Below are 72089 nucleotides of genomic sequence, written 5' to 3'. Positions count from 1 at the left end.
GTGGAAGTGAGGTTGACAGTTGGGTGTATCTACTACGTGGAAGATCACCCCTAAAGTGCTTCAAAATTGTAGGAGATATTTTGTTTTAGTAACTTTGTAAAGATTTACTATAAGCTGGCAACTGCGACCAGGCAGTAGTCTGTTTTTTTCCTACTGCAAGATTCTGTGACATACGTACAGATGTATATGTCGAAGCAAGTACTACCAAATCTGTTTTTTGTTCCCCAAGCATGCATTTTGTTCTACTGTTTGGAATTATCGTTAATTCTTTAATAAATAATTCAACAAAGATCACAGCAAGAATAGCGGAGTGGTATCGAAGAAATGGAAAATGAGCGTGAAACAAAAATTGGTGTCCGGAAGAAGGGGGTACCAACCCTCATAGAAAATAATATATTTCATGTTTCCATTTCAGCCATAGTAATTTGCGTTTATTATTATAGGGGTCTGATAATTAGCTACAAGAAAAACTAGTACGTATACGAGTCATTTTCTTTGAGGAAGCAGCACTATTTTTTGAGGGGTGTCTTAATTGACCACCCTTGAAGAAACTTCTGCGTAAGTCAATGGAGTGCAAGACCCGCTAACGGGATAACTTGGCTCTATCTACAGAATTACGAAGAAAAACCTTATTAATATAAGTACAAATTGCAGGTCTGGGGTGTAAACTCGATGAAGCTCAAATGATACATGCTCATCCTTGCCTAAGGAGACCAAACTACACATGCAAACAAGGTGTGAAAGAAGCGGAAATGGCCGTCGAAAATGAATTGCGATGAGACGATTCACCAGGTGGGGACAAACACACACAAAAAAACATATAAACCGAAGGAAGTCCACCAGACTAAGCATAAGGTCGTCTCCCAATCAAACAAAGAGAATGACAGAAACCGTGATGAAATACAGCTTATCCTTTAACCCCAGGCACCCTCACCTATCACACCATTCCACACCCTCGAATGGGGGTCACCTTCACCTTAGATTATGCATATAACACCTCCGTAATGATAGCAAAGTGGATTTTATTCGGGATGCTTCTAAGGTTGCGGAGTTCATTAGGGTCCGAATGGGTGGCGCTGCTGTAGCGTTTAAGAACTTTCCCTCTTTTCATTCTATGGTGGTTGATCCCAGAATCTGAACCCAGAACACGACTACCTTGGGTCTTTCTCAGCCTGTCTCAAGAAAGCAAGTGGAACCAATAAGAAAAAAATACACACAGGGAGGAAGTGGTTAACATTCAGATATCCTCAAGATCTTTTTAAGAACGTAAAAAAAGGACCTTGCGATAAGAGCTGTGAATGGGTCTCTCTATTTTTTTCCCCCTCAGAGTGAAAATGAAAGAAAGATGCCACAATGGCTCTGCTGATCGTGATTCAGTGCAGGTAGAGATGGGAACGTAACGTGTGGGAAACTCCGATGGGTGTCTTGTGTTTGTAGTCTTCGAAATGAATGGGGAGGGTGTCGCAATGCGTTTCTTGCATTACTTCTCACATGTGGAACCCCCAGTACGGAGCAGGACTTTAAAAACCTCGAGTTGACACTGGACAGCTCTATTTCCGAGACAATCGGACTGGCTGTATTGACAGAGATGTGCATTTGTTCATTGAGTTACAGCGCTACGACGCCAGGGGTCCCGGGTTCGAATCCAGGCCTAGTCATGGGTGTTCTTTTGTGAATGTCCCGTCATCAATTTCATCATATCATTACTCATCCTTTAATACTTTAATATGGAATCAAATATGCAATTACAATTGAAAAAAAATGCCAAGTTTCATTAAGAAATCCTGTCTTGTATACTGACTGGATTAGGATTAAATTTAGAGAAAGTATGAAAACAATTACTTGCGGTCATGTACACTTTACCGTAGAATTTACAATATTCTAGAGTTAAAATTTAATAATGTATGTTATATACAAAAACGGGACGCAACTGACTTTTATTTAAATTAACATATTTGTAATCTCCTAGAATGATAATAAATTATGGTTGCGTGCACCAAAAACTGTATAATTAATATTATATTAATTGGGATATTTATGTAATGGCTGTTAATACTCTAAAAATGATTATGGTAAGTTATTACGGAAGTTGAATGGCAGCGGAAGGTCTTTTCTCCAGAGAACTTTTTACAGTGTAGAGAAGAGTCAAAGAAAATCATAAGTTTTAAGGAAATTAACATTCTTTCCATTTTAAAAAAGTCGTTTTCATAAAGAAAACATCTATTACCTATGCCTGAGTATTAGGGTTACCAGATCGCTGTAAGGGAAATGTAGGACATGCTGTCCCAAAATGTAGGACGCAACGCATTCTCAATAAACAATACATATTTCTATAGAACACTTTAGGGAGTAGTTGAAAAATGACACTCTTCAGTTTTTAAGAAAATATGTTTAAATGCAAAATTTCAAAACTTGCAATCATACTAATCAATGCACCTCTTACTACTTGATTTAAGTGGTACTTCTCAGAAGAGACAATTTTTATCAAAATTTCAGTTTTTTTCAAACTATATATTGATGTTAGAGTGGACAGTCAAACTCGTTGAAATTATAGGCACCAATACCAAACATTTTACAGACTTTATGAAAAAATAATTCTCTCGTGAGTCTGTTGTGCTGATGGTAATGAAAGTACTCTCTCAACATTTGAATTATGACCTGTAATGGCAAACAAATATTCAGCAATTACTGTAATTTAAAATGTTATAACATCATTAAGCCTTGTTTCCATGATATGAAAAACTAAATATACTGACAAAGGCAGTAATTTACTTTATTATAAAACATAAACTAAACGTAACGTTTCAACCTTCTAGCAAGGCAGGGGAGAATTGGAAGAGGAAGAAAAAGAAAAAGAGAGGAGGTTTGGAATAAGGAGTATGGGGAAGACCACAGAAAAGATATGCAAAGTGCTTAGGAAAGCGGGCATTAAAACTTACAGGAAGGGAGGGAGAAGCATCTTAAGAATAGCGAAATTATCTACGAAGTGAAATGTAAAGAATGTCAGAGTGTGTACATAGGAGAAACGAAAAAGAGGCTGAAAGACAGGTTGAAATAACATAGGGATGATGTACGAATTAAGAGAGAGAGAGAAATGCGATATTTAAACACACGAGAGAAACAGGACATGACATAGAGTGGGATGAGGCTAAGCAGATAGGAAGGGAGAAGAGAATGCTAGTGAGAAAATGGAAGGAGGCCAAGGAAATAGAGAAGAAAGGTGAAGAAGACACAATGAACTGGAATGGGAGACTGAAGTTAAACAAAGAATGGAAGAAAGAGGAGAGAAGAAGAATGAAGGAAAAAGACCGTGAGATAAAGAGTCCAACCACATTCTAGATGGAAGAAAATATGTTTAGCCTTTTACGTGAAAGTACAGTTGACAAGGTAAAGCCACCTGCTAGAATGTTCCAGAACAACTTTCTAATAGTCTGGAGGGGAGTATTGTTTGTGTACCTTGTTACATTTGTACTTGGTGCAGAGTCTGAAGAAGACCTTGCTAGAAGGTTGAGACGTTACGTTTAGTTTATGTTTTATAATAAAATAAATTATTGCCTTGGTCAGCATATTTAGTTTTTCAAAATTTAAAATGGTTTCATCTTGGGTAGTTTTTAGTTCAATAACAGGGTGTCTACCAAAATAATACATCCAGAAATCTTGACTTTTTCTGGACTTTTCTAGATCCTCCTTAGTTAAAGTTGGAAATTAGTAATTAAGAAAATAAATATTTATTTAATGAAAATCCGTACCGAAGGGCCAGTTAAGATGAAAACTGAACGTGAATTTAAGAAGAGAATTTGATCTGCTTTCTCGTATTAATGCATCCTGAACTGTGTTTGGCAGACAAGCGAGGTTTTGGCGTCTGGACTCGCAACCAGTATAATCTTATGTGGGCTTGTGTCGATTGTCCCTATATGTTTATGACTATCCATTCATCCATCTTATCTTACCATCATTCATCATCATCTTCGCGATTAGCCAATGGGACAGAAAAGAGGGAAGTAAAATAAACTAAATCAACCAATCAATAGCAAAATTCTTGACCACAAGAATAATTTGTTGCCTTTTTATTGACTTCTTGTTAATTTCTTTACTTTTTCTTGACTTCCATGACTTTCTTGACTGGCAGACACCCTGAATAACTTTATTCTCTATACTCCTGCTTTACAATAAAATTATATTGAATATTGAATAAGAATGGGCAACACCTTGTTCCATCAGTATAAACCCCAAGGCAAGAAATTCTGCTCAGGCATTGAACAGTGACGTTATCAGAAAGTGGTCCCAAGACTTTGTTGATTAAGTGCTTCCGTTTTCCCGTTTCTTTAATGGCAGAACAAACTTTTTTCTTTTTTTGCAATGACTGCAATGACTGAATTAAAATAAATTTCACTATTGAGTTTGGAAGAGCAGTCCATAGACTTGTAACTTGCATAATTTGTTTCTGTTACGTATTTTCCTAATTGATATTATGTGACGCTCAAAATGTAGGACATTTATGATATTTTTCAAATTCCTCCCGGACGCCGGACATAAGGCTAAAATGAAGGACATGTCCGGGAAAATCCGGACGTCTGGTAACCCTGAGTATGCACTATGTAATTATTTGTGAAAACGTTTCAGATTAATGAATATTATTGAATATTAAATATTGTCTAATGAAACCAAAGTGAGAAAATGCTGAAAGTATATGTGTTGGAAGATGCAACAAGCAAAGTAGCACTGCTAACACTATAAATTATAGTGTTTTAATGTTTCGCTTTAAATTATACTTATATTCATACACACAGAAAACTAAATGCATCTTATCGATTTATGCACCAGAATGCATCGATTGATACACTAAAGTGTGTTTAATGGCTTCTTCAAAGAACCAGATTTACATTTGGTGCATTTGGGTGCATTTTTATATGTCGTGAAAGAAACACCAAAGTGCATCATTTGATTCAAGTGAGGATTTCTTTCAGTCGAGATGCACTTCAATGCATCAGTTGATGTTCCTTGATGCACCAGAATGCATCTTTTTTGATGATGCACTTAAATGTTTCGTCTGAGCTACATAAACTCTATAGAACTGACCAAACGTTTAAGATGCATTTAGTTCTCTGAGTGTACGTATATGCTACGCTTACGATAAGGAGACTTCTGGCTCACCCTGTATTTAAAAACCTCCAACCTTTCTTAGAAGGAAGATAAAATCCGGCAGGTTCTCATATTGTGAAGGTTTTTAAAGCCCATGGCAGGTTGCAGAACCTGTCTGAAAAACTGAATGGCCGAAACCAGGTCGCACATGTCACCTTGAGAAACTTATTCGGTCCTTTTGTCTCCCTTCGCCTTGAGAAACAGTCCTCGGCCGAAGGGAACTGTGTTCATTCAGAAAAGCGAGAGGAGAGGGAGGGGGATACAGTGTTAACTCCATTGAAAAGGGTCGGTTTTCTTTCCATTCTTTCATTCTGTCCTCAGAGAAAAGCATCAATGAAAACAGGGGAGAACAGAGGAAGAAAAACCACCAGGGTGGAGCATCTTCAATAGGGCAGTGCTTCGTCACTTGATGTGGTACATGAAAGAGCGATGCACTGTGATAGTAGAACTCATCGGCGTAACTAGCGGGGGGTTGGGACATTTTCAATTTACAAACTTGGAAATTTTCAATTGTCTAAAATACGCATAAGCAATCTGTACAACTTGCCCCCCCCAGAAAATAAAACCCCTAGTTACATCTGTAGTACCTCACTACTGAAATCGTTCAGCTATTATGGGCGCTATTCACCGGATGTTTACATTTCTGTGCTTCCTTGGCGCTGGCGGGGACTGCACTTCCGGTTTTGTAAAGAATAACATCGAATTCAATGGTATAAAGGCAGTTTCTTCGGAAAAGGCGACAATATTTGTGTGGCTTTTGGTTTCAACATGAGATAGGGAACAAACAATTGTTCTCAGGTATCTATGCATCGTTTTCAGACAGACCCGATATTCAAAGATCAGTGGATTTAGGCAGTAAAGTGAAAATATTGGACAAAAACACGTGGGAGTAGGCTCTGCAGTCGGCACTTCATCAAATCAAATGAAAATATTTTACATGTTTCGAAAATTACAATTGTGTAACGCACATGTGTTGATTGAATTTAAAAGTTGGAACTATTTATAATCATATTATAACGCATTTGCCTTTTGGTTTGTTGATAAGCGCTGTCTCCATGGGCGTCGGTAGGTCAGTCGACCCCTCCTCCCCCATTCCCCCTTCTGGAAATTGGCATCCTTCATTTCAAGTTGCAGAAAAGCAGGAAGTTTGTTATTTTTATTGTTAATAACAGAAATAAAGTTCACTTGGTTAGTATTCGTACAGAGTAATCAATGTAAAATATGCATTAGATCGAAAAAATGAGTGAAAAATACAGGAACCAGGATATCTTTTCATATTCCACCATTTAATTCAAAGAATAAATGGTTCCACAGTTTTCAGAATTCGAAAAATTATAATTTTAAATGAGGTCACACAATATAAACTCTGTGAGTATTTTTCTAACTTCTAAAGTCCTTTCTTGAATGACACTTGCAAAAGTTAATAACAAACAACAATATGTGTGTATTTCAGTATAGTAACTATGAAATGTAAAAGTGTTAATGGAAAATAGTTGTGCTGGATATTCACTCGGGATCGAATAGCATGATAATAATAAACAAACAACAACAATAATATAATAATTAAAATCGAATAAAATGTATTTCATTAGGTATTAGTGTATAACAATAATTTTAACCTTAGTAATTACTATTATTTCATTTACTGTTGTGATAGAAGAATATCAATGTTTATAATTAATGTAAGCTTCATTTTAACCTGGAGAAGTCTTTTCAAAAACGAAACTGATGGTAGAAGATCAACATTGCCTTGGAAAATATTAGTATTGTCCCTTAAATCTGCATCCAAAGGATCTGGGAAATTGCTAATCTTTTCTAGGTACCTTTGTTTCTTTACATCACTCAAAAATTTCAAGTGATCCATTTTGTTTCCGATCTCTTATAAGAAAATAAGCTCGGTGACGATCTGTATTCCACTTGTTTACATTGGAAAATTCGCCAAACCGGAAGTTCTTTCCCCGCCATCAATAATCGAATTGTCTGATCGATCTTTTTTATTTACGCAGCAATAACCCCTATAGGCGAAAGCATTTTCCTTCTCATATTTCTTGTTCCTTGTTCCGATCGAATGCTAACGTGCAAAGTGAAGAAATCTTATAATATTTTGATGCCATCGCATGTTTCATAGATACAAACGGTCATATTTTTTCTTTGCATAACAAATGCATGACCAATGCTTAGGCACATGTTATCCGTGCCTGTTGACAAAATTCTGGACTGCTAGTGTTACCAACCAAGTCTATATGCCACTAAATTAGCATTTTTTTAAAAGTAATGCCATACCTGATGTCAGTCCGTTTCGCTTCAGTTAAAACCAGAAAACATTGTTTTTATTTAGCATTTATCGGCCTTTTTTGCTTTTAGGTCATTTTTCAATACTTGGCGTTTTTGCTGCATTTTTCTTCATTTTCGAGGTTTAAATGCATTAGCATAGCTTACATACGTATTTAAATTTCCTGATATAGTCATTAATCGAAAATATGTTCAATGCAAAAGCACAAAGCAATGGGGTAAATAATTAATTCGTAATAATAAACAAATAATGTAAATAAATTAATACAAAATAACTTCCAAATCGCAGACACTAGCTATCATTTTTCAGGCAGGAACTTGACAATAAGGAATGCAGCGTCAGATATTAGTTAAGCTTTACTGGCTCACCAAAGGCGTAAACAGGTGAGCCCAGGAAGAGGATACAGGTGACTGACTCTGCATTGCTTATTGTCAAGTTCCTGTCTGGAAAATGATAGCTAGTGTCTGCGATTTGGAAGTTCTTTTGTGTTAATTTATTTCCATCACTTGTGGATGATTACGGATTGCGGTATATTCCTCTTCCACCAAACTTAAAATACTTTGTGTGAAGCCCACTTTAAGGTTTATGGCTTTCACCTGTGGTTTTAAAGTAAAATTAGTCAGAATATTAAAATATATATATATAATCTGTTGTATACGCGAGACACAAGGTATTTTCAAACGCTGGCCGACTACTGTATCGTGCAATGTCGACTCTTTATACAGAGAAACCTTGCGGCATATTTCATGTAACTTTGAAGTAAAAATAGAGAACTACATGAACACTTAATTTCTTTCCCTCTTTGCTTCAGATGTTAGAATCATCAAACAATGGGTTCCCATCGAATTCTTCAAATGCTCTTGTAATTCATGAAAAAACCAAGCTTTGATTTTAAGAGCGAAGATTATTTTTAGGTCTTTCTTTACAATGTTAGGTTATTTTAAAAATAATTTTAAGGTCATTCTGTAGATCATTTTTTTGACATTTTGTAGGTTATTAACTTACGAGCCCTACACATGACCAATAATGGTCGCAAACAACATATTAGCATGGCATCACCCACGAAACTTCGAGTTATGACGCTGCGAAAGAAAATCATATTTCTTTTCCCACCGAAATTAGTATTTTGGAAAATAAATCTCACCGACGTGCCTCATTAATTAATTTTTCGAGCTTTGTGTATGGAATAAAAATGGTCAACGTAAAGTATTAAAAATCATGCCAAAGGACGACATTTCGAGACGGGAAGATTTAAAAGTTATTTTCGATGAAAGGGTTACGCAACATTTTGAACCGTCCTAATCCTACCCAGGATTCGAACCTGGAACCTACACCGTCGAAGGTTCCGGTTTCGAGTAACTTATTTACTTTCTCAAGTGAGTAACTGTAACTCTAAGTTACTTTCTCAAATTAATAACTGCAACACAAATTGCTTTCTTAAGTGAGTAATTATAACTGTAAGTTACTTTCTCAAATGAATAACTGCTACTCAAGTTACTTTCTTAAACGAGTATTATAATTCGAAGTTAATTTTTCACTTTTTTGGCCCAAAAGTGGCAGAAATGGGAACTAAAATAAATTAAATCAAACCAATCACTTTTTTGGCGAAGTATCTACAAAGGGTAATTCAGTTACTTTTAAAAAGTAACATTGCAAACACTTGAGAATTGTCATCGTGCTTTTCTTCCGTCTACCCAGATATTCTGGTCACGGCTCGCCACTGCTATTTCCGTGATTGTTTCAATGCGTGGGCAGGCGCACGGCAGCAAGTAGTTTACCTGCAGCGACAGGGTATTAGCTGCGAGTAAATCCTCTCAGCCCGTAGCAGCTGCGAAAGCTTCCACCCTTTCTCAGCTTCAACTGAAACAACAGACCACTTTCTGGCGCCGTAATCCTCTCTGACACCAGAATTCGGACGCGGGAACAATAAATCATTGTGCTTGCGACGGCGCAGCGTGAACCCACTTCCTGGTGTTCGGATTTAATCCGCTTGGCACCGCCACTGTCCCGGGAGATTCATGAACTCTATCTAATAATAATAACAACAATAATAAATCTCACCCGTTTTGTGTCCCTTGTGGAGTACTTATACTGTGCGAATAATACTTCTTAGTTAGGGAAGTGTGTGTGGGGGACGCTCAAGAGCTTTAGCCCATCGTGAAATATAGTCTTAGTAATTGTCCTATCCACCCAGACACAAAATAAGTAATTTTCTAAGTAAATTGTAGTTGACCTGGAATCACACACAGAGGGATAAAGAAATATAAAGAAAAAGCAAAAAGATAGAAAGATACGAACAAAGGAGAAAAGAAAAAATAGAAATAGTGGTCAAGTGAAAAATTATTCACCCAAACTGATGTAAAAAAAAAGTTATAGTGACAAGGAACAGTTTACGAAACTGATTTTCATTTGTTGTAACAGAAGAAAATGAAAACGCATTCATGTGTTTTATTTCGCAAGTCGGGATGCAGACGTGTCTATGCGCCTATGCATGTTACATTTGCTGAATGACTGAAATATCCGCTAAAACCTTTGTTCTCGTTTTTGCACGACACGTTTTCGCGTGCTTAATTCAACTAGAATTAAGCTTCCTTAATTACGAATATACCTTTAAACTTATCTCTAAGGATATGAGATTAAATTCATTTTGTCGAAGTATCCATAAATTGCTGCATAAAGAATACTCGCACTTTCAACAATGATTACGTTTGCCAAAAAAAAAAAAAATGCTTTGAAATCATTCCCGTGTCATACCAACCACAACTTTAGTCTTATCAGCTTTTACCACGAAGTTGATCAAATACCTTGTCTGGGAGGGAAAGGAGAAATATGTTGTAAAACCTTGCCTTTTTAGTTGCACATCACAACGATTCGTGTAATCAACTCCAAAGCAAGAAATACGACAGATTAAAAAACTTAAAATCTTATGTGAACTCGTGAAAGAAGGATCCTGACGAACACAAACATACATTGAACATTTTTATAGTATCTATTGCAGATCATTCTCACCCTGTACGAGAATTAAGCAATTATAAGAATACGTAAATATTCCCAAGTAAATACGCTAGTATGCTCGTAAACTGTTCATGTAAAGTAAACCAAATAACAGAAACCTGCAAGTGTGGGAACTGCAACATGGCCACGAAAAGAAATTTTCCATTGTCAAATCTACAGCAAGTATAGTCAACAGGCAACAAGCATCGATTTTCTTTGGTGTAGCCAAATTTTTCAAGATGTATGTACTACTTGTTTATGACAATTGATAGGAGAGAAACAGTAACTATTATCATGTTGAACATAGAAGTTTGACTGACACTTACCTAATGTTAATGTTGTTGTTTCTCGACGCCATAGGAAATATATTTTTGCCTTCTTTGAATGAAGCGAACTACTGCTATAAGCGCAGACATTTGCAGTGGTACCAGGTCTAAGTTGCAGATAACTAATCGAATTGTTTGAAAACTTAGAGGGATACATGTATGTTGCCAGTGTCAACAGAAATAACATTAGAGAAACTAGAGTAATTTGAAATAACACGATTCTAAGCTTGAATTCTACACTTTTATTTACTATTTAAGTATAGTTTGTCCAAATCAATTACCTGTACAGAAACTGAGTAAGAGAGAGCATGATACAATTACTTTTAATACTTGTCATTTCTTTCTCATATTCTCGTAATCGCGTGGCATTTTGGTCAAATTTGAATCAATGATAACTATGAAAGTACACATTTGAGCGATTGTATAATCAGGATAAAACATAATAATAATTGTTCATTACTATTTTCATTCTTCTTTCTTTTACATCCAAAACAAGATATTTTTGCAAGGTTCGTTGTTAGTCTACTTTATGCACAAATAAGAATCTGGATCCGAACTACAGTGAATCGAACTTGAAACCTCTTGATTATATGTAAATGTAAGGACTTGATATGACATCTTTCTCACGATCAGAGGTTGTGTAGTTCGAAGTGTTGACGAGCATGTTAATGTAACCAAAAATGTGCAAGGTAATGAAGTTAAACAGTAGGCGGGTACAAGATATAATAGATCATAAAGATCCAATATACAAAATAATACTGATAAGCTGGTTGTTGATTCATGATATCCATTCAAATCGTCTCCAGGGTATCACTTTCAGAGTTTCATTGCTTGCTTTGTGCTCAGGAATGCCACTGGTATGTCAAACAACTCACGGCGTCTGATATTGCGAACGTTGTTTTGAAAACGGTGGCTGTAACAAAACAGGGTTATTAGTAGTGGTGCGGAGTTGGAAGGATTCCGGCTCGAGTCGGGTTTCATAACGTGTTCTCCCTCAAGTTTCCTTCCGTTATTGTTTTGCAGCCCCAACGCTGCATACAATTTCAGTTCCAATTGCACTAATTTATGCCCAGAATTTTTTCTTAGGCCGGGTTCAAGGAAAGTCGATTGCCGGGGTGGGTGATCTAAGGTTAGCGACTCTGGGGCTCACCCAGCCTCAAATCAATGCGTGGGTACCTGTGAGTAAACCTGGAGGAGTGGGAGGGGGTAAAGGTGGCCGGAGCGTGGTGCTGATCACATCACCTCCAAAATTACCTTACTCATACATCCCCTAAATGTGACTTCGAGGCACGGTGCTATATGCATGGGGAACTTACCTTTCCTGGTTCGGTGGTTATAGACAGAGCCTTTGCTAGCAGTTTTTCAAGGTGGAGCGACGTTTCATGAGGGTGCCCCCCCCCCCCCAATCAACGTTGTGCTGTACTGGAGTATTCTTGTTCATGGCTTAAATTCACGCCTATATTGCAATTATTACAAATATTTTGAATGCAATTTTCATTAGTGTTAAAAAATGCTGCATGTATAAATTTCCTGTATTTTATATAAGAAAGGGAACATTATAAAAATAAAGTTAAAGAATAGCTTCTCTATGCTTTTACAATACAAACGAAGCTTGTAAAAGAGCAACGCAATGATGGAAAAAATCATTTTCAACTGATAACATAACAAATTAAAAAAAGATTTAATTATCAAAACTCTTTTAGTCACATGTACTGGAATAGCAAATATAATTCTGGAATAACCATTTTAATCAAATTTATTCAATACTTTTTTATTTCTTTGTAGGATTTCTCATTGCTTTTTTTGTGTGTTAAAATTTTAATTTGATAATTTTGGCGCCCCCAGGAGACGGATTCCAGCGCTGTCGCTCCACTTGCTCCACCCAACGGAAGTATTAAGATTACGGTCAAAGTAGGCAGCGTTTTTAGGATGATGGAAATGGGAACGCTCACTGTTGGTCGATTTATTGACAAGCAGAAACACAAGCGCACTAACGAATTATGTAATCAGAAAATGTTTTGCAATTTTTTACCGTTGATGTTTTCTAGGACGCGACAAGCGAAACATGCGTTTCCATTGTTTTACAAAACGCGACCACTTTTGCCGTCGGCCGCAGAAAACGACTGCATAAGAGGGATCTTAAACTCTAGGTACAGTCCCGATTAGCCCAACTGAGCAGTAACAAGCTTTTGCATTCTATTATTTCGATGAATGTTCATTGCATGTGTACATTTCATTTCAATTTCAAGAATGGAGGAAGCGGGAAGCGCCATATCGTAATAATACCCTGGAGAACAATCCTTCGGAAAGTCCTCGTATAAATTCCTGGACAACTTTAAAAAAAATCCTTCGCAATGAAGAAAAGAATAAATCACTTGTGTATTTCAAATCCGTCTCCTTCATTCACTCGAAGCGTTGGAGAATGCTGACCGAATTCCAGTTCGCTGTCTGCCATTGATGTTTCCAAGCAAAGAGACGGGGAAATATTTTCCGGAATTCCAGAGCACGTTCAAAAAGGTAGCCCACAGGTGTAGCTGAATAGACCCACAGCCAGGAAAAGCTCTTTCTTTAATATCCTTCCCCTCAGAGGAAACAACCTAATCGTATTTACCAAACAAAGACATTCTTGAGGTAAGCTCAACTTTCCTCCCCCGCTTTATCTGGAGTGCTTATATAAGCGAGAGGCAATTCTTGTTGTCCATCAGCAGGTCGATGTGATTCCAACTCACCCCCCGATGTCCTTGTGGCGAGCAGTGTTTGCGAGCGAAACCGCAAGGACAAGGAAGTGTAAACAGGGAGGGAAAAAAATGCTTGCACTTCCTGTCTACTGGAATGCACCGTTGCCACACCTAAGCACGGTGAAACATAAATATAATTCTAAAAGTGTTTCTGTGAACGAAATTTTTACTTTATGCTCCTTCTAACTGTGCGAATTACGCTTTTTGCTTTGGGGAAGGGAAGGGGGTGCCGACTCAGTGGCGTATTTGTCATTTCATTTCGGGAGGTAGTTCTTTTGGGGGGGGGTTACAAATTTGTACATGTTACCTTAGAACATTCGTTCTAACCTAGGTCTTAACCTTATCTTATGATAACATTTAAACGTAATACACTTATTGCACATACTTACATTCTAAGAAAACCTAAACTCGTACATAAAAAGCTATCGAACTAGTAACACCGGAAACGTGACCAACTTTCAATTGGAAAGTTCATACTTAATGTCCATGAAACCTACCTACAATGTTTTTTATGAACACTTTAATACCTGTAAAATATCTGCACTATGCCACGAAAACTTGAGTGGAGAACAAGCTGTTGTTGCCTAGACTCGGTTTACAGAACGGCGTCCTTTTTTAATACACACAAGTCTGCATGCCTTTCGAAAGGGAAATCTTTTATGGCTGGACCATCAATGAATACGAATGATTGTTCAGTTGTGTTTGTTACACGTAGTTAGGCTCAGTGGCGGCAATTAAGCGGCGGGGGGGGGGGCGAGGGGGGCGGTTGCCCCCTATTTTCGCCACTTTTGCTCCAGCACTATGCTAAACCTTATTTACAAAGGAAAATAAACTGACTTTGCCATCCTTCAGTTTTGGCACCTTGCCCCCCCCCCCCCGATTTCGGAACCCAATCGTCGCCACTGGACTTGTATATGCTTTCAGTTTTAATTCCAGTTACTTTGAGGGGGACAAGAGCATCCCTGGCAGGGATAAAATAATTTTCTTTTGCCAGGGAAAAAATTGTGTTTGTTTGGAAGGGTGATCTCTGGCGTTCCCACTCTCTCCCGTTATATCTCACATTGCGCCTTCGCATTTCATTGGGAGGGTGTAAGGGATGACTCTTCCAAGTAGTACGTACGTAAACCCAATTGTCAACATCAATTCCACGTAGTACACCCTGGACTGCATTTTGCCGACTAACGAGTAGTAGTGTGTATTTAGCGGTTCTAGTTCATCCCAAGTAGGATAGATTTAGCCTCAGTTGTATCATATTATGACGATTTTTTTGTTGATTTTATGGCGTTCGACGATGTTCCTGTACAATTTTCACCGCAATTCAGTTTTTCCTACCTCATCCTTTGTAGGTATGCTACGATCTTACGTGATATAACTTAACCTATTCACTCGTTTTTACGATCTTTTACGAGTTACATAACATACAGGTCGTTCTCTTTCACTCCAGGTGTAACCTGTCACGAGGATATTTTTTGACGATCTTTTACGGACTAAAGTACGTACGTACATGAAAAAGCCTTCTTCTAAGTAATGTAGTAAAGTAGTAGTATGAAACGGTAGGAGCTGGACACATACATTGACCTCCTTTTTTTGTTTTTACTATCTTTTACGTGCTAAGCTAACCTACATGAGAAACAGTTGACCTATACGTATGCACGTACTTGCTAATTCGAGACCAAAAGTGTAACCGTTTCCGAGATACTTCCACTTCCGGTCGCCATTTTTGTAAAAATATTATTTTCGGAAGTGGGTAGAATTTTTATAGGCGACGACAGAGCCATAAGGAGCAAAACGTTGGAACTCTCGGATGTTGGAATTTTGATAGCCGACGACAGAGCCATCTATGAGCAAAACTCGGATGTTGGATTTTGTCAACTTTTTCCAGTACGTCAACCATTTTTTTCTTAAATAATTTAGTATTTTGAATTTTTGACAATTTGTGCAAAATTTTTATGATTTCTAAAATAGCGATACTTGTTATTAATTTTGAAACTTTTTTCTTATTCTTGGCGTTAGAACTGTTTCGTGAGCCTCTCATTTTTAACGTCTTTATAGCAAACGGGTATGAATTAGTGTACAAAATATTTTTTTAAGTATATGTCTGGTATAAGTGAAGGTGGTGGCTGTCGACTTGTTAACCACTCGTCTATATACTTAAAAAAATACGATTATGCTAATTGTAATAGTCCAGTGGCGAAGTTGAAAGCAAAAGGGAGAGACAGAGAGTTTCGAGTATGGATGTTATATATATCTTCCAATCCTCTCTTTCAGCCAATGACAGAAAAGTAACTTTAAAAAAGAAAACACTTTACATAAGGGAGTGACTCTTTCCAAAAGTCGCATTACCGAATTGTCCATAAATATTAAAACTTTCACAGTTCTCTGAATAAACACACATATCAATGTTGCAATATTTTGCTTCTGTTGATTCATCTCCACTCTCCAGATAGGACCGAGCTTTTTGGACAATGTTTTTTTTTAAAGAGGTGCAAAAAATGCCTGCTCTTAAATTAACTGGCGTCCAGAATCAATGCATAGACTATAAATTTTTGTTCTGATTGAAATAATAATAATAAAGAAAGGTTTTACACCACTGCTCTCTTGTTCAAATTTTTTGCATTTCTTTTACCATTGTAAACAGCGTTGATGTGAACAAGGCGTCTCGTGTCTCACTCTATATTCTTCTGACAAGTGAAGTAGATGTGCCCCGTGACGTAAATCTACTACTTCTGTATGTATAAAAAATTTTGGAACAGGCTTCTTCATAAATAATAGAATTATCTCGGCTCTTAAAACAGTAGAATTTATTAATGATAGGATATCATATGCAGTTTTACAGGGTAGGTGGTGTAAAATTATGTTAATAAACATACATGCACCAACGGAAGATAAAGATGATAATACTAAAGATGATTTTTATGCAGAGTTAGAACAGATCATTGATCAATTTTCCCAGTATGATATGAAAATTCTGTTAAGTGACTATAATGCACAGATTGGTAAAGATGAGACATTTAAACCCACGATTAGTAAAGAAAGTCTTCATGAATTAAGTAATTATAATGGTAAGAGATTAATTACTTTTGCAACCTCAAATAATTTAATTGTGGAAAGTACCATTTTCTTTTGGTCTTCCCCAGATGGTAAAACTCATAATCAGATAGATCATATTCTCATTGATAAGAGAAGGCATACTAGTATAATTGACGTTCGTTCACATAGAGGTGCTGACTGTGCCAGTGATCATTATTTAATAATAATAATAATAATCCGTTGCGCAACAGCCCATGAAGGGCCTAGGCATACCTACCGACTGCCGATCTCCCTCCCACGCTTTCCTTCGTCACCTCTAAGCGTGGAGATCTTCAACCAGTATTGGAATAGTCGGGGGGTCAGCCCGACGTATCCCCAGCCGTTATAGTAGGTTTTCTCGACCGGATTACGCTCACTCACTCGGAGCTCCCCAATTTCCTCACGATGGTGGGTTGCCACCGGCCCTATACGCAGGCCGAATAAATTCCGACCAGAGCCGGATTCGAACCTACGCCGTCCCGCAGCGAACGATCTCAAGACGAGTGAACGCCTTAACCCGCTCGACTACGGAGGAGGACGATCATTATTTAGTAATTGCTAAATTAAGAGAAAGACTCATAAGCAACAAAATCTAAAAGTTCTAAAATATAATACAGGAAAATTTGTTGATGAAAGACTTAAGAAAGATTACTTATGTAAACTGTCAGATAGATTTGATGTTTTGCAGGATTTAAATGATGATGAAAATATAAATCAAACAGACGTAAATAAGAATTGCGAGCACATACGTAATGCAATAGAATCAGCAGCTAAAGAAAGTATAGGATACCATAAACCAAGAAAAAGTAAGTCATGGTTTGATAACGAATGTCATAATCTAATAGAAATAAGAAATCAGGCTAGACTTAGGTGGTTAAATAACTCTGATGATACAAATCTAAGAAATTATAATGGAATAAAGCGAGAAGTTGACGGCACGTTTAGAAGTAAAAAAAAAGAGCAAGATTAACGAAATTGAAACAAACAGCAAAAAACAAAAATATCAGAGATTTACACAAAGGTGTAAATGAATTTAGAAAGGGGTGGAAACCTAAAGTAAACTTGATAAAAGATAATAACGGTGATTCTTTGACTGATCCAAGCGATATTTTAAATAGATGGGAGAACTGCTTTAATGGCCTCTTAAATGTTCATGTAGGAGATAAATCTGAAGTAAATGAAGTACACACAGCAGAACCTTCAGTTCCAGAACCTAACTTGACTGACTAAAGTCTAAAGGCTAAAGAATAACAAAGCACCTGGCATTGTTTTAATACCAGCTGAGTTAATTAAATATGGTGGGAATTCGTTAATATGTCAAATTCATAAAATAATTTGTTTAATATGGAATAAAGAAGAAATCTCTCAACAGTGGAAAGAATCCACAATTGTTCCTGTGTTTAAGAAAGGTGATAAAATGAACTGCAATAATTACCATGGAATTTCTCTACTCTCAACAACATATAAAATATTAGCTAACATTCTTTTAACAAGACTAACCCCATATGCTAATGAAATAATAGGTGATTATCAATGTGGATTTAAACGTAACAGATCAACTACAGATCAAATTTTTCTCATCAGATAGAGTGGGAATATAATCAAAGTGTCCATCAGCTATTCATTGATTTCAAAAAAGCATATGATTCCGTCAAAGGAGAGAAAATATATAATATATTAGTCGAGTTTGGAATACCTAAGAAGCTTGTTAATATGATAAAAGTATGCACCAGTGAAACGGAAAGTAAAATTCGTGTGGGTGTTAATATGTCTGACAAAATGTAAAATTTATGATGGATTAAGAAAAAAGATAAAAAGATGCACTGTCTCCATTGCTCTTTAATTTTGCCTTAGAATACGCTGTTAGGAAGGTAAAAGAAACTAACGAAGTACTAAAATTAAACAATGTGACTCAGCTGTTAGTATATGCAGATAACTGTTAGCATATGCAGATAATGTACGTAGACTTACTGCGGAATGATGTAAATATAATTAAGAATAATGTTAAAATATTTTCGAAGCAGCTGAAGAGATAGGTTTGGAAGTTAGCAAAGAGTAAACTAAAAATATATGCTGGACGTATCTCGGAAACGGTAAGAGATTTCGCGAAAATAACTCGAAAAATCCCCCCCGTTGAGCCCGCAGTTGATTTTGGTAACATAGAGTGCGTGTACAAAATTTGGTGGTGGTGATGTCAAGGGGTGGGCCAACTTCCGATTTTTTTTTCTATCGCTCGTAACTTTCGAAGGGATGATCGTAGAGACATGTTTTTTTTTGCGTTAACATCGTCTCGGCGTCCTCTGTCCTCCCTGACTGGAAGAAATTCAAAATGGCGACCGGAAGTGAATGTATCTCGAAAACGGTTACACTTTTTGTCTCGAATTAGCAAGTAAGTGCATACGTATAGCTCAACTGTTTCTCATGTAGGTTATCTTAGCACGTAAAAGTTAGTAAAAGTATGTGTCCAGCTCCTACCCTTACATACTACAACTTTACTACATTACTTAGAAGAAGGCTTTTCCATGTACGTACGTACTTTAGTCCGTAAAAGATCGTAAAAACATGTCCTCGTGACAGGTTACATCTGGAGTGAAAGAGAACGACCTGTATGTTATCTAACTCGTAAAAGATCGTAAAAAAGAGTGAATAGGTTAAGTTATATCACGTAAGATCGTAAAAGGTCGTAAGAAAAAAAAGGATGTAACCAGGAAAATATAATAAACAACCCTTGTAAGTTAACTTAGCCCGTAAAAGGTCGTAAAAAAGTGAATAGGTTAAGTTGTATCATGTAAAATCGTAGCATACCTACAAAGGATGAGGTAGGAAAAACCTAATTGCGGTGAAAATTGTACTGGAACATCGTCGAATTCCATAAAATCCACAAAACAATCGTCATAATATGATACAACTGAGGCTAAATCCATAGAAATAGAGGATACCTAATTGGGATGAGTTAGAACCGCTAAAGATGCACTACTCTCTTGCATCTGGACTTACGGCCATTATAATCCTCTTTAGTACTATGTATGTGTTGTCCTGTGTTTTGTCCTTACGTGTGGTGAGTGCCCCTTTACAGCCTCAGCTTTTAACCCAAGTAAGAATATTGTAGTCCCTCGACATTACAGTTATGTTATATTAGTTATATTTTACTTATGGTAAGTGTATAACGTGGAGGGTGCAAAATAGCTTAGGTGCTGAGGCACCCAGGATTTCAATTTCAATCAATCAATCATTTCGTTGGATACTTCAGTTACTACTCGTAATTAGCACATAGGATCCATTTTGTCAACTTATAACCCTATCAAATAATATCTAATGGCATTTGGTTCATTGTTGAAGAATTTGGTTTGCTGGCAGAAAATAATGTTGTTCAATTCCTAGCGGGGTTCAAATGAAAATTTTCACGCAACTGAACCCTTTATCTTCGTCATCTTCATCTTTCTTATTTCCTTTGTCTTTATCTACTACAGTGATGAGATTAACGTCTCGTGAAATGACACGCTGTATTACAATTGATTGATTTGGTGCTTAAAGTCCACTTTATGCACAGCAAGGCTAATTTGGACTGGACCTACAGTTTAAAGTGGGATCCTAACCACTATGGGCCTCCACCGGGTATCGAACCCGGGATCCCTTGATTACAAGTCGACGACGCTAACACCGCGCCATCGAGGAGGCATGTATTACAATATAGTTAAAATATTTACATAATCAACAAATAATATAGACTACATTGGACACAAGTCTTCTGAAATTTTCTTCCTTTTTTAAAATTGTCCAGATATCATTAGAATAATTAAATCAAAAAGACTTAGGTGGACATGCCATGTGGCACGAATGGGAGAGGAAAGAAGAGTTTACAGGATTCTTGTTGGGAAACATGATGGTAAGAGGCCTGTAGGAAGGCCAAGACGAAGATTGAGGGATAACGTTGAGATGGACCTAAAGGACATTGGTAAGGATGGAAAAGATTAGATTGATCTTACCCAGATCGTGTTCTAGTAGTCTGGGAGGCTAGGGGTTTAGCTGTCACATGCTCATGTTTTATACACACGCTGACAATGAGAGGGGTTCTAGGTTTTTATCTATCAGTGATGAAAATTATAAGTCGTGATCAGGCCCGTAGCTAGAGGGGGGCAGGGGGGGCAACTGCCCCCCCTGAGAGCCTGCTTTGCCCGTCCTGTGAAAAATTCAGAACATATTCCTTCCTACCTGGAATTCTCACTAATCTGTACAATTATATCCTGTATTACTCTAGTAACATAACAAAGATATTTATTGATTTTGTGAGTTATGAAGGTGTGTGGGATTCCGTATAATGTCCTATCAGGATGGGGGAAAAATTCCCTTCCAGATTCAGACTTCGGGAAATGTTTTCGCAATTTTCAGTATCTAGAACAGTTAGAACTTAACGTTGCTTTTCTGCCACATCTAGCTAATCGTGACAATGAGTGATGACGTGAAATTGATGAAGAGACACTCACAAACAGTGCTGCAACTACAGAGGGGCGGGGGGCAGAGGCATTGGACTGAAGTCCAATATAGGGGGGGGGGCAAACATTGAAGTAAAGAAACATGACTAGCAGAATCTAAGAATAGTAGGACAAATGGATACTCAAGATGGAATTAATTTTCAAGTGTTTCTTGCATTTTTCTTCCAGACGGCTAAAGGCACTTACAGGGGGCACAGAGGGGCAATTGCCCCCTCGATTTCAAATTTTATACAAATAAAAGTATATTTCGTAAAATTTTCTTGCTCGCTTCGCTCGCAATTTCGATATGTGCTATTCTTAGAGTGCAAGTTCAGAGCCATATCTGGTGGGGGGGGGAGTCAGCCCTGAGGGACAAAACGATCTAAATGAAAAATAAATGTTAAAAAGAATGCCATGGCACCCCGTGCAATTATTTGCGCTCTATTAAATCAATATTGTTTTCAGTTTGCAAATATTTGGATCTAAAGATTTTCCTGCTCGCTTCGATCTCAATGATTATTTCTGTAATGCATTTTAAATTACCTGGGAGAGAAGTAAGGCCAGATATATATATATATATATATATATATATATATATATATATATATATATATATATATATATATATATATATATATATATACTTCAGATTGTTGCTGCTTAAATGCATGAACATTTGAGAGACAATTTGGTGTATGAATTGATCATGTAATGTATTTAAATAATATATATATATTTTAAAGAAACTTTGAATACGTACACAAACACAATTTAGCGTTGCATATGTATTTCTTATTTTACGTTGCTCTATGTTCCATATGTGTAAAATGTACAAAAAGAATAATGCTCGTCATGCATGCATATTCTGTCTTTCAAAAATACAGTTTGTGTGCTTCTTATCCATTATTAGCTAATATGAAATTGAACGTGTTGAAAAAAAATATTTGAAATCATTTGTTCAAACACAAATGTTTTAGCACCAACTTCTGCCCCTTTTGCATGATTTACGACGATAATAACGTCTTTTAATGCTACTATTATTACTACCACTACCAGCACTATATTAATATTATTATTATTGGCACATTTGTCCTGGTACTTGACCCCCTCTACAGATAAAAAATTGTGGTTTCGCCTCTGCTCATAAAGAACACTCATGCCCAGGCTCGAACCTGGAACCCATGGCTTCGTAGTGTGTTATGTAACCATCCCACCATGGAGGTCGGCTAGTGAAAGATGTTGGACAGCTTACTGGCTCAAATTATTATCAAACACGATGAAAATGTGATAGTGTTTTACATTTATTATTTCGGTTAGAAAGCGATAAAATTTGTAGTTTGATACGGGTTACACTAAGCATCTTATGGAGTGTAAATATCAATTTCAAATCTTATGAATCATTTCTCTACGCAAACGCATCAAATATGATAAGCAACATAGGTGTGTGTTATGATATCCATTTTATAAAGAGAAAGTTAAGTTTTAACCCTGACTGTTTGCATGATATCATTTCCATTGCTCTCAGAATTTTAAACGGCAGTATAGAAATAAATGACATTTGCAACTGCGAAGCTATCAATGGGAATGCATACATTATGGACAGGAGATGCCATACATCGAAACAAGAATTAGACGAGCAAATAGTGACTGAGAAAAGTTGCTTGTGTTGATGTCCTGTACACACTGTGAAAGTTGTCGGTGTTATCAGACGGCACACTATGAATATAAGTTCAAGAAAATGACAAGTGGAGAAAAGCTTCAGTGAAATAAATACAATTAAAAATCTCTTAATTTTTTAAAATATTTATTTTATTATATTTATAATATTACATTGTGTCTGTAGCAGACGTTGTCTGTTAAAGTACCTCAGGCACAACCTAATTTTTTGACAAATAATTATGTCAACTCTTCTGCTGTGGAGTGTATTCTCCTAATTTTATTCATATATCTTAAGCCATTGTGTGACTGGCCGAAATTAGTATCATCATAAAAAAAAACCTGATATTTGGGGTTTGTACGCTTCTGCTCAAAAAGTGGTGGCGATAAGCGTCCTAGAGACCTCATGCCGTGGAAATGGTTTAAGGCGAAGGAGGCCCCTTATATCGTTCCGTTTCGTACCTTAGTCATTAAGGAAGGTATTTTTTTCATAATGTAAAGAGGATACAACATTTTCCTCTATAAAACTTGAGATGAAATATTAATGATTGATGAGACTGTAATCCAAGAAGTCATTGATCAATCAAGGGATTCCTATTTGTTTGTCGGGTGTCAAACACATGTATTTCAACAACACAATATTTTGCAAAATGATTAACATAACCAGTAGGCAAACATTGTCTGTACTGATGCAAGAGTCTTTCATTTGAAGCAAATAGAATTCGTGGTGGAGTGTAAGGGACCCATGTTTTAATGTTTTAGCAAATAGGCCTACAAAAAAGTAATACAAATTTTTACACAATTCATCAAAGTGTGGAAAATATGTAACCATTATTATTTAATTAATTCGATTTTTCTTGCATAACACAAGACAATTGTGTTGTTGGATAATCGTTAGATTGCTTTGTGCGTAAAAATCTTGCATACTAGAAACTAGAGGAAACATTGTGAAGCACGATTTATAAAGGATTTTTTAAATCAGTTCTGCAGAGAAGCCAAAAGCTGTTGGTACATATTAATCGTCTATTAACATTATCGACCTGTAAATACGTATAAAGTAGATACAGTCCAGATTAGTCTATTTATGTTAAACTTTATCTTTGTATTCTTTGGTAGTGCGAAAAGACATTATCGAAATATTGTTATTTGATGTTGCTCGAAATTGTTTTGTTCGTTGGAGTTTCAAGATATCATCCCTTTCTTGTCACTTATCACTTTTGAAGGAGGGGGCAAGTGCCCCTGTGTACCCTGCTATATGTGCCAATGCAACACAATATATTAAAAATTTGCCCCCTCTAGGATTGACTTCGCCCCCCCTACTAAGAATTCCTGGCTACGGGCCTGGTCGTGATACAGTTGTGATGAGAATGTGAACAAAGTCACGATACTGAAGGAAATTGAGGACTTTCCTCCTGCTCTGTAATTTCAAAATGATATTTATTAATTTTACTTCATTAAATCATAAGGTTATTAAAAGAGCTCTTAAATAGTTACTTAGTTGGGTATTTGTTTAAAAAAATCGAAGAAGGTGTCGAAACTAACAGGGCAGGACTGTTGAGAGGGTATGTACAAATCAATGAAATCAACGATAAATTAATGAGATTTCCAATATATTTTCGTTCAACTGTAGTATTCATTTGAAATACGTAAAGTAAAAAACCGTTCACAGATCGGAACTAATTAAAAATATGAGTTACTGTTACTATGAATTGATTGGCTCGAGGGTAAATTATTGGTCATTATTGAGTTACAAAGTATAAACCTCCCTTCAGTTCTTGCGTGTAATTGCCATGTTCTGCATTGGACTCACTCAACTTTTCTGAAATTGGTAAACACAACACGAAAACAATTTATCTACAGTATAGCTTCTAATAACCTTTCTGCTTGATGAACTCACAATGACCAAAATGTTACTTACCATGCTTTACCCAAGAGCCGTTTCAATTAGTAGATAATTTCGGACCGACTGATAGATAAAATTCAAAAAATTTAAAAGTATGGACAGCATCCAGCATAAAGCGGTTCTGGGGCTCACCCAGCCGCAGATCAATGGGTACCTGGGGGCAACCCTGGGGTAAAGGCGGCCGGAGCGTGGAACTGATCATATCACATCCAAAATGGTCGAAATCGAGAATGTGATGGCTCTGCCCCCACATCACCTAAATGTATCCTCATAGCACAGTGCTATATGCACGGCGAACTTTACCTTACCATGCACAGCATATTGTGTAGCATTATACAAGAGCTCATCAATAACTTCAAGTTTTAGACTACAAACTAACATAAAATAGACATAATGCTAACAGATGTCACAATTCAAATATCATCCAATGAGTGAAACAAAAAAAGTTATTTTTGTTTATTTATTTCCACAAGTTTGTATACATATTTCAAAATTCAAATCATCAATGTACATTACAAGAACATGTAATTCAATAAAATTTACAAATTGGTCAACAATGATAAAGAATTTATCATTACAGGAACATGTACTTGAATATATACTTTTCAATTCAAGTCAACAATGATATAAAATTCAACATTACAGAAATATCTAGTTCAATATTTTCATAGAATCGAAGTGAAACAATGCAATTCAACTGCATAAGAAATTGTACTGAAAATGGCGATTTGTAAAAATACTAGCCAACAAAATATGATTTAACAGTGACTAGATGTACTACTCTTTTTTGCACGTAGGCTATACAACTCAACTTCAATTGTAATGTACAGTGGGATGCATGTGTATAACAAAGCAATTTGTCCATTACCATATTCATGTACTTTATTTTACCCAATCAGAGCTTCAGGAATTGAAATAATATACCAAACAAGCTGCTGATGACCTCTACACTAGCATAAGTGAAAATCTATTCTTTGAAAACACACATAAGATGCAAGAGAGTCATTGATAAAAATATGCATGAATAATTTGCCGAGCAATACTAGTGCATCCCACTGTACATCGTGCCAGCGTTACCAATTTTCTCAAATTCATACAACGAAAACTGAATTTGTGAAGGGCAGAAACAACAAAACATATATAAACCTTATGTGCTAAAAAGTAATAGTTAATTTGGATTTCTTGCAATGGATTATATACTTCAAATAATTTAACAAAAAAGTCTATTCGATTTTCTGTACGTTATTAAGGGTACGTGATACAAGCTGATGTAGGTACAACAAGAACAAAAGATAAAATATTTTCGGAGGCTCTATATTGAAATAATAATAAGCAACATTTGAAGTTTGGATCATGTACTTCACAGAATTTATTTAATATGCTGAATTGCACAAGTACCCATGATGTAAGTTAATAAATAAAATGTTCAGATTCCTACATGTGTGTGTGTGTGTGTGTGTGTGTGTGTGTGTGTATTATTTAAAGTATTTAATGTAAACATAATATTAACTGTTCAGAACTTCACAAGAAATAATATAATCAACAACATACAGGGTGCTTTGAAGTATATGATCATGATTTATGCATTATGTATTGCTTAAAAGTTACAGTTTCAAAAATGCATTCCATTTTACTATTTTAGCTACTTACAAGCAGAGTTTCGTTCTTACCGTGACCTTGAATCAAACTGGTAGGGTGGATGGAGACTAACCCAAGTACCAATATAAGATAAGGAACCCAGGTCCGAAAAAGTTGCAAGACAAAACTGGTTGGGACTGCCGTTGCCAGTGGATTAAGACAACTGAAAGATGCGGCTTGTAGATTCAATACGAATGTTGCTACAGTGTATCGTAGCATCTTTCCGTTGCCTTATTTCACTGTCATAGGCAGCCCCAAATAGTTTTGGCTTGCAACTTTTTAATGACACGTTTTCGGACCTGGTTTTCTTATCTTATATTGATACTTGGGCCAGTCTCCATATACCCTGCCAGTTTGATCCAAGGTCACGGTAAGAACGAAACTCTGCTTGTAAGTAGCTAAAATAGTAAAATGGAATGCATTTTTGCACCTGTAACTTTTAAGCAATACATAATGCATGAATCATGATCATATACTTCAAAGAAATGGTCTTCAAAAAATTTTATCGGTAGTAGTTAAAAAGAAAAGAAAAACATGATATAATCTATAGAAGCAATAACTTCAAGTTGAAACATATGGTACTTTAAACGTAACATTAACTCTTCAGAACTACCATACTCTGTTATACTTGAGTTCTGTCTCCGTCCTATTTTATTTACAATCACTAGTGCATATCTTATGGGACATGTGTAGCAATCTAAACACAGACAGTATATTCAAGTCCATTGCGTACCCAGTGCACTGATGTAAGCTAAAAAATTGTAAAAGACACATTTTCATAGAAAGGTAAAACATAACTATCTAAAACAAAATATTTCAACCTCTCCCCCGGCGTACACTTAGCTATTCCCATTCTATTGCAGTTAATTCTAACTTCATGAACCTCAAATTCACAGCAAATGTTACAAAGTCTTCACATTTACATCATGTCAATGGTCGAAGTTGGAGAATGCAATCTCCCCAATCTACACAAAATATCCCAAGTAATTTTCAATATCACAATGTTAACCATACAGACGTTCCCTATCTCTCAACAAGGCTCAAACAAACACCGCTGACTAACAAATTACACTTCAAAGTATGACAAAAACAATTACAAATGAGGAAAGACTTGTCATAATGTCATGGAAAATTTGCAAAGATATAAAACAACAGAATAACAATACAAAATCAAGGTGGTATATACACACCCTGCTTGCGTATCCAACAAATAATTCATAATTACTTGAAATTCTTCTCACGTAAACATTTGCAAGCTTCTTGCAAAATCTGTAACATTATTGCCCTTATTAGTACAAATCGAAGATATAGGAACATATCGAAGAACAGAAGTCAAATACAACAATAAGATGTCATATTTTCTTTCTCTTTCTTTCATAATATCACAAAATGCAGTCTACTTTTTTACCTGACTGTTTATACGACGCATTTCATTAAGCTGAATCTCTAGAGCAAAATCATTCCAGTACCATTCGTCAGACGAACGGGAAAGGGGTGCGAAGCCTGAGTAATCACAAAGCTTGACGTCAGGAAATAAGTTATAATAATCAAATATTGACTGAATCATCTCACCCCTGGTCTCACTGGACGATGGTAACATGTCAGGATTGAGCTCGAATATTGCACCTTGCTCCCCCCAGTCAGAAACTGCATTATTTTCTTGTAAGTTAGGGACATCTAACATTGGATTGCTACTCTCCCATATTGCTCGCATGTTGCCATATTGCTGCTCGTGCACAGTCAGCTCATTGTAATAAGCAACAGCCTGTCTCATAGTGTCTGCTTGTACGTTAAGTTCACTCTCCTCTGCTTCTGTCATTGCGAAATTCTCTTGAGACACCTTCATTTTTCCGTCTTTTGTTGTTGTCGAAGTGAAAAGATCAGAGAACGTACGCTTGCACATTTCTTCCTGTTCCGGAAATTGAGTTATCTCAATCTTCGACAAAAGTGCATAGAATTCTTCAGATAAAGTTTCTCCCTCTTTAGATTGTTCTCTTCTATGGGGGTGTTTCTTGGCATGGTCCGGTCCATAGCTATTGTTATAAGTGATAGATGACCATACGTTCTGCTTATCAGAAGAATGTTCCTCTTGTTTTGTCTCGCGATTCTCAGTAGCATCAGACTTCTTTTCATTTTCAGCCGCGGACCACCAATCTGGAGATTTGCAGGTTGACTTGAAGACGCTTGTCTTTATTTCAACATATTCTTCAACGTCTTCCTCTAGCTCTGTTGTGTACATTTCGTGGAGTGATTTCTCCCTTGAACTTTGTATCATATCATCTGCAGGTGCAGCAGAATTTTGGAGCTTCTTCTTGCAATTAGAGTCCGTCTGTTTAGTAGTACAATGACTTGGGAGATCAATCGATGAGAATTTGCCAATATATTTAAATGCTTTACGTTTCCACTTTTTACTTCTTTGCACAATCCACGGAGAATCATCATCATTAGGATCAGATTTCTGTGCTTCTGATGGCGTGGCGTTATCTAGTGTCGGACCCTCTTTCTTATCTTTCAGTTCCTCATCATCGAGTTCGACATCAAATGTGTGTAAGTGAGCTATGCTGGAATATTTCGATCCTTTCTCTGCTTGTGATATCTTTTCCTCTGCTTGTATTTTCTTTTCCTTTGCTTTAATTTTCTTTTCCTCTGCTTTTCCTTTCTTTTCCCCTGCCTGTATTTTATTTTTCTCTGGTTGTGTTTTGTTTTCATCTTCTTCTGTTTTCTTATCATCTATTTCTATATTCTTCTCTATTTCCATTTCCTTTCTCGATTTATGAGGCTTCAATATTTCACTGAAAAGCATCCGTTCCTTATATTTACTCTTAGATCTCATAGTCTCTTGCAGACATGGTTTGCTCGCATCTTCTTTGTCTAGATTTTTAGACCCGCTGAAAGATAACGTATGTGACAAAGAGCCATCATCATCCTGTACTGTGGCGCAGAGTGTTGGCCATTCTTCCTTGGATTTCTTCTGTCCTTGGTCTTTAGAATTCTTGCTGACTTCTTGAGAACTGTATTCTCTGTTAGGAATTAATTCATTCTTAGCATTCTTCCAAGAACGACGCTCTGAGCCAATTGGCTTTTGCAACCTACGTTTGTGTTCACTTGATTCATCAGGATTATATGGAGTGCTGGGTTCTAAGTAACTTGGCGGCCAATAAGAATAAGAACATTTAATCGGAAAACCAGTCTCTAATGGTGGCCAATCTACAGTACCTCGTTCTTCCACGTTCGTTCCATGTTTTCTTGGTTTCATATCATCCACATCCGAGTCAATCCATTTTAGAAGACATTCCTTTATCTGAGCTATGTTTATCTCTAGTTGCTCTTCATCATCTAAGCTAGTCAAATAGTTGATATTTACTTCAGCATTTTTATTCTCATTTTCATTTTGAGGTCTGCAATTTTCTATGTGAAGACTCTGTCCAGATTCTTCTTCTATTGCATGTGCGTCTTTAGAACCGTTACTCGTTGTGGGACTATCTCTTATTGGACATTTGTCGTCGACAAGACCGTTTGCCAAAGGGTCGATGTTTATTTCATTCTCTTTATCCTTCAGAAGTGATGCGTATGTTCTTCTATCGCTGTTCGTCGGAGCATTTTTAACACTTTTTGTCTCAGACTTGTGATCTTCTTGATCACTATTAGATCCGCATTCTCTTCTCGTTATATATGCATCATTCGAGTTGTCATCCTTTCTGACATCGTTTCTCTTTGAACCCGAACGTTTAGTTAATGTTTGTGCAAGCGACCTGGTCCTTGAATATTGCTCAGGTACTGGACTTGGGAAGAAAGTTGAAAATTTCTTCGGAGCTGGATTTGACCTGGTCGTTGAACGTCGTTCCGGGGATGGAATTAGACTAGTCATTGAAGGTTGATTCGACGCTGCAAATGACCTAGTCCTTGGAAGTTGCTCAAGTACTGGAAGCGACCTGGCCGCTGGAAGTTGAATCGGAGCTGGAAGTGGCCAGGCAGTTGAAAGGTGTTTCGACGCTCGATTTGGCCTTGACGTTGGATGCCTATCCGGCGCTGGAATTAGCCCGTTCATTAGAAGTTGCTGCGACGATGCAAGTGACCTGGTCGTCGGAATTCGCTCCTGTACTGGAAACGACCTGCCCCTTGGAAGTTGAGTGGGTGCTGGAATTGGCCAGACAGTTAGAAATTGCTTCGGAGTTGGATTTGGCCTTGCCGTTAGACGCCACTCACCTACTGGTATTGTCCTGGTCATTAGAAGTTGCTGCGATGATGCAAGTGACCTGGCTCTCGGAAGTTGTTCTGTCTCCGGAAGTGGATAGGGAGTTAAATCTTGCATCGAAGCTTGATTTGGCCTGTCCATTGGAATTTGCTCGGACGCTGCAAGAGACTTTGTCTTTCGATGTTGCTTCGTTTCTGGTAGCGATCTGGTCGTTGGAAGTTCATCAGAAGCTGAAAGTGGGCAGGGCGTTGAATATTGCTTCAGGGCTTGATTTGGTCTGTCCATTGGAACTTTCTCAGAAGCTGCAGGTGACTTTGTCTTTGGATATTGCTTCGTTTCTGGTAGCGACCTGCTCGTTGGAAGTTCATCAGATGTTGGAAGTGCGCAGGGCGTGGAAACTTGCTTCAATCCTTGATTTGGCCTTCCCATTGGAACTTTCTCGGGCACTGCAAGTGACTCTGTCTTTGGATGTTCCTTCTTTTCTGACAGCGACCTGCTCGTTGGAAGTTCATCCGATGCTGGAAGTGGACAGAGCGTTGAATCTTGCTTCGAATCAGGTTTTGGATTATCCATTGGAACTTTCTCGGACGCTGCAAGTGACTTTGTCTTTGGATGTTGCTTCGTTTCTGGTAGCGACCTGATCGTTGGAAGTTCATCAGATGCTGGAAATGGGCAGGGCGTGGAATCTTGCTTCAGACCTTGATTTGGCCTGTCCATTGGAACTTTCTCGGGCACTGCAAGTGACTCTGTCTTTGGATGTTCCTTCTTTTCTGACAGCGACCTGCTCGTTGGAAGTTCATCCGATGCTGGAAGTGGACAGAGCGTTGAATCTTGCTTCGAATCAGGTTTTGGATTATCCATTGGAACTTTCTCGGACGCTGCAAGTGACTTTGTCTTTGGATGTTGCTTCGTTTCTGGTAGCGACCTGCTCGTTGGAAGATCATCTGATGCTGGACGTGGACAGGCCGTTGAATCTTGCTTCGAATTTTGATTTGGTCTTTCCATTGTAACTTTGTCTGACGCTGTAAGTGGCTTGGTCTTTGTATGTTTCTTCGTTACTGGTACCGACCTGCTAGTTGGAAGTTCATCTGATGCTGGAAGTGGACAGGCCGTTGAATCTTGCTTCGAATCTTGATTTGGTCTGTCGATTATAACTTTATCTGACGCTGCAAGTGGCTTGGTCTTTGTATTTTTCTTCGTTACTGGTAGCGACCTGCTCGTTGGAAGTTCATCTGATGCTGGAAGTGGACAGGCCGTTGAATCTTGCTTCGAATCTTGATTTGGTCTATCCATTGTAACTTTCTCTGACGCTGCAAGTGACTTTGTCTTTATTTGTTGCTTCTTTACTGGTAGAGACCTGCTCGTTGGAAGTTCATCTGATGCTGGAAGTGGACAGGCCGTTGAAACCTGCTTCGACTCTGAATTTGGCGCCTCCGTTGTAAGTTGCTTCTGAGCTAATTTTGACCTGACCGATGAAAGTTGCTTCAGTTTGGACTTAGACGATTGAACCGTTTTGGGGACTTCGTTCATGCATTGCTGTAAATAACGGATACCTTTGGCGGCTCGTGGCTGGGAGTATCCTAGTGGAGGATTGGGGTTGGCGTCTTCTTCAAAGTCTCGCCCGTATCTGCAGCCTTGCGAAGGGGGCATCGGTGAAGAATTTCATTCAATGCGGGTCAACAATATCCTGGATTAGGTACGCGTACTGTTGCCTGAAAATTTGAGAAAGAGATAAAATACATTGAACATGTATTTTTCAATTTACGCATCAGTATTTATTTTAAGAAAATCAATATCAAATATTTTAAATGCAAAAAGGACTTAGGATATCTAATTATAAGGCCAAATTACAACAACAGAAGGTTCGGATAAAATGGGTTTTATTGTAGAAGCAAATAATGATGAAAGAAAATGACGGGCAATGACAGGTGACAGGTTCCAGTAGTATTACTTATAAAACTGTGCAATAAGAGGAAACATTTTTAAGAATTTGCAATGTATAGGTCGATAAATTTGGATTCATTTACTGTTCAGGAGAAAAGAAAATGATTTTATAACCAATAAGAAAGGATGGATGGATGTGCAAAGTATTAAAACGTACAACATATATTTATGTTCATGCTCATTACAAATTCCACTGGCTTATATTTTTCTGGTGTGTTGCTACCGTTTTCAACTATTTCAGGTGTTATTATTTTTAAGTATGTTGTTGCCCAAATGCATTCTTTATTGAGAAGAACATGACAAGCCATTGTGTAAGGTGACGTCATGCAATGAGGCGTTTCTCAATTACAGGAGGTAATTGTTGAATTTTTACACTTTGTTGCCTAATTCCCTTAAAACGATATTGATGAGGAAATCCACTATCGACCATAAGGTGATAATTCTTTGTCTTCAAGGCAAGTAAGTAAACAATAAAATAATTTGTGGCTTGTCATACTATTGTGCATGTAATTTCTAGAATTTCCTGGGAGCAAAATATTCGTTACAAAATTCTTTATGGCATCAAGTAGATTGGTTTTAAATCTGAAGTTCGTAAATAAAAACTATGGCTTGATAGACATATAAGAAGCAACTTATGTTTGTAGCCTAATAGTTATTAAAGGTATTTAGAGAATGTGGCTTATCATATTGCCGAGAGACTTTCAGTTGGTTTATAATTTTAAGGCAATAACAAATAACATGGCAAGCCACAAAATCATGTGCATTAATTTTAGAAAAGAATTGAATTTGAGTAAAGTTACGCTTAAAACATACTTTCGTTAGAGCCAGAAAAGAGATAACATATATGTTTAAACAATTATGATTTATAACGTAAAGAAATAATATAAATTATGGAATATTTCGAAAGTTAAAAATCGCTGTACTGAAAAATTTACCGGATGTGGCTTGTCATGTTGTTGCACGAAGAACTTCAATTGATTATACAATTAGTGAAAAATGTTGACTAAACTAATGGGAGGTGCTTTGATACGTTCAACCCTTCCCTTATATACGACCATGCATGGAGGCGCGTACGTGACCTGGAAGGAAGTTACACGTTAGCTGGGTTCTTATGGAAGTACCAGGTGTCTACAAATAAAGTTGTCCTACTCAGATCCATCTTGAGCCCGTTCGACGCAACAGATTCGGCTGAAACTTGGTATAGAGGCTATGGGGTAAGCGAATTCTTATGAAAAAAAAAAAAATGTTCAAATTTTTAACACCAGGTTGAAATGTGGCGCTGAAGTAACAACTACCAGTAATTGGAGTTTATGTCGGTGCAGGAGTGTTTAATATGCGTCCTGTCAACGTTAGGTAAGCGTGAAGCGTAAGACAATGTGATCATGTGGTCGCACGAAGCGCTTCACGCAATGTTGTTCACTGTGAATCAGTTTTCAGTGACACATTTTAACCTGGTGGTGAAATTTAGAACTATTTTTTTCGTCAGCATTCGCTTTGCCATGGTTTTCATAGCCTCTGTGCCACGTTTAAGCGGAATCCGTTGCGTCGAACTGGCTTCAGAGGGGTCTGAGTTGGGAAACTATATTTGTAGGCACCCGGTATTGCTTTTTGAACTACTCCAATGCACACGAAGTAAAAGGGAAGAAAGCAAAGAAAATATTTTCGGGCTAGAAATACTAAAATATGGCTTATAGAGCGTTTTCATTTTCATAGGAAATGCAAAGGAACGTAAACACATTTGTTGGTGCTATTCTAAAGAGTCGTTACCTAACTTAATCGACATAAAGTGATCGTTTAGTCTGCCACGTAAGGAGGAATAATCTATACATCTGCTACGGTGCCAGGTGTCCTGGGTTCGAATCCTGCCCTGGACATGGATGTTCTTTGTGAGTGTCCCTTCTTCAAATTCATCATATCATTACTCATCCTCATCTTCACGATTAGCCAAAAATTGCAGAAAAGAGAAGTAATTTAAACGAAATTTATTTTGCAATATATAAATTTACATGAGCGTGTGATGTAAGCCAGAGAGAAGAAACGTTCCCCAGGCTCTACGCCCTTTATTTGTCGTTGAATTTATTTATTGATTGAATTGGTATTCTAAGTCCACTTTATGTACAGTAAGGCTAATCGGGACTCGACCTACAGTTTAAAGTGAATTGGTTGGTTATTTTACATTACGTTTTCCTACAGCTAAGTTAACTGTGTCGATAAGGAAAGATCAAACATGAACATTCATACGGAAACTGAATATAGTCTCCTTGAATTGCGAAGAACAGTACCTGTATTGAATTTCACCACCTCCCCTCTCAGTTTTTCCTCCCGACAGTGGTTAAGTCGTCTTCACGCGTTGCGATGCCGCAGAAAGGGTTAAAGGTGAATCCCTCCCGTGTTCAGCTTCTGTGGCGTCGCTATAAATAGAGTTGCGCGCGTAGTTACGTGGATGCGTTGAAGAGGCTACTGCGCTTGGCAACAAATCATTCAATGCTCACGACTCCTGGAGAGTGCGTCTGTCACAGTTCCCAAGAGGGAGTCGATCGACTCGTTCACGAACGAAGCAAATCCACAAATATTCGTTTTGGTTCTAAAAATCTTCTGCCACCATGGACTAAAGGGGGGGGGGGGGGGAAGGGGGCTGGAATTTGGTGCAAGCCTATTTCGTTTCAATTCCAAGTTACGAACAAGTAGGAAGCTTCTTATTTTTATTGTAAATAACATCATTAAAAATCAGTTAATATTCGAACAGAATAAGCAAAGTAAAAACTACTTTAGATCGAAAATTCAGTGTAAAATACAGAATCATGGGTTTTCATATTCTAACCGTTTACTCCAAAGAATAAATTATTCCACAATTGTAACAATTCAAAAAGATAAAGAGTTTTACGTGAGAGTTCAAACAACATAAACTTTATGAGTAAAATTTCCTCCTAACTTGAAAATACTTTTCTAGGACTGGTTAAAGATACGTCGAAAAAACCTCCACCATCGCATTTCTCGTCAAATTCTATCCTGATTTTATATATCATATCACCCCCTTCCAATTCAAAATTCTGAAGTTGAATTCAAGATGGCGGACATCAAGATGGCGTCAATGTGGTTCCCCCTTGGCCTGATAACGATTGGTCATCACCATTTCCATGTTGGACGCTGCAGTGGCCTTGTACCGAGGGTGTTAAGTGACTTTTTCAGACACCCTGTATAATCATTATACCCATGATAATAATAAGCATTATTGTTATTATTTCTATTCATGTTTTATAATCGGTCTAACTCACGTCCCTCTTCCATTATAAAAATTTCCTACGATGTCCATGTCTGTCAGGGCCTCCCCGATGGCGTAGTGGTAACGGTGTCGCCTTATAATCAAGGGGTCCCGGGTTCGATACCCGGTGAAGACACATAATGTTTTGGATTTCACTTTAAATTGTAAGTCCTGTCCCGATTAGCCTTACTGTGATTAAATTGGGCGTAAAACAACAATTCAATCACTCAACTTAATTCATGTCTGTCACTCGAACTTCGTAGTCTAACCCACAGAAAGAAATCTGTCTTAATATTGTCCCAACTGACTTTTATGTCATTTCATTTGAAATGTTTTGCACCATCTCGCCACGACTAGAGCATGTCAGATCTTTGTGAAAATTATGGGAATCCTAAAATTGTACGTTATACTTACACAAAATTATATTTTATTAATATAAATGGTGCGCTGCTTTTGAAAATATACCTTACATAATTCATCTTGTTCATATTGTTATTGAAATGGTACAATTTGAATGGAAATCCATTATATGGGTCAGAACAGTTATAAAATATATGTTTCGTTAAACTCAGACAATAGATATCGCCGAGGTCTTCCTATGTACAATGATACATTCACACCAGAGTAACCGTATTGGTATGCGAAAACAAAAATGAATGATTTCACTTCAGGGAAATCAGTGACCAGTGTTGGGAGGATATGTGCTTCGTGGAAAAGGAAAACAATATATTTGGAGCACTTTGAATAGAGTGTTGAAGGTCAAAATGGGAGTTTGCTAAGATTCTGACCACGTCAAGACTATCTGAGCATAAATTAACTTGTACTTTTCTTAAACAAGCCACGGTGTGTTTTTTACCATACCGTATTAGATCACCTGGTCCCTGATTCGATTCCCATTTCAGTATCATATATCGGGTAGCTTTTTGGAAACGCCTTGTCCTCAAAATCTTTGGCGTCATTGGGAGTAATGCACTCAATACATTAGTCAACGACGCAGGATTTATTTTCGGGGGGGAGCTTGAATTGTAAAGGTGGTAGCACAAATCTGCTTAAAAGGGGCAGCATACACAGTAAGATATTTCTTGTATTGAAACCGTTTCAAAAATGGTTTGTAATTACCACTCTAGATTTCCAGATTTCTTCACTTCATTTATTTTCAAATGTTTATTTTCTCAAAATTTCGGGGGGGGGGGGGCTGTTACCAGTGGTCAACGGAAATGATTTATATATTTATGTTAGAGGTGGGTATAATTTTTTTTAAAAAATGTGTCCAGTTATCAGATAATATTGGAAAAGGAAAGGAAGAGAGAATATACGAGCCAGAGAGAAATGAGAGATACAGAAAAAAGGAATAAAGAAAGAAAGAGGAACAAAGAAACTGAGAAGGAAATAGAGAATGATAATAGAAAGGCAGAGAGAGAGAGGTAGGACGATAGAAGGAGAGGATCAAAGAGATAGAGAAAACTGATAAAGCTACAGAAACATAAGAGGAATAAGCGAGAAAGAAGGAAAGGATAGAGAAGCGGAGGAACATATAAAGAGAAAACGAAAGAGACAGAGGAAAAAGCTAAACAAAGTCTTAGAATAAAGAATGACAGAAACAGAGTAAAAAGAAAGCGAAAGTGATAATTCAGATATCAGAAAGAATGAAGATATAGAAACAAGTAAGAAAGGAGGAAAGAATGAAAGAGAGAAACCGAAGATACAGACTCAGAGAAGAAAAGCAGAGAAATACATTAAGAAACAGACAAATAGGGTAAGGAAGCCAGACAAAATAATAGTACAGACACAGAAAAAGGACGAGAGCAAGAAAAAGAAAGAGAAACACAAGAACAGAGAATGAAGACAGATATACTGATTCAGAACATGACAAAATTAAAAGAACGATAGAAAAACAGAGCAAGCAGAGTTTGGAAAGAAGAAGATAGAAAAAAGAGCAAGAACAGTTTCGAAAGAAAGAGATACGAGAACAAATAAATATAAATTTGGAAGGAAAAAGATAGAAAGACAGAACAAGAAAATTTTGGGAACATAGAGAAAGAAAACAGAGCAAGAGAAATTTGGATAGAAATAGAGAAATACAGAAAAAGGGAACTTTGGAGAGAAACAGACAGAAAAACAACAGAGGAAGAAAATTTTGTGGAAAAACAGATAGAAAAACAGGAAGAAAAATTTGGAAGGAACGGGATAGAAGAACACAGGACGAAAATTTTGAAAGAAGGACATAAACAGAAAAAAATTGGAAGGAAATAGATAGAAACACAGAGCAAGAAAATTTTGGAAACAGAGAAAGAAAACAGAGCAAGAGAAATTTGGATAGAAATAGAGAAATAGAGCGCAAGAAAATTTGGATAGAAATAGAGAAATACAGAGCAAGAGAATTTTGGAGAGAAAGAGACAGAAAAACAGAGGAAGAAGAATTTGGAAGGAAAGGGATAGAAAAACAGGAAGAAAAATTTGGAAGGAACGGGATAGAAGAACACAGGACGAAAATTTGGAAAGAAGGAGATAAACAGAAAAAAATTGGAAGGAAAGAGATAGGAAGTCAGAGCAAGAAAATTTTGGAAACAAAGAGAAAGAAAACAGAGCAAGAGAAATTTGGATAGAGAGAAACATAGAGGAAGAGAATTTTGGAGAGAAAGAGACAGTAAAACAGAGCATGAAAATTTTGGAGAAAAAGAGATAGAAAAACAGGATGAAAAATTTGGATGGAACGGGATAGAAGAACACAGGAATTTTTTTTGGAAAGACGTAGATAACGAAACAGAGTAAGATAAACTTGGAAGCAAAGAGATAGAAAGACAGAACAAGAAAATATTGGAAACAAAGACAAAGAAAACAGAGCAAGAGAAATTTGGATAGAGAGAAATACAGAGGAAGAGAATTTTCGAGAGAATGAGACAGTAAAAAAGCAGGAAAATATTGGAGAAAAAGAGATAGAAAAACAGGATGAAAAATTTGGATGGAACGGGATAGAAGAACACAGGAAAAAAATTTGGAAAGAAGTAGATAAATAAAAAAATTGGAAGGAAAGAGATAGGAAAACAGAGCAAGAACATTTTGGAAACAAAGAGACAGAAAACAGAGCAAGAAAATTTGGATAGAAATAGAGAAATACACAGCAAGAGAATTTTGGAGAGAAAGAGACAAAAAAAACAGAGCATGAAAATTTGGAGAAACACAGATAGAAAAACAGGAAGAAACATTTGGAAGGAATAGGATAGAAGAACACAGGACGAAAATATGGAAAGAAGGAAATAAACAGAAAAAAATTGGAAGGAAAGAGATAGAAAGACAGAGCAAGAAAATTTTGGAAACAAAGAGAAAGAAAATTTGGATAGAAATAGAGAAATACAGAGGAATAGAATTTTGGAGAGAAAGACACAGTAAAACAGAGCAAGAAATTTTTGGAGAAAAAGAGATTGAAAAACAGAAGAAGAAAAATTTGGAAGGAAAGGGATAGAAGAACAGAGGAAGAAGATTTGGAAAGAAAGAGATAAACAGAAAAAAAATTGGAAGGAAAGAGATAGAAAGACAGAGCAAGAAAATTTTGGAAACAAAGAGAAAGAAAACAGAGCAAGAGAAATTTGGATAGAAATAGGGAAATACAGAGCAAGAAAATTTTGGAGAGAAAGAGATAGAAAAACAGAGGAAGAAGAATTTGGAAGAAAATGGATAGAAGAACAAAGGAAGAAAATTTGGAAAGAGAGAGACAAAGGAAAGAAAAAAATTGGAAGGAAAGAGATAGAAACACAGAACAAGAAAATTTTGGAAACAAAGAGTAAGAAAACAGAGCAAGAGAAATTTGGATAGAAATAGGGAAATACAGAGCAAGAAAATTTTGGAGAGAAAGAGATAGAAAAACAGAGGAAGAAAACTTGGAAAGGAAGAGATAGAGAAACAGAGTAAGATAAATTTGGAAGGAAAGAGATAGAAAGACAGAACAAGAAAATTTTGGAAACAAAGATGAAGAAAACAGAGCAAGAGAAATTTGGATAGAAATAGAGAAATACAGAGCAAGGGAATTTTGGAGAGACACAGACAGAAAAACAGAGCAAGAAAATTTTGGAGAAAAACATAGAAAAACAGGAAGAAAAATTTGGAAGGAAGGGGATAGAAGAACACAGGACGAAAATTTTGAAAGAAGGACATAAACAGAAAAAAATTGCAAGGAAATAGATAGAAACACAGAGCAAGAAAATTTTGGAAACACAGAGGAAGAAAACAGAGCAAGAGAAATTTGGATAGAAATAGAGAAATACAGAGCAAGAGAGTTTTGGAGAGAAAGAGACAGAAAAACAGACGAAGAAGAATTTGGAAGAAAAGGGATAGAAAAACAGAGGAAGAAAATTTGGAAATTGGGGTGTGAGGGGTGCTTCTTCCACTTACTGCTCCCAATAGTCAACCTCACTTCCACGTAGTACACCCTGGACTGCAGACTAACTACTCTCTAGCGATTGGCCTCATGGCCAGTATAATTTTGTTTGTGTTGTCCTGTTTTTTGTCCTTGAGTGTGTGTGCTGAGTGCCCCTTTACAGCCTCAGTTTTTAACGAAAGTCAGAGGATTTTAAGATTTTACTTATGCAACGTTAGAGTTGTTATGTTTAACGATAAGGGGCTGGACCCCGTATCATGTGACGGGTGCAAAATAGCCTTAGTGCTGACGCACCAAAAATTTTAAAGCAAAAATCAAAAAATTTGGAAACAGAGAGATAAAGAAACAGAAGAAAAAATTTTGGAAACAAAGAGATAGAAAAAGGAGCAAGCGAAATTTGGAAAGAAAGAGAGAAAACAAAGCAAGAAAAATTTAGAAGGAAAGAGATAGAAAGCAGAGCAACAAATTTTTGGAAACAAGGAGATTCAAAATAGAGCAAGAGATATTTGGAAGGAAAGGGATAGAAATATAGAGGAAGAAAATTTGGAAAGGAAGAGATAAAGAAACAAGGTAAAATAAATTTGGAAACAAAGAGATAGAAAGACAGAGCAAGAATATTTTGGAAACAAAGAGAAAGGAAACAGAGCAAAAGAAATTTGGATAGAAATAGAGAAATACAGAGGAATATAATTTTGGAGAAAAAGACACAGTAAAACAGAGCAAGAAATTTTTGGAGAAAAAGATATTGAAAAACAGAAGAAGAAAAATTTGGAAGGAAAGCTATAGAAGAACAGAGGAAGAAAATTTGGAAAGAAAGAGATAAACAAAAAAATGGAAGGAAAGAGATAGAAAGACAGAGCAAGAAAATTTTGGAAACAAAGATAAAAAAACAGAGCAAGAAAATTTGGATAGAAATAGAGAAATACAGACCAAGAGAATTTTGAAGAGAAAGAGAAAAATAGAGCAAGAAAATTTTGGAGAAAAAAATTGAAAAACAAGAAGAAAAATTTGGAAGGGACGGGAAAGACGAAGACAGGAAGAAAATTTGGAAAGAAGGAGATAAACAAAAAAAAATTGGTAGGAAAGAGATAGAGAGACAGAGGAAGAACATTTTGGAAACAAAGAGAAAGAAAATTTGGATAGAAATAGAGAAGTACAGAGCAAGGGAATTTTGTAGAGAAAGAGACAGAAAAGGAGAGGAAGAAAATATTGGAGAGAAAGAGAGAGAAAAACAGGAAGGAAAATTTGGAAGGAGCGGGATAGAAGAACACTGGACAAATATTAGGAAAGAAGTAGATAAACAGTAAAAAATTGGAATTAAAGAGGTAGAAAGACAGAGCAAGACAATTTTGGAAACAAAGAGAGAGAAAACAGGGCAAGAATATTTGGAAAGGAAGAGAGAAAACAGAGCAAGAAAAATTTGGAAGGAAAGAGTTAGAAAGACAGAGCAAGAAATGTTTGGAAACAAGGAGAAAGATAATAGAGCAAGAGAAATTTGGAAGGAAAGGGATAGAAAAACAGAGGAAGAAAATTTGGAAAGGAAGAGATAAAGAAACAGAGTAAGATAAATTTGGAAGGTAAGAGATAGAAAGACAGACCAAGAAAATTTTGGAAACCCAGTGAAAGAAAACAGAGCCAGAGAAATTTGGAAAGAAAGAGAGAAAACAAAGCAAGAAAAATTTAGAAGGAAAGAGATAGAAAGCAGAGCAACAAATTTTTGGAAACAAGGAGATTCAAAATAGAGCAAGAGATATTTGGAAGGAAAGAGATAGAAAAAAAGAGGAAGAAAATTTGGAAAGGAAGAGATAAAGAAACAAGGTAAGATAAATTTGGAAACAAAGAGATAGAAAGAGAGAGCAAGAATATTTTGGAAACAAAGAGAAAGAAAACGGAGCAAAAGAAATTTGGATAGAAATAGAGAAATACAGAGGAATGGAATTTTGGAAAGAAAGAGACAGTAAAACAGAGCAAGAAATTTTTGGAGAAAAAGAGATTGAAAAACAGAAGAAGAAAAATTTGGAAGGAAAGGTATAGAAGAACAGAGGAAGAAAATTTGGAAAGAAAGAGATAAACAGAAAAAAATTGGAAGGAAACAGATAGAAAAACAGAGCAAGAAAATCTTGGAAACAAAGAGAAAGAAAACAGAGCAAGAAAATTGGATAGAAATAGAGAAATAGAGAGCAAGAGAATTTTGGAGAGAAAGAGAAAAATAGAGCAAGAAAATTTTGAAGAATCAATTAGAAAAACAGAAGAAGAAACATTTGGAAGGGACGGGATAGGAGAAGGCAGGAAGAAAATTTGGAAAGAAGAAGATAAACAAAAAAATGGAAGGAAAGAGATAGAGAGACAGAGGAAGAAAATTTTTGAAACAAAGAGAAAGAAAATTTGGATAGAAATAGAGAAATAGAGCAAGAGAATTTTGGAGAGAAAGAAATAGAAAAACAGAGGAAGAAGAATTTGGAAGGAAAGGGATAGAGAAACAGAGGAAGAAAATTTGGAAATTGGGGTGTAAGGGGTGCTTCTTCCACGTAGTGCTCCCAATAGTCAACCTCACTTCCACGTAGTACACCCTGGACTACAGACTAACTAGGCTCTAACGATTTTCCTCATGGCCAGTATAATTTTGTTTGGGTTGTCCTGTTTTTTGTCCTTGAGTGTGTGTGCTGAGTGCCCCTTTACAGCCTCGGTTTTTAACGAAAGTCAGAGGATTTTAAGATTTTACTTATGCAACGTTAGAGTTGTTATATGTAATGATAAGGGGCAGGACCCCGTATCATATGACGGGTGCAAAATAGCCTTAGTGCTCACGCACCCAAAATTTTAAATTCAAAATCAAAAATCAAAAAATTTGGAAACAAAGAGATAAAGAAACAGAGGAAGCGAATTTTGGAAACAAAGAGATAGAGAAAAGAGCAATAGAAATTTGAATAGAAATAGGGAAATACAGAGCCAGAAAATTTTAGAGAGAAAAAGATAGAGAAACAGAGGAAGAAAATTTGGAAAGAAATAGATAAAGAAACAGAAATAATTGGAAGGGAAAAGATAGAAAGACAGAGCAAGAAAATTTTGGAAACGAAGATATAAAAAAGAACAAGATAAATTTGGAAAGAAAGAGAGAAAACAAAGCAAGAAAAATTTGGAAGGAAAGAGATAGAAAGCAGAGCAACAAATTTTTGGAAACAAGGAGATTCAAAATAGAGCAAGAGAAATTTGGAAGGAAAGCGATAGAAAAGCAGAGGAACAAAATTTGGAAAGGAAGAAATAAAGAAACAGAGTAAGATAAATTTGGAAGCAAAGAGATAGAAAGACAGACCAAGAAAATTTTGGAAACAAAGAGAAAGAAAAAAGAGCAAGAGAAATTTGGATAGAAATAGGGAATTACAGATGAATAGAATTTGGAGAGAAAGAGACAGTAAAACAGAGGAAGAAATTTTTGGAGAAAAAGAGATAGAAAAAGAGAGGAAGAAAATTTGGAAGGAAAGGGATAGAAGAAAAGAGGAAGAACATTTGGAAAGAAAGATATAAAAAACAGTAAAAAATTGGAAAGAAAGTGGTAGAGAGACAGAGCAAGAAAATTTTGGAAAGAAAGAGAAAGAAAATAGAGCAAGAAAATTTGGAAAGGAAGAGAGAAAACAGAGCAAGAAAAATTAGGAAGGAAAGAGTTAGAAAGACAGAGTAAGAAAATTTTGGAAACAAAGAGAAAGAAAACAGAGCAAGAGAAATTTGGATAGAACTAGGGAAATACAGAGCAAGAAACTTTTGGAGAGAAAGAGATAGAAAAACAGAGGAAAAATAATTTGGAAGTAAAGGGATAGAAAAACAGAGGATGAAAATTTGGAAATTGGGGTGTAAGGGGTGCTTCTTCCACGTAGTGCTCCCAATAGTCAACCTCACTTCCACGTAGTACACCCTGGACTACAGACTAACTAGGCTCTAACGATTTTCCTCATGGCCAGTATAATTTTGTTTGGGTTGTCCTGTTTTTTGTCCTTAAGTGTGTGTGCTGAGTGCCCCTTTACAGCCTCAGTTTTTAACGAAAGTCAGAGGATTTTAAGATTTTACTTATGCAACGTTAGAGTTGTTATGTTTAACGATAAGGGGCTGGATTCCGGATCATGCGACGGGTGCAAAATAGCCTTAGTGCTGACGCACACAAAATTTTAAATCAAAAATCAAAAAATTTGGAAACAAGGAGATAAAGAAACAGAGGAAAGAAATTTCGGAAACAAAGAGATAGAAGAAAGAGCAAGAGAAATTTGGAAGGAAAGGGATAGAAAAAAAGAGGAAGAAAATTTGGAAAAGAAGAGATAAAGAAACAAGGTAAGATAAATTTGGAAACAAAGAGATCGAAAGACAGAGCAAGAATATTTTGGAAACAAAGAGAAAGAAAACAGAGCAAAAGAAATTTGGATAGAAATAGAGAAAAACAAAGGAATAGAATTTTGGAGAGAAAGACAAAGTAAAACAGAGCAAGAAATTTTTGGAGAAAAAGAGATTGAAAAACAGAAGAAGAAAAATTTGGAAGGAAAGATATAGAAGAACAGAGGAAGAAAATTTGGAGAGAAAGAGATAAACAGAAAAAAAATTGGAAGGAAAGTGATAGAAAGACAGAACAAGAAAATTTTGGAAACAAAGAGAAAGAAAACAGAGGAAGAAAATTTGGATAGAAATAGAGAAATACAGTGCAAGATAATTTTGAAGAGAAAGAGAAAAATGGAGCAAGAAAATTTTGGAGAAAAAGAGATAGAAAAACAGGAAGGAAAATTTGGAAGGAACGGGATAGAAGAACACTGGACGAATATTAGGAAAGAAGGAGTTAAACAGAAAAAAACTGGAAGGAAAGAGATAGAAAGACAGAGCAAGACAATTTTGGAAACAAAGAGAAAGAAAACAGAGCAAAAAAATTTGGATAGAAATGGAGAAATTCAGAGCAAGTTAATTTTGGAGAGAAAGAGACAGAAAAACAGAGCAACAAAATTTTGGAGAAAAACAGATAGAAAAACAGGAAGAAAAATTTGGAAGGAAGGGGATAGAAGAACACAGGACGAAAATTTGGAAAGAAGGAGATAAACAAAAAAAATTGGAAGGAAAGAGATAGAGAGACAGAGCAACAGAAATTTGGAAACAAAGAGAAAGAAAACAGAGCAAGAAAATTTGGATAGAAATAGAGAAATTCAGAGCAAGAGAATTTTGGAGAGAAAGAGACAGAAAAACAGACGAAGAAGAATTTGGAAGGACAGGGATAGAAAAACAAAGGAAGAAAATTTCGAAATTGGGGTGTAAGGGTGCTTCTTCCACTTAGTGCTCCCAATAGTCAACCTCACTTCCACGTAGTACACCCTGGACTGCAGACTAACTAGGCTCTAGCGACTGGCCTCCTGACCAGTATAATTTTGTTTGTGTTGTCCTGTTTTTTGTCCTTGAGTGTGTGTGCTGAGTGCCCCTTTACAGCCTCAGTTTTTAACGAAAGTCAGAGGATTTTAAGATTTTAGTTATGCAACGTTAGAGTTATTATGTTGAACGATAAGGGGCAGGACCCCGTATCATGTGACTTGTGCAAAATAGCGTTAGTGCTGACGCTCCCAAAATTTTAAATTCAAAATCAAAAATAAAAAGAATTGGAAACAAAGAGATAAAGAAACAGAGGAAGCGAATTTTGGAAACAAAGAGATAGAGAAAAGAGCAATAGAAATTTGAATAGAAATAGGGAAATACAGAGCCAGAAAATTTTAGAGAGAAAAAGATAGAGAAACAGAGGAAGAAAATTTGGAAAGAAATAGATAAAGAAACAGAAATAATTGGAAGGGAAAAGATAGAAAGACAGAGCAAGAAAATTTTGGAAACGAAGATATAAAAAAGAACAAGATAAATTTGGAAAGAAAGAGAGAAAACAAAGCAAGAAAAATTTGGAAGGAAAGAGATAGAAAGCAGAGCAACAAATTTTTGGAAACAAGGAGATTCAAAATAGAGCAAGAGAAATTTGGAAGGAAAGCGATAGAAAAGCAGAGGAACAAAATTTGGAAAGGAAGAAATAAAGAAACAGAGTAAGATAAATTTGGAAGCAAAGAGATAGAAAGACAGACCAAGAAAATTTTGGAAACAAAGAGAAAGAAAAAAGAGCAAGAGAAATTTGGATAGAAATAGGGAATTACAGATGAATAGAATTTGGAGAGAAAGAGACAGTAAAACAGAGGAAGAAATTTTTGGAGAAAAAGAGATAGAAAAAGAGAGGAAGAAAATTTGGAAGGAAAGGGATAGAAGAAAAGAGGAAGAACATTTGGAAAGAAAGATATAAAAAACAGTAAAAAATTGGAAAGAAAGTGGTAGAGAGACAGAGCAAGAAAATTTTGGAAAGAAAGAGAAAGAAAATAGAGCAAGAAAATTTGGAAAGGAAGAGAGAAAACAGAGCAAGAAAAATTAGGAAGGAAAGAGTTAGAAAGACAGAGTAAGAAAATTTTGGAAACAAAGAGAAAGAAAACAGAGCAAGAGAAATTTGGATAGAACTAGGGAAATACAGAGCAAGAAACTTTTGGAGAGAAAGAGATAGAAAAACAGAGGAAAAATAATTTGGAAGTAAAGGGATAGAAAAACAGAGGATGAAAATTTGGAAATTGGGGTGTAAGGGGTGCTTCTTCCACGTAGTGCTCCCAATAGTCAACCTCACTTCCACGTAGTACACCCTGGACTACAGACTAACTAGGCTCTAACGATTTTCCTCATGGCCAGTATAATTTTGTTTGGGTTGTCCTGTTTTTTGTCCTTGAGTGTGTGTGCTGAGTGCCCCTTTACAGCCTCGGTTTTTAACGAAAGTCAGAGGATTTTAAGATTTTACTTATGCAACGTTAGAGTTGTTATATGTAATGATAAGGGGCAGGACCCCGTATCATATGACGGGTGCAAAATAGCCTTAGTGCTCACGCACCCAAAATTTTAAATTCAAAATCAAAAATCAAAAAATTTGGAAACAAAGAGATAAAGAAACAGAGGAAGCGAATTTTGGAAACAAAGAGATAGAGAAAAGAGCAATAGAAATTTGAATAGAAATAGGGAAATACAGAGCCAGAAAATTTTAGAGAGAAAAAGATAGAGAAACAGAGGAAGAAAATTTGGAAAGAAATAGATAAAGAAACAGAAATAATTGGAAGGGAAAAGATAGAAAGACAGAGCAAGAAAATTTTGGAAACGAAGATATAAAAAAGAACAAGATAAATTTGGAAAGAAAGAGAGAAAACAAAGCAAGAAAAATTTGGAAGGAAAGAGATAGAAAGCAGAGCAACAAATTTTTGGAAACAAGGAGATTCAAAATAGAGCAAGAGAAATTTGGAAGGAAAGCGATAGAAAAGCAGAGGAACAAAATTTGGAAAGGAAGAAATAAAGAAACAGAGTAAGATAAATTTGGAAGCAAAGAGATAGAAAGACAGACCAAGAAAATTTTGGAAACAAAGAGAAAGAAAAAAGAGCAAGAGAAATTTGGATAGAAATAGGGAATTACAGATGAATAGAATTTGGAGAGAAAGAGACAGTAAAACAGAGGAAGAAATTTTTGGAGAAAAAGAGATAGAAAAAGAGAGGAAGAAAATTTGGAAGGAAAGGGATAGAAGAAAAGAGGAAGAACATTTGGAAAGAAAGATATAAAAAACAGTAAAAAATTGGAAAGAAAGTGGTAGAGAGACAGAGCAAGAAAATTTTGGAAAGAAAGAGAAAGAAAATAGAGCAAGAAAATTTGGAAAGGAAGAGAGAAAACAGAGCAAGAAAAATTAGGAAGGAAAGAGTTAGAAAGACAGAGTAAGAAAATTTTGGAAACAAAGAGAAAGAAAACAGAGCAAGAGAAATTTGGATAGAACTAGGGAAATACAGAGCAAGAAACTTTTGGAGAGAAAGAGATAGAAAAACAGAGGAAAAATAATTTGGAAGTAAAGGGATAGAAAAACAGAGGATGAAAATTTGGAAATTGGGGTGTAAGGGGTGCTTCTTCCACGTAGTGCTCCCAATAGTCAACCTCACTTCCACGTAGTACACCCTGGACTACAGACTAACTAGGCTCTAACGATTTTCCTCATGGCCAGTATAATTTTGTTTGGGTTGTCCTGTTTTTTGTCCTTAAGTGTGTGTGCTGAGTGCCCCTTTACAGCCTCAGTTTTTAACGAAAGTCAGAGGATTTTAAGATTTTACTTATGCAACGTTAGAGTTGTTATGTTTAACGATAAGGGGCTGGATTCCGGATCATGCGACGGGTGCAAAATAGCCTTAGTGCTGACGCACACAAAATTTTAAATCAAAAATCAAAAAATTTGGAAACAAAGAGATAAAGAAACAGAGGAAAGAAATTTCGGAAACAAAGAGATAGAAGAAAGAGCAAGAGAAATTTGGAAGGAAAGGGATAGAAAAAAAGAGGAAGAAAATTTGGAAAAGAAGAGATAAAGAAACAAGGTAAGATAAATTTGGAAACAAAGAGATCGAAAGACAGAGCAAGAATATTTTGGAAACAAAGAGAAAGAAAACAGAGCAAAAGAAATTTGGATAGAAATAGAGAAAAACAAAGGAATAGAATTTTGGAGAGAAAGACAAAGTAAAACAGAGCAAGAAATTTTTGGAGAAAAAGAGATTGAAAAACAGAAGAAGAAAAATTTGGAAGGAAAGATATAGAAGAACAGAGGAAGAAAATTTGGAGAGAAAGAGATAAACAGAAAAAAAATTGGAAGGAAAGTGATAGAAAGACAGAACAAGAAAATTTTGGAAACAAAGAGAAAGAAAACAGAGGAAGAAAATTTGGATAGAAATAGAGAAATACAGTGCAAGAGAATTTTGAAGAGAAAGAGAAAAATGGAGCAAGAAAATTTTGGAGAAAAAGAGATAGAAAAACAGGAAGGAAAATTTGGAAGGAACGGGATAGAAGAACACTGGACGAATATTAGGAAAGAAGGAGTTAAACAGAAAAAAACTGGAAGGAAAGAGATAGAAAGACAGAGCAAGACAATTTTGGAAACAAAGAGAAAGAAAACAGAGCAAAAAAATTTGGATAGAAATGGAGAAATTCAGAGCAAGTTAATTTTGGAGAGAAAGAGACAGAAAAACAGAGCAACAAAATTTTGGAGAAAAACAGATAGAAAAACAGGAAGAAAAATTTGGAAGGAAGGGGATAGAAGAACACAGGACGAAAATTTGGAAAGAAGGAGATAAACAAAAAAAATTGGAAGGAAAGAGATAGAGAGACAGAGCAACAGAAATTTGGAAACAAAGAGAAAGAAAACAGAGCAAGAAAATTTGGATAGAAATAGAGAAATTCAGAGCAAGAGAATTTTGGAGAGAAAGAGACAGAAAAACAGACGAAGAAGAATTTGGAAGGACAGGGATAGAAAAACAAAGGAAGAAAATTTCGAAATTGGGGTGTAAGGGTGCTTCTTCCACTTAGTGCTCCCAATAGTCAACCTCACTTCCACGTAGTACACCCTGGACTGCAGACTAACTAGGCTCTAGCGACTGGCCTCCTGACCAGTATAATTTTGTTTGTGTTGTCCTGTTTTTTGTCCTTGAGTGTGTGTGCTGAGTGCCCCTTTACAGCCTCAGTTTTTAACGAAAGTCAGAGGATTTTAAGATTTTAGTTATGCAACGTTAGAGTTATTATGTTGAACGATAAGGGGCAGGACCCCGTATCATGTGACTTGTGCAAAATAGCGTTAGTGCTGACGCTCCCAAAATTTTAAATTCAAAATCAAAAATAAAAAGAATTGGAAACAAAGAGATAAAGAAACAGAGGAAAAAAATTTTGGAAACAAAGAGATAGAAAAAGAGCAAGAGAAATTTGGATAGAAATAGGGAAATACAAAGCAAGTAAATTTTGGAGAGAAAAAGATAGAGAAAAAGAGGAAAAAATTTGGAAGGAAATGGATAGAAGAACAGAGGAAGAAAATTTGGAAATAAAGAGACAAACAAAGAGAAAAAAATTAAGGCAAGAGATAGAAAGACAGAGCAAGAAAATTTTGGAAACAAAGAGAAAGAAAACAGAGCAAGAAAATTTGGAAAGAAAGAGAGAAAACAAAGGAAGAAAAATTTGGAAGGAAAGTGATAGAAAGCAGAGCAACAAATTTTTGGAAACAAGGAGATTGAAAATAGAGCAAGAGAAATTTGGAAGGAAAGAGATAGAAAGACAGAGCAAGAAAATTTTGGAAACAAAGATAAAGAAAACAGAGCAAGAAAATTTGGAAAGAAAGAGAGAAAACAAGGGAAGAAAAATTTGGAAGGAAAGAGTTAGAAACACAGAGCAAGAAATTTGTGGAAACATGGAGATAGATTATAGAGCAAGAGAAATTTCGAAGGAAATGGATAGAAGAAGAGAGGATGAAAATTTGGAAAGGAAGAGATAAAGAAACAGAGTAAGATAAATTTGGAAGGAAGAAGATAGAAGGACAGAAGAAGAAAATTTTGGAAACACATAGCAAGAGAAATTTGGATAGAAATAGAGAATACAGAGGAAGAGAATTTTGGAGAGAAAAAGACAGAAAAACAAAGCAAGAAAATTTTGGAGAAAAAGAGATAGAAAAACAGGATGATAAATTTGGATGGAACAGGATAGAAGAACACAGGAACAAAAATTGGAAAGTAGTAGATAAATAAAAAAAATTGGAAGGAAAGAGATAGGAAGACAGAGCAAGAAAATTTTGGAAACAAAGAGAAAGAAAACAGAGCAAGAAAATTTGGATAGTAATAGAGAAATACAGAGCAAGAGAATTTTGGAGAGAAAGAGACAGAAAAACAGAGCAAGAAAGTTTTGGAGAAAATGATATAAAACAAGAAGAAAAATTTGTAAGTAACGGGACAGAAGAACACAGAAAGAAAATTTGGAAAGAAGGAGATAACCAGAAAAAAATTGGAAGGAAAGAGATAGAGAGACAGAGGAAGATAATTTTGGAAACAAAGAGAAAGAAAATTTGGATAGAAATAGAGAAATACAGAGCAAGAGAATTTTGGAGAGAAAGAGAGAAAAACAGACCAAGAAAATTTTGGAGAAAAACAGATAGAAAAACAGGAAGAAAAATTTGGAAGGAACGGGATAGAAGAACACAAGACGAAAATTTGGAAAGAAGGAGATAAACAGAAAAAAATTGGAAGGAAAGAGATAAAAAGACAGAGCAAGAAAATTTTGGAAACAAAGAGAAAGAAAACAGAGCAAGAAAATTGGATAGAAATAGAGAAATACAGATCAAGAGAATTTTGGAGAGAGACAGAAAAACATTGCAAGAAAATTTTGGAGGAAAATAGAGAGAAAAACAGAGGAAGAAAAATTTGGAAGGAAAGAGACAGAAAGACAGAGCAAGAAAATTTTGAAAACAATGAGATAAAGAAACAGAGCAAGGAAAATTTGGAAAGAAAGAGATAGGAAGACAGAGCAAGAAGGAAAGAGAGAATGGTGGTGAAGATAAAGAATAAGATACAGAAACGAAGGAAGGTATACAGATAGAATGAGAGAAAGTGAGAAAAATTAGACTGTAACAATGGAAGTAAAGTATAGAAAGAAAGACTTATAAAGAAAGAGATGGAAGCAGAGTAAAAAGAAAGACAGTGAAAGAAGATAAGCAGAGAAGGGAATAAATAAGCAGAGAAACAGGGTAAGGAATCCAGAGAAATGATAGTAGAGGTACAGAAAAAGGACAAGAGCAAGAGAAAGGAAGGAAAACACAAGATGAGAGAATGAAGAGAGATATACTGATCCAGAAAACTGATAGAAACCTACCCTGACTGCATAGAGCAGACTAACGAGGCTCTGGCGCCTCGAACTACAACCAGGATAATCCTCTGTAGGACACGTTTTGTGTTGTCCTCACATGTTTATGATTGTCATGATTGTCGTTTCATCTATCTCATCATATCACCATGAATCCCTATCAGCGTGATTAGCCAAAATCGGAAGAAAAGCGAAATAAAATAAACCAATACATTCATATTTTCCTTCAGAGAAAAACGGACGAAAAAGGCAGAGAATGAAATAATGATAAAGGTAAATAGAATAGGAAAGAAAGAGAATGATGATATAGAGATAGAAAGAGTGATAAAATAAAAAGAGGAAGATAGGAAGAAAAGTTGAAGGGAAAAAGGAGAGAGAGGAGAAAGAAGTTATGTCGAGAAAGGAAGAGTTAGAGCAACAAAGTATGAAAGACAGAAAGAATGGTGGTAGAAAAGAAAAAGAAAGAAGATTAAAGAAATTGACGAAGATGGAAAGAGAAAATGAAAGGGAAAATGAAAGATACAGGATAAACACATACAATGAGGGGAGAGAGGCAGTCATAATCTTTGCAGCCACCACCATCAAAGCTGAAAACCTAAAAATATTTCACCAATCCGAACGAGATTTGACAACATCACTGCAGATAACTCAATGTAAAGCTAAACCTACAATAACTTTACAGGAACAATTTATGTGCATCGTACAAAATATGGAAAAATATTTTTTAGATTTCGTTGAAATCTTTGGGTCTACAATAAAAAAAATTCCAAAAGTACCTTTTCGTTTCGAAGAGTCACGCTTACGTTAAAAGTCAGAAAAGCTGGATCTAATTAGACTTCCTCCTAGAAACATTCTAGATACTATTCGTTGTCTAGATATTATTACCAATTTCGTTCCCCCGTAAGCCTATTCTACGTTTAAAATATTTCTTTCGGAGAGGCTGGAATTGTAATATGTTGCACTCTAAAATAATCGTACTGTACTGAAGTTTCTAAACCTTAATTGGGAGCAAATATTTGATTCATTAAGTCGTTTCATAAACTATTAGATTTATTTGGCGATTTACTTACTTCTGGTACAGTAGCGGCGATTAGGGGGGCAAGGGGGGCAGTTGCCCCACTTCGCCGCTTTTCGATACCGCACTATGCTAAACCTTATATACAAATGGAAATATAGTGTCTTTGCCTCTGTAGTTTTGGCACCATACCCCCTCGGTTTTGGAACCCAATCGCCGCCACTGTTCCCGTACTAACTTTATTTGTACACACAGAAAACTAAATGCATCGATTGATGCATTAAAGTGTGTTTTTTGGTTATTACCAAGAATCAGGTTTATAGTTTGGTGTATTTTGTGTATCGTTTGTAAAGCCAACACCAAAGAGCATCATATGATGCAGATGGGTAGTTTAATTCATCACGTTTCTTGATGCAGCTTCCTGCATCTTTCTCGATGATGCACACTTGGTCCGAGATACAGAGTTTTATGCATTTTTGGTTCATTGATTGAAGGTGGGGTCTTGTTTCGATTCAATGAGTTGATAATTTAAGTCCACTTTATGCTCAGTAAGGCTAATTGGGACTGGACTTACAGTTTAAAGTGGGATCCAAACCACTATGTGCCTCAGCCGGTATCGAACCCGGGGCTCCTTGATTACAAGGCAACGACGCTACCAGTTTTCTTTCGACTAATGCATTTACTTTCCTGTGTGCATAGGCGGATCCAGGGCACAGAATATGCTGCTGTGAGCATATGATAAGACACCGTATAACCGCGGAATTTTCGACATATTCAGAATGGTCAGCTAAACTAATCAAGACTGGACCTTCAAAGTGCAATCCGAACCACTGTCAATGTACCTCCACCAGGAAACGAACCCAGGATCCTTTTGATTATAAGGTGATAGCATTAGTAGACTTTGGTGAAATGTGGTTGTAAGTTATTTGTTTACTAATGATTATAGAAAGGATTAAGCTTGAGAATTAATATCTTCAGACAAAACTGTTACGGACATCGGAAATATTTGACCTAGGGTGCTCTTTCGCTTTGTGTCTATTAGTTAACGTGATTACCTTGAAACTAACAAGCCCTATGATTCGATTTCCGGTGACAACTTATTTAAGTTTCTAGTAAATCGATTCCCGATTAATGTATTTTGCTAAACTTTGAACTATTATTTTCCTATCTGGAGAAGACTTGCTCGAACATTTTTTGTTTGTTCCTATCAATACTTTTAAATAATTTAGTCATCTCTTTATGGGTGGGGCACGGGCTCCTGTGCCCCTCCATCTAAATCCGCCAATGCCTGTGTGTATCAATGTGTAGGTGAGCACCAGGGGCGCCGACTTGTCAAAATTATTGGTGGTGGTGGGGGGGGGGGCTCTGATCACTGAAATAAATGAATGAATGACTCACTCTCTCCCTTTTTTAAGTTTTGGCCTCAGTGTTCGGAATTTCATAAAAACCCATGAATTTCTCAAAAATATCAACATTTTTATTCACAGTTCGAATGCAGAATGTTAATTGTTCACGGATGGATATGTCACAAGTTTCGTCAACCATAATAGCAAAATATTCCCGACTTTTAATATCTGCTACCACGGAGCGCAAAACAGATCTCCCTAATATCTCAATGATCTCGTTCTGAATGTCATGTGAGAGTCTTCTAGTTCATGAACATCTTGTTTTGAAACTCTTTTTAGTAAAAATGTTAACAATACTCATAATTACATACTTAGTATATAGTAATAAGTCATGTATTTTGCTGTCTCTGGTCATAGCCCCCCCCCAAAAAAACTTGATGGTTTAGCGGTCTCAGCCCCCCAAAGTTGATGGTCTAGAAAATTTCAAATGTGTATTTAAAGTTAAGTTCATGTGGCACAATTCAGAGTAAACTTTACAAGAGAAGCAAAATAATACATTAAATCCTCTTAAGCAAAATTATTTGGGGAGCTCTGCCCCCACATCGTTAACATTGGGTGGCCTCGAACCCCCCACCCCCAAGCCCCATGGAGTCGGCGCCTATGGTGAGCACTAAACATGTTTACATTCTTGTAGACATTCCTCGTTGGCTTATTTTCTAGTGCATGGCAACATACACCCTCAGCTACCTGTTGTCAGTCACGGGTGTGTGACATTTCTACGTCGATTTTTACACTTATTTTGAGCGGCAACCGAAATTACAATCTATCTACACTATAATTATAATGGAAAGATCTGTTTTTGCGACGTGACCGCTTTGCATCTCACAGAAACACATGCCGAAACAGAATGACGGAAGCAGAAGTTGCGAAGGGAGTGAATTTTCTTATTTGAAGGGTGCTATCCACTGTAAAGTGAAGGCAGTTGCAAATTCGTCCTTGTGTAGCTTAACTTTTCATCTAATTGGAATGTGTTCGAGGTGGCAACACTGAAATACATTTATCCGACCGGCAGCCAAAGACAGAGTCGTAAATTGTTAATAAAGGCGAGGCAGGTGTTAAAAAAGCATTCCAACAAACATATTTTACCATTCACTAACTACCTACCTAGAAAATAAAAGGGCATAAGCGATAAGAATAGGTACTTACACGACAAAGCGTTTTCAAATCAGGAACGGATTTTTTCCTCGCCTCAGGAAACACTGACTTCGCACCACAACAAGGAGAGCTCTGTCCTCCGTTGCCAATCCACACGTAATGAACCTGGGTTGAGCTTCATCCCCGCCTTATTGCAGTTTTTTCTTCTTTTTCTTCTGTGAGGTCACTCACATACGTCATTTCACCACCCCCCAACACAACATTCGCATGAATTCGAGACGTCGTTATCACGTCGATTGTCTTGAGGAGCTGTTACACTATCAGCTAATGTTTCGTAAACAGACTTCGGTCACTTCACCATTGTTTCGAGCAACTGCTTGGCATGACTAAGAATTCTTCCACATATCCTTCGATATTATCAGCACAAAATATGTAAATTATATATTTTCGGAATGTAGGGTTACATTTTAGAAGTGAAGGAAGGTACTAAAGGGCCGTCTGTGTTTATTTTGCATGTTCAACATTGGAAACTTTATTCACAATTGAGAAAAGAAATCCATTTTTCTTGCTGTTGTTTCTTATTGTTCATTCACACGTACCTAAAGTATATTTATATAAAGCACTTTGAAGGTAAAGGCGTCAGGAAGGGAGTAAAGGGGGCCTTTTCCCTTGGAAAATGAATATCAACTTAAAAATATATATTTCACCAAATAATTCAGTTCTAGTCACAGTAAATTGAGTTAAGTATTAAAAAGAGCTGATGCTATGCAACAAATTTTGGGCGATTTTTACTTATTTCATTTTTTTGGTGTCATTTAAATAATTTTGTGGTTCTAATGACGTATATAATATGGATGTTGCTGTAATATCAAAAGTTCCCACGCGAGGATTTTTTTTCGAAATAATGGACTGTGTGAAGAAATCGTGAGTACTTTATATACCACACATGTGAATGAGTATACAAATCATGGCATTGAAGAATGAGATGGAACACTGGATACATAACCACCTAGACTCAAAGAAATGAGTTTAATAGCAACTCGACGCAACAACACATTCCTAGGTTGTGATCCTTTCGATATATTTTTCTTTTTTACAAACACTCATTAATGTAAACTTATACCCAAGCACTCACTATCCCAGTGTTTTGATAAATGATGAAAATTTACAGTAAAAATTATAATAGGTTAAGTATATTTGCATTAAAACATATTGTAAAAGTGAGCAGAAGTGTTTTTCACTTATGAAATGTAATGCTTCATCAAAAACTAACTAAATAACTCTCTAGCCTTCTTAAACCCGAAGATTTATGACTGCAGCAACACAAGCCTTCCATCTGTTCCTATTCTGGGCAATAGGAATTCCAATTTTTTTCCATCCTTAACGATTTCATTTAGGTCATCTCAACGATATTCCTCCATCTTCGCCTTGGCCTATCTACTGGTCTCTTGCCATCAGATTTCCCAACATGAATCCTGTAAACTCTTCTTTCCTCTCCCATTCGTGCTACAAGGCCTGCCCACCTAAGTCTTCTTGATTTAATTATTGTAATAATATCTGGACATGCATACAAATTATGTAACCTTCTCCACTCACCTGTCTCCTCATCCCTTTTAGGTCCAAATATTTTACTAATGATTTTACTTTCAAATATTTCTAACTTATGGTCCTGTTTTAATGTAAGGGACCAAGTTTTACATCCATATAATACTACAGGCAAAATTACTGTTTTGTATATTTTAACTTTTAGTGTCTGAGATATTACACGAGGTAATAGCTTATGAAGAGAAAATTAACACGCATTTCCTGAATTAAGCCTGCTTTTTATTTCCTCTTTAATATCATTTTCATTTGTTAGACTTACTCCTAAGTACGTGCAGAATTTAAAAACTGATTCAAACGAGATGTTATCAATAATTAAATATTGATTATTACCTAACACTTGGTTTCGGTCAATAAGCATATACTTATTTTTTCTCTTTGCTAACTTCCAAACCTCTCTTTAGCTGCATTTAAAAATATTTTAGCATTATATTTAATTGTATTTTTATCATCCCCTAGTAAGTCTACATCTGCATATGTTAACAACCGAGTAAGACCAATTAATTTTAGTACTTCATTAGTTTCTTTTACCTTCCTAAACAGCATATTTTAAGGCAAAATTAAGGAGCAATGGAGGTAATGCATCTACCTGTCTTAACCCATCATGACTTGTAAATTCATCCAAATATAATCGCCCATCATTGCTGTGTCCCAGTTATTGTATCTTCTCTCCACTTTTTAAAAATTTCTTGGTGAAACTGTAAACTGACGTCTGGTAAAATCGGACATGAAAGTCGAAATGAGAAAATAAGAAGCGCAATTTCAAGGACACCCTGCAATTCAGAATCTGATAGTGATAGATCAAAGAATCCATTAATTCCTTCCAATTTTCACTCCTAGTTTTACCAAGAAACATTTTCACAGTAGTCCTAAGCCACCCAAACATTCCTTTCCTGAACAGTCATAGTTCATTTTCTCCCGTATTCTCTCGAACCAGTTCTTCTTTTCCAGTGTGTAACGATTTTACGATACAGTGCTCGAAGTGGAAATTCCTAGCTGGGAGTATGTTTGGTCGAGCTTGGGGACAGAAGGGAGGATCTTTGTGTGGATTAACGTGGAGATTATGCAGTAGGTGGGGATGCAAATTATCGTAGCTTGTATATGTTTATGATTTTTTCCCCTTTAACTGGAGATTAAGCATACCTCTGCGTCCCCCCTCCCAACACTTCGAGTATCTGTGTGTATATAGTATATACGAGGGACGTTTCGAAAGTAAGTTTCGTCATTTTTTTTCCCACAGGGAAGCTTTACTACAAACAGCAGAATACAATGTCATAACAAAATACAATATTTTGGCTATTTTTTCACATAGTCGCCACCGACATTGATACATTTGTCGTACCGTGAAATCAATTTCAAGAAACCCTCCTGGTAAAAATCGGTGGCCAGCCATTTAAGGAAGTTCTACACAGCCTGCTGCATCTCTTCGTTGCTTCCGTAGTGACGTCTCGATGTCTCGATAGTGCTGACTTTAACGCAGGAAAAAGGTGGAAATCTTATGGGGCAAGATGGGGCATGTAGGCCGGGGGATTCAATCTCTCCCATCCCAAACGACAAATGTTTTCTGCAGTGACCCTTGCTGTGTGGGGTCTTGCATTGTCGTCCAAGAACAAAACACCTTGACTCAAGAGCCCTGGTCTCTTGCGTCCAATGGCGGACTTCAGGTTGCTTAGTGTGTGTCAATAGCGTGGCGCACTTTCATTTGTGACCATGTTTCCAGTACACGTCTTTCTGCCATACTGGTTTGCACTCGAATGAGCTCGGGCACGTCGGTCTGTTGCTTATCTCCATTCTTCGGCATTCTGCGCATGCGCCATCGCTCCTCTGCTCTCTCTCCTTCCGTCGTGAATTCAGGAAAGATTGTCTTTTGTTATGGCAATGTGTTTTCTCACTTTGTAATACACCTTCCCTGTGAAAAAAAAAGTTACGAAACTTACTTTCGGAATGTCCCACGTATAACCTTTTTTTAAAAAAAATTGTAACAAGCAAAAAATACAAATTGGCCAATATATTTGACAGAAAGAATCAATCCCCTGTCCTCCAAGAAATGTTGCGCCACTGCGTTGAAATAAAATAAAATGAAATAAATATTTTTAATTTCTAAAGTGTTCGGCATATTATTATTGAATGTGGCAATTTTGCTTTCCTTAGGCAGACTTTTAATCTTCTCAGCTGTTTATCATCTTTGCTGGAAGATGGCGACAGTGTTTTATCAATGGTTTTAGCTTTTTCAGAAGAGCTGGTCTCTTCCAGTGCCTGAGAGAAAGGTTTAAGTTCTTAACTTTATAATTTTATTGTGTTTGTCTTGTACAGGTCCGTTTACAACCTTGCAATTATAACTTTTCCCCAAAGAGCCTTCTGGCGGAGTTCTGGAGGGGCCAGGGAGGGCTACCCCCCAAACTTAAAAAATACTAAAAGATAACACATGATGAAGTTCAGTTACTACATTTTTGTTATGAAGCCATACCGCAAATCTTGACGTTTGGCATGATGGCATGTGCGGTAATTGCGCCGCAATAGCGGGTAGTTCTATCATTAGGGAAAGTAATCCTTAGGCAATGTACATTTATTGCTTGGATCATAAAGTCAATTTAGTGATTGTTGCAGCGTGCAAGGACGATGATTTAAGCTGCAACTTTTTTAATGTCATGCAGTGTTTGTACCAATACTTAGCTATTCTGACACCCATGCTGAATTCAAAGAAGTGCAAAAAGAGCTAAATATAATTAGCCCTGGACCTCATGAACTCCGTAAGTTGAGCGACACTAGCTGGTCTCGCAGAGAGCTATTTCAGTTTTAAGTGTCAAGAGAAATTATCCTGCGCTTGCTGCTGTACTCACTGCGACAGCGTCTGATTTAAGACATTCTAAAAACCCTGAAGCCAAAGGCCTGCTCTCAGCTATAAAATCGTTGGATTTCATTGTATGTTTATCAGTATTTTCTGAATATCTTCCCCTCATAAATGTTTTATCTCAGTCCCTTCAGAAAGCTGATACCTCAATAGCTCAAAGTTCCAGTCCAGTGTAGCCAACGGAGTGATTAAGGAGCTTGAGTCCCAGCGAAACGAAAACACTTGGACAGAAAATGGAATGGAATAAAGGGTGTTGACAAAGAATTAGGTCTAAACATTTTTGAAGGTGGAGGTGAGATGAAAGAAGGCACAAATCCAAATGGCCTATACTGATATCAAACAAATTAGATGCTTGTCTGGTTTGTTCTTCAGTTGGCCAGAGAACAAGAGAAGAGACATCTTCTGAAACACTTTCTACATTTCAAAATGAAGAAAAAATACAAGTGTGATTTTTTTTTATTCATTGCTGGATATTTTGATTGACGAACTGAAAAGAAGATTTAGTAGTGAAACTTTGGAAGTTGCTGAATTCAGTGAAAGATTTATTCGTCTGGATGAAGAAGGAGCTGCACGTTTCATTGAGATTTACCCCATTCCTGGTATTGACACAACAATGTTGAAGACAGAAATTACCATTTTAAGAAATGTAATGGAAAGTTCAGGTTTGAGTTTGATAAGTGCGCCTTTGAAGAATGTTGTTCCAAAGATAGTGGCCACAGTCTTGAGCAAACATACAGAAACATACAAAAATTGTAGCATTCTTCTGAAAATTGCTCTTACCCTGCCATCAAATGGTGCCACTTGTGAGAGGACATTTTCTGCTATGAGGCGAATTCACAACTGGTTGCGTTGCACAATGAGTCAAGAGAGATTGAACAATTTAACGATCTTATACTCTGAATTAGATGTTGTTAAAAAAAAAAATTAGACGATTTGATTGATGTGTACAGTTTGAAGAAAGAAGAACGTAAAATAACTTTGTGTTGAGTTACTGTTGAGGTATCAAAAGAACTTTTCAATTTAATTTTTCTAAAATTTCTGAAGCTTACTGTTGTACCGTAACTTTTTTTAAAGTAATACGATTATTGTATCAATAAAAAATAATGAAATGCAAAATGCAATAATCGTACTGTTTTGCTTATTTTAAAACTGACAACCAATATACTAATTAATATTTAAAAACACTTAGTGTTTTTAATATGGATACAAGGCTTAATTATATTATAATTAATATTTGTTTACTTAAGCGAGGAAATTTAACCTTTTCAAATCTAAAATGCCTAAAACTCAGTGTTTTTTAAGTTGTTGTTTTTCTTAATTTCCGGGGGAAGGCCTCCGGATCCCTTATAAACTATGGGATATTCAATAACCCTCAGGTACATCATATGCTTCTCCCAAAGTCTGCCCCCCCCCCCAAGCAAAAGTTCAAACTCCGCCCATGCTTCTACATTCCTTTTTTAACCCCATAGGTAAGAATTTTAGATAAGGAGCTATTTCACTTGCGGGGAGACAACAGAAAACTACAATACGCCACTATAAGGTAAAGACAATGACGTAATCTTTTAGTCTTACTGGTCACCGCATAGCATCATGTTAAAACTTTCGTCTTCGGAACGAACGTTATAATGTTCGATCCTCGATAAGTTAGGTTCCTTGTGAAGAAGTAGCAATGTGAGCCAGATTAAAGCAGTAATGGAAATTGGCGAACGTGATAAGAGAGAGAGAGAGAGTGAGAGAGGGGAGGAAGCTGTTATTTACCTAATAATACTTGAAAAGTAAGTTGTTTAATAATAATATTATAATAATAATAATAATACAATGTTTCAAGTTAGGGCAAATGAAGGCAAACATTTTTTGATCCAAATGTTCAATTGAATATTCAATTTTACATTTTATGATATTTTGAGGTTCCACGTATCTAGGTAACATCTGGTGATAGTGTTTATCTATGTAAAGGAGAAATAACTTTGCAAAATTGTATGAAACATACTCAACGTGATCCCAAGCTACCCAGGCCTCTCAGATGCTCAATTGGTAAACGTCGTGTCCATGGGCGTATTTAAGGGCGGGGGGGTTCAACGGTTACAACCCCCCCTTTGGTTCAGTAAAGTTACCAGATTACCTATTAATTCTATCAGGTTGTTCATAAAAATTTCTTCAGACTTATTTTATCCTCCTAAATTGGAAACTTATAGGACGGGATACGGATGGGAAGGAAATTATGTCATTCCACTCACCAGATGGGACTGTAGACCAAATGTCTGCAATTTCCTGATAGTTTCTGAATTTCTGCTATATGAAACGGTATTGGGACCATAAAATCAGTTATAATTGCTTTCCCTCGAGTCTTCTTAAATAAATTTGGTTTTTAAAAACGCTGTGAAAGAAAACCAGGAAAACACTGTAACGTTCTCAAGTTGTTTGACATAAGATGGACAGAAACGTATTATCTCCACTTGTTCTAACCGACTTGTTTCATGCAGTGCAACATTATTTTGGCCACCTCAAAAGGTGGGCTGTTCAATATTATGAACATGTCAAGATATTTTTTTAAAAAAATCTAAGAGAGAATTCTGAGAACTGTAATGAAATTTATTCCAAAGCAGAGAAACTACTTAGAGACTATGATGAAGAAATGAAGAGATCTAAACAACACCGCCGTCAAATAGGAGAAATAATGCACCAGCTGAGAGCACAAAAGAATATTACAAAGTAAACCATTATCGTCCATTTTTCAAAACTATTTTGTAGTAGAATTGAACTCACGTTTCTCTGAACACAGTCAACACATTGCAAAATTGCAACAACTTATTCCATAAATGTGAAATGGCTATCCCTCATTCATTGGAACAGTGTGTCAAAATGTTGGATGGCCTGGTCGGTAGATTGGATTTTGATAGCCTGATCATACCTAAGTAGTGTCACAAATGTATGTTCTAGCACAACTCTGATTTCTTGACCCCACGACCACAAAAACCTCAAAAACTCACTTTCTCACCACGTTCCGCGCCTCATTTATTGCGCTGACGATGTTTCACGGCGCAGAAAAGCAGTGATGAGTGAAAGATGCACTCTCTCATCCTCTCATCCTTCAAGGATGAATGCACCTTATCGTAATTTTCCAAGTCCCGGGGGCCAATGTTTATATATATCGTGACCTTTGTAAACCTCTCGGGGGAACGATGTGCCACACGCGCGCGCGTGCCTCTTATTATTTCCGTATTGTGACGCAAACAAACAAATAAATAATTGTTGTTTTTTGGGATTCCTGGCCCCTATAACCCCGCCAGGAGTGCGTGGTGCCCAACCCAGTTCTAATGGCCATGGCTATCAAAGCCATACCTCTGTTGAGTTTCACGTGCTTTTTTTTTTGTCCTATGGGACACCTCTGTTTGTCAAAAATTCGAGATATTTGCAATTTAACGCAGGACTTGGAAAAAAATTTCGGAAAATTTTTGGTTCCATGACGACCTATGTTTATTTTGGTATGGGTGGACAGAGGACACCGAGACTCGACCGACGCACTAAACCCGACCTCTCTACGACTATTCGTTCAAAAGTTACGAGTGATCAAAGTTTTTGGGAGGGGGTGGGCTAACTTCTTACCCCTTGACCCCATGACCACCAAAACTTGGTATACGTATTCTACACCTCCAAAATCGACAGGGGGCATCTAACGATGCCGTATGGGGGTGTTTTTCGATATATTTTTTCGATAACTCTTACCATTTTCGAGATATTTGCAATTTAAGATTTTTTTAACGCTGGACTTAGAAAATTTTCGATTGATGAAAATTTTTGGTTCCATGACGACATATGTTCATTTTGGTATGGGAGGACAGAGGACACCGAGACTCGACCGACGTACTAAACCCGACCTCTCTACGCGTACTCTACGTCACCAAAAAAAAAATCGACAAGGGGAGATTTTTCGATAACTCTCACTGTTTCCAAGGTACTTAGGTTTTTTTTTATAGACGACAACGACGGAGTCATCAATGAGTAAACATCTGTGAAGTTGGTGAACAAATCAACTTTTTCAGTACGTCAATATTTTTTTTCTTATTTCTTAGTGAATGGGTTAGGTGACTTGCAACGACGAAGGCCTTCTAGCAACACGTATAAATAACATACCTGAAAATTGTATCGCAATATACTAGACTTTTTGGTTTGTATGATCTGAGAAAGCAATGGCATCCACCACCAGTTTCAATCGTAAAAATGATAAAACTGAATGTGTTACTTGTGGGAAGCTAATCTCAAGGAACAATTTATCGGTACACAGGGCAAGATGTAGCGAAACAGGTTCGAGAATTAATCGTTCGTTACCTTCTAAGCCTTGTGCTCGATGCGGAAAGATGATCAGCATTGCACATTTAAGTAAACACCTCAAAATTTGCAAACCATCGACCGGACAAGCATCGAAAAGGAAAATCGATAATTCAGAAACGGAAGCTTCTACTTCCAAACAAGTTAAATTATCCGATGAACGCAAACCAATTAGATCTGCATTTAACCGTCATATTCAGGATTTCTCTTTTACTTCGGAATCAGGCTGCGACATTCTTAGTTTCTTGCGTGAAACGAAAACATCTGTGATAAATATTCTAAAAAATAAATTGGAAAATAATTCCATAAAAGTATACGTTGATCTGTTTTCTGAATACGAGAAAGTTGATGGCACAACGAGTATTTTTTATCATCGTACAAAAAACCAGACTCTTTATTTTGCTGACGTCGAAAATTTAGACAACTTCTATTATAAAATTACAAATGAGCTGGTTAAGAAACACGACGATTTCGAGGCTAAAGGGTCGGGATGGTCTCTGTGTGGAAGTCCTCACAGGTTAATCGTTTACGTGAACCGATTCTCGCCTCTTCGTGCATCCAGCTACGTTCCTCTTCCACCGAACATTCAACACAAGAGGGCTGTGTTAAATATACAGAACAGCGATAACAAGTGTTTCCTTTGGTGTGTGTTGGCGGAACTTCACCCGATTCATTGGTCAAATCATCCAGAACAGGTTTATCATTACAAGCAGCATGAACCTGAACTGGAAAATGTAATGTCTGGCATCGAATACCCGGTGACCATTTCTGATATATCAAAATTCGAAACACGAGCACGAGATGCAGAAGGAAAACGCTTAATCATCAACGTGTATTCCTATACGTTGGATAAACATGTCGTGCATCCCGTCAGGATAAGCGATGTCGACGATGACGATGCTCGTGTGATTAATCTTCTTCTTATTTCAAACGACGGTGTTCACCATTACTGTCTCATTCGTTCACTATCACGCTTGGTCAGAAGTCAATCAACCAAGCATGCAAACAACATCGAAGTTTGCCCGAGATGCCTAACCACATTCAACGATATAAAACAAGTCGATTATCGAAAATACACCGGACGTCAAATTGCTATCGAGAAACTTGCCGAACATAAAATTTATTGCGGTGACAACAGACCGACTCGCATGTTGATGCCGAAATCAAAAGAGGTCGAAGAATTTAGGATGCATAAGGCATTTTTGGAGCATCCCGCAATCATCATTGCTGATTTTGAGTCTTTTCTAAAACCGTTGTCGTACTGCGAACCAGACCCCGAACTTTCTTCCACAACACCGTATCAGTTGCACGAAGCCTCGAGTTTCGGATATGTTGTCGTGCGACAGGATAGGATAGATGAACCGTATGTTTACCGAGGACCAGACGTAATCAAACATTTTTTTGAAAAGATGGTTGAAGAGGTTGAGACCATTGGCAGCCTCTTACGCGAATCGAAACCAATGCTTCCATTATCCAGCGATGAACTTCAATCTCACAATAACATTGAAACGTGTCCGGTGTGCGATCAACGTTTCACCGACGAGAACCGGAAAGTATTTCACCATAATCACTTCACCGGAAACTACATCGGTGGAATCTGTAACACGTGTAATCTAAAGATCCAAAAACCTACCTTTGTCCCCATATACCTTCATAATGGCAGCGGTTACGACTTCCATCTCTTAATACGGAATCTTGGATATGATAGACAAAAAATAAATATTGTAGCAGAGAATGAAGAAAGGTACATCAGTGTCAGCAAGCGAGTATTGATTCCGGGAACAAACGAAACTGTGGAGATGAGATTTTTAGATTCTTACAGATTTTTATCTGCCAGCCTGGACGCTCTTGCCAGCAAACTTTCGGCTGAACAATTTAGAATAACGAGAGCTAATTTTCCCACCGTGGACATAGAAATGATTAGACGTAAAGGGATTTATCCTTTCGAATATGTTAGTGATAATTCTAAATTTAACGACGACACTCTTCCACCTCAAAAAGAATTTTACAGTCGACTCAGAGAGAAAGGAATCACGGACGATGAATACGAACACGCGCAACGGATGTGGGACAAATTAGGATGTAGGACACTCGGCGATTATCACGATGCCTACTTAAAACATACGTTCGCGGATGTTTTTCAAGCATTCAGGAAAACGTCGGCGAATATTTACAAATTAGATCCTGCATATTTTTACGGTCTCTCGGGCTTAGCGTGGTCTGCCATGTTATTACAGACAAAAATAAAACTCGAATTGATACCGGACGTGGGCATGTTATATTTTATCGAGAGGGGGATACGAGGTGGAATGGTGCAATGCGTACAGAGACATGCAAAAGCAAATAACGTTCACATGACAGAAGAATACGATTCTAACGAACAATCGAAATACATATTTTATGTGGATGCAAATAATTTATACGGACATGCTATGATACAAAAACTTCCTTACGGCGGGTTCGAATGGGTGGATACCACTTCCATTAACATTAATAATTTCAACGACTGTGAATTTGGCTTGTTTATAGAGGTGGACCTCGAATTCCCCGACCATCTACACGATTACTTCAAAGATCTACCTCCTGCACCCGAACTAAAATGTTCGCCCGATTCAAATCAACGTAAGCTTCTGTTAACATTGGATAGGAAAGAGAGATACGTTCTCCATTACAAAAATCTTCAATTCTTAATTGAGAAGGGAGTTCAAGTAATAAATGTGAGAAGAATGATGAAATTCAAACATTCCGAGTGGTTAAAACCTTACATTGAAAAAAATACGTATCATAGAACACGCGCCACGTCAGATTTAGATAAAGATTTTTTTAAACTCATGAATAATGCTGTTTACGGAAAAACAATGGAGAATGTCAGGAAGCACGTGGACGTGAGATTAGTTCCCGATTCAAATAAATGTAGAAAATTGATAGCATCGCCGACGTTCAAATCACGAAATATATATGATGAAAACCTTGCCCTGCTTGTGATGGATAAAAAAATAATCAAGTTCAACAAACCAATCTACGTGGGGGCGACGGTTTTGGATTTATCTAAACTGCATATGTTTGAATTTCATTATAATGTCATGAAACCCTTCTATAATGAAAATATAACACTTTTGTACACGGACAGTTTTATTTATTCCGTACAGACATCTGACCTCTACAACAATTTGAAACAACCGAAAATGATTGATCATTTCGACACATCTTCCTTCCCTCAACCAAACAGATTTGATCTCCCTTCTCGCAATAAAAAAGTGCTTGGTAAAATGAAGGATGAATGCAACGGAGAAATCATTCTGGAGTTCGCCGGCTTACGTTCCAAAATGTATGTGGTGAAAACAGAAACCAGCATCACCAAAAAAGCCAAAGGTGTTGGTAAAAATACCGTGAAAAACAAGCTTGTGTTCGAGGATTACATCAATTGCCTGTATTCACAGTCGAGGATTCTACGTTTGGAGACAAGGATACAAAGCGTAGACCACGTGCTTACCACAAACAAAGTTAGGAAAGTAGCATTAGATCCGCATGACGATAAAAGATGTATTTTGTCTTGTGGAATCCACACGTTGCCTTGGGGACACTATCGTTTAGAAATTAGTAAAAATTGTAGGCAATGCAATTGAAAAAAAAAACAACTTAAATAACTATAACTAAAATAAAAAAAACTTTAACTGCCTCAAATTATCACATACACAATAAATAACTAGCAAGGACAATGAATCTCTTTGGTTTCCGAAAGCAAACAATGGAGACTGTACACCGCACGGCAGATCATGAATTTCTACCTTCCATGTTATCTAAACTCAACGGCCTGTTGATCAATCAATTTTCGGAACGCTGCTCTTCTTGCTGGAACAGTGACGATTTCGGATTCGCGACGATCGACATGACACACGAAACGTTTCTCACAACGTTGCAACGTTTAGAAAGTCGTTGATTTTCTTTCTGTATTTTCCGTCGTTGGATTTCCTCGTCATGTCGATCGTCGCGAATCCGAAATCGTCACTGTTTTCAAATTTTTTTCCAAGTCCTGCGTTAAATTGCAAATATCTCGAATTTTTGACAAACAGAGGTGTCCCATAGGACAAAAAAAAAAAGCACGTGAAACTCTACAGAGGTATGGCTTTGATAGCCATGGCCATTAGAACTGGGTTGGGCACCACGCACTCCTGGCGGGGTTATAGGGGCCAGGAATCCCAAAAAACAACAATTATTTATTTGTTTGTTTGCGTCACAATACGGAAATAATAAGAGGCACGCGCGCGCGTGTGGCACATCGTTCCCCCGAGAGGTTTACAAAGGTCACGATATATATAAACATTGGCCCCCGGGACTTGGAAAATTACGATAAGGTGCATTCATCCTTGAAGGATGAGAGGATGAGAGAGTGCATCTTTCACTCATCACTGCTTTTCTGCGCCGTGAAACATCGTCAGCGCAATAAATGAGGCGCGGAACGTGGAGAGAAAGTGAGTTTTTGAGGTTTTTGTGGTCGTGGGGTCAAGAAATCAGAGTTGTGCTAGAACATACATTTGTGACACTACTTACCTAGGCCTGCTATAGGCTACGTCCCGGATTTTGCCGGGACAATCCCGGAATGATATAATTTGTCCTGGTGTCCCGAATACTTTCTTCGGGATGCACAAATGTCCTGGAATCGGGTGGGAAAGAAAATATGATTAAGTCTAAACTTTACTGAACTTTATTTATATTTAAATGCATAATATTAAAATGCTCATTTTACTGAACAATCTAATTGTACATTGAACAGCTCCCTTTCGATAATACAAGAGTTATCGAGTTACAAGAAGATGCTTCAAAGATATTTGACTTCACGATACCGCCGCCGTCTGCTAGCAGCACTGAATTTCAGTTACAAAATCTCTTTCATTGTATAGTAAGCTGTTTACTGTAAACAGTCAGTGCTTGGGTGGCCGCACTGTTCAGTCCACATTTTTCAAATAAAGTTTCGACATTTTGAGGTAGCAGCTTAGTTCATTATTGCAAGATTAATGATATACTTTGAAGTGGATTTCTGTTTATTTAAGATCCATATTAATGGATCCTATGTACATACACACAACTTTGTCGGGTTCAGCACTCACCCCCTTCCCCCCCCCGTTCCCCAACAAGCTTCCGGTAAACAGTGTTCCAGATTTTCACTTATGAAAATTAGCAACCCTAATCTAATCATACCAAAAGTTGACCCCCCCCCCCCTTTTACGTGAACTATATATACGCCCATTGTCGTGTCCTTGTAATCTACGTGTCCCGGGTTCGATACAGTGCGTCCGATCCCACTTTAATCTGTAGGTCCAGTCCCGATTAGCCTATCTGTGTATAAAGTGGACTTAAAAGAAGAAGAAGAAGAAGAAGAGAAAACAGTTCAAGTGACATGCAATGGAGCACAAGAACTTTTGTGGTAATCTCACCCGTCTATCTCTTCCTCCTCCCATAACAGTGACCTCCACAAAGCAAGCGTTTCAGACAGAAATTTGGAAGTAGCGAAAAAGTTTTTTCGTGCGAACTTAAATGCATGAAAGCGTAGCACTCACCACCCACCATAACCTTTCATTTTTTCGCTTCCCTAACGGAGGAAGGGCACTGATCAGAGGGCACACCGGTCCCGGTGAACCTGTCTGACCTTGCCAAGGCTCGACTCTGGGACCACTGACTTCGTAGCACATGACGATGACCACTATACGACAAAGACGGGCGTGTAGTATACGGATCACAAATATTAAGGGAGAATTCACACCGGAGCGACACACATGGCTTTTGGAGAAAGAGTAGTAACATTTCACACCGTAGCATGGCCGTATTTAGATGGGTTTTCTTAGGGTTCAACCGCCCCCCCCCCCCCCCCTCGAAACTTCTGGCATGTTGGATTAATGGTCGTTCAGAAACTAACATTTGTAACACATTTTCAAAAATGTACTCGCAGTTTCACAAAAATACAACAATCCTGAAATGATCGAGCTAGAATTTTCAAACATTTTGAATTCTGAAATTTGAGTGAAATGAGTATAATTCTCAGAATCGCAGCCCACCCGCGACCCCTTCATTTTCACTTCTGCTGTCCTTTTTCCAGTGCTGTTCCTTGATCAGACTGAAAATTCCCTGTTAGAGGGTGGAAAAGTTACGTTTTTAGTGTATATTTTATTATACAATAAATTTGCCTTGATTATCATTTTAATGTTTTATATTTAACAAAATTCCCGTTCTAACTTCTTAATGTCCAGTTACGTATTCGAACAGAATAACCAAAGAAAAAAAGCGTTAGATCGAAAAATTGAGGTTGCAATACAGGCACCAGGTTAGGTTTTACCATTTTATCCAAAGAATAAATGGTTCCACAGCTTTCAATATTCCAAAAAATAAGTTTTGTGAATGGTCAAACAACATAAACTATATGACTAAAATTTCTCTTACTTTTAAAGCTTTTTTCCTGAAGGTATCTAAATTTTAATAACAAAATATAATAACTATGCATTTCAACACACACTGCATGAAACGTACAAAAATAATAATAATAAAAAGAGTTGTGCTGCATATTCACACTTCTGGTGGATAGAGTAGAAAAAATCTCCTCAAGGATATAAGAACTATAATAATAATAATAATAATAATAATAATAATACGTTTGGAATAAATTAGATTATTATTATGAAATTTGAATTATTATTATTATTTAATAATTATCATTGTTATTATTTCTATTATTCAAATTTCTTGGGACGCACATGGGAACAATTATTATGAGTGAACCCTCCGAGAAATTTTCCTGCCTACGGCCGTGCCGTAGCGGCATGACAGGCGGCAAGAACTTGCGTTCGACTGGTGAAATTCTCAAGCTACACGTGTTGCCTGTCGCTTTGGTGTGAATTCTCCCTAGGACAACCGCTGATACAGTAGTAATTTTACTAGAATCTTTAATTTATATTAATAATGAAAACTGAAATTATTTTGTTTCGTAAAGCCGCTATAATATGTTTATCCTTCATAATAATTTAAGCAAAACACACAATACGATTTTTTTTTAAAAAAATGATCGTTTCCGATATATACAGTAAAACGCTTCTGCACATCTATTAGCCATTACTTGCTAGTTCGTGCGTCACATCATCATGAATATATTGCAGAAGGTAACTAGTTTTAATATCAAGAACTTGTTTGTTTGTAATGCCTAAAAGTGTTTTATTACAAGTATAGCGCCCAAGAAAAAAATACTTAATATATTTCTTTGAGAACAAATAAAGATATTAATTTGATAAGCTTGCAATATTTTCCACGAATTCACGTGATTTACTCTTTTCCATCTTATTTATGTTAGAACGTTAGATGCCCTCTTGCTACAGTGCCATCAGGGATCCCCACCCCCTTCCTCTATACCTTGTCTCGGTATATCTGGAGCAAGGTCGTGCATAGCGGCAGAGAAGGGGTGAAAACGAGTAGGCAGTGCGAAGCAGTACACGCTGCTCGAAGGTTGGTAACTGCAGTCGGTTTCCTCCTCCTTCACGCAATACCGTTCCCTCTCACGTGTTCATTGGTGGAGCCGTCTCGCGTCACTACTTACTTGTTTTCGTTCGCTTGCTCTAAAGATAGTTGGGACAAGGTATACACTACGGTTTGCGGAAAGTTGACTGGAGATGACAGGATGAAAGGAAAGGGACAAGGAAGTGGGAGAAAACGCATAGAATTCCGGCATTTGCCTGGAGAGGCTGACAGTGGCGTAACCACGGGGGCGACCATTGCCCCGCCCCCAACCTTGGACGGAAATCAATTCTAGTGGGCGGGCAAATATTGAAGTAAAAGAGAAGCAAGACTAGCAGAACAAAAGGATACTTAAGATGGAATTAGTTTTCATGTATTTCTTGCATTTTTTCTTCCAGACGGCCACTGGGCAACTGCAGAGGGGCAATTACCCCTGTCGATTTCAAATTGTATACAAATAAAAATACATTTCGTAAAATTTTATTGATCGCTTCGCTCGCAATATCTGTTTTTCTTACAGTTTCAAGTTCAGAGGCGGGAGTCGGTCCTGGTAGCCGAACGATCT

At 36.9% G+C, this 72089-nt stretch overlaps 1 protein-coding gene across 1 annotated transcript; it reads right to left on the bottom strand.

The window, feature by feature from the left end:
- Positions 1 to 26563: 26563 nt before the first annotated feature.
- On the bottom strand, positions 26564 to 55387 carry LOC146001237 (uncharacterized). Its single transcript, XM_083138543.1, has 2 exons — positions 55297 to 55387; positions 26564 to 32138 (listed from the first exon to the last, which is right to left on the bottom strand). The coding sequence occupies exon 2, from the start codon at positions 32074 to 32076 to the stop codon at positions 27628 to 27630; it is 4449 nt and encodes a 1482-aa protein (XP_082994669.1). The 5' UTR covers positions 32077 to 32138; positions 55297 to 55387; the 3' UTR covers positions 26564 to 27627.
- Positions 55388 to 72089: the final 16702 nt, after the last annotated feature.

Source organism: Lepisma saccharinum, chromosome 17 (assembly GCF_977018435.1).
Source record: "Lepisma saccharinum chromosome 17, izLepSacc3.1, whole genome shotgun sequence".
Classification (NCBI taxonomy): domain Eukaryota; kingdom Metazoa; phylum Arthropoda; class Insecta; order Zygentoma; family Lepismatidae; genus Lepisma; species Lepisma saccharinum.
Note: the sequence above shows the minus strand (reverse complement) of the source record. Positions and strands in the feature narration are given on the sequence as shown.

What these genes read in the sequence shown, in the direction of transcription:
- LOC146001237 (XM_083138543.1), bottom strand. Translation starts at nt 32,076, where the DNA reads ATGCCCCCTTCGCAAGGCTGCAGATACGGGCGAGACTTTGAAGAAGAC.